General features: G+C 38.3%; 1 protein-coding gene across 2 annotated transcripts; it reads left to right on the top strand.

Annotated features, from left to right (window-relative positions):
• Positions 1 to 15214: 15214 nt before the first annotated feature.
• On the top strand, positions 15215 to 46451 carry GDA (guanine deaminase). 2 transcript variants are annotated; one of them, XM_085313681.1, is made up of 14 exons: positions 15215 to 15434; positions 20853 to 20941; positions 22620 to 22791; positions 25906 to 25993; positions 26383 to 26488; positions 29332 to 29359; positions 30795 to 30902; positions 31961 to 32068; positions 34214 to 34311; positions 35010 to 35077; positions 35483 to 35629; positions 37872 to 37990; positions 39077 to 39104; positions 39915 to 46451. In XM_085313681.1, the coding sequence occupies exons 1-14, from the start codon at positions 15321 to 15323 to the stop codon at positions 39983 to 39985; spliced, it is 1344 nt and encodes a 447-aa protein (XP_085169807.1). In that variant the 5' UTR covers positions 15215 to 15320; the 3' UTR covers positions 39986 to 46451. The 2 variants fall into 2 exon arrangements, with proteins under 2 accessions (XP_085169807.1, XP_085169815.1); XM_085313689.1 differs by lacking the exon at positions 15215 to 15434 and adding an exon at positions 21725 to 21862 and having other exon boundaries at positions 20923 to 20941.
• Positions 46452 to 59183: the final 12732 nt, after the last annotated feature.

Here is a 59183-nt window from a genome sequence, read left to right as displayed (position 1 = left end):
AGGAGAGGAGAGGAGAGGAGAGGAGAGGAGAGGAGAGGAGAGGGAAAAAAAGAAAAGAAAAAAAAAAGAAAAAAGCTTGAGGGGAAAACTTGTGCATCCACATTCAGGTGGGACCTGCAAAAACCTGAATGACTCTTAGGTTAAAATGAGTGCAGGCACAGGCCAGCCAAAGCAGAGAGCAGTGCTATAGAGGATTGTTCTTCATTCAGAGTGGGGCCAGGAATAATAATACTAAGGCCAGTGCAGCGCAGTGAGTGGAGCTTATTTCAGGAGGAGCTGGACTGCTTGCTGAGCATTTACAAAACTGGGCTATTGTTGCAACCCTACTGGTGGCAGATTTGGACCTTGGCTTGCCTGCAGACAGTCTTGTGCTATAAGCCTCAGACTGCTTTGAAGCTCTTGGTAACTGGAGTGGGGGGGAGGCGTCCCTGGCAGAAGAACCATGGGAGGAAGCTGTCTCTGCTGGTTGACATGGACAGAATCRTTACTTTTTATAAAGGTGATATCAACCCAGTTATGTCCATTATCTCCATTTTCAGCCCCTTTCTCACTTCTTCTCATTTGACCATCTGATTATTACAATGTATAAGCAAGAAGGGTAAACTGTAAAGGAGTTTACCACAGATTGATAATAGCTGCTAYGTACCAATAGCGTGGCACTTCTCCTGTAAATCTGAAAGTTATAAACTGCACAGCCAGAGCCCTGAGTAACTGTTCAGATCACAAGCTGCATTAAAGCTACCCATATCCAAAAAGGTAGATTTGTACATGACCACAGAATGGAAATCTTTTGGGAGTGTTGGGCACTCATTGAAGAACTTTTCCTTAAAGGATCATTTAGGTACCTATTTGTGAGAACTATTTATTTGAATCTGACTGGTTAAGCTTGGTTTTTATTCAGTCGTCATTGTCATAGCAATACATAGTGCTGACCAAAGAAAATGCCTTTATGTCTACTCTGTTTCTGTATTTGTTTATTACATTGTCAGTTATAACTATTTGTCCTTCTGGCTGTTGAAAAAAATCAAAGGGAGGACCTGGGTATGTGATTTCAGCCTCAGCGCAAACCAGAAGGATAAAACAGATGGAAAGTCTGTCACACATCTTCAGCCACAGTACTGTGCCTCTGAGGGCAGGAGCATAAAACAGACCTAGCACAGTCTCTGAAAGCACGATCTGAAAGCACGATCTGTTCAAGCTTACGTGCTTTATCTGCTTTAATGAAGCCTCCTAGTGACGTAGTGTAACAAGCTTAGAAAAAATAACAAAACAGTCTTCCTTACTTGCAGCACATATAACTCATTTACTTAATAAAGTTTTAAGAAAGTGTGTATGGCCTATGAACGAAAACTAAGATGAATGAATACATCATGCATATAGGCAGTGTTGAGCTGCCACTGCTGTTTCACAATTCACAAATCTCCTAGTGTTTGTTGACCATAGGACCAGTAGCAATGAAAGCTCCCTTGACCTGCCCTTTACTTTAACCTCTCAAGTGTTGACAGTATACAGCAGCCATTATCATGGGGACTGAGGCCAAAAGACCTCTTCCCACTCCAAAGTATGCTTCCCTCAGGGAGTAATAAAAGCTATTAAGAAGTTCATATTGAATTACAGAGACTCTGTATCTTGGCATCATGTTTTTCAAGCTTTCAGATCTCTGTTACTTTATAATAATTAAAGCAAAAAAGGTGAGCTTTGATAGAAATGTTTATAATATGGAAACCTATAAAAAGCAAACAGAAACACCTAATTACAGTTTTAGTGCTGCATGAAAAAAAAAATTCATTTATAAATAATTAAAAAGATAAATAAAATAATTCATTTATAAACAATTACTAACACAAATCAGTTGGATTTCAAACCTGCTAGTGCGTGGAAAGAATTATGTCTGTATCACTCATAAATTAAGATACCTTGCTCATCCAATCCATGAGCTGTATGAATATTTAGGCTAGAAATTAGAAGAAAAGTCCTTACCATTAGAGAAATGAGGCCCTGGAATAGCTGCCACTTCACAGGAGTCAGGACAGAAAGCCCAGCTAGCTTTAAGATGGAAATTGATACTGCATGGATTTATGGGACTTTACGAGGTGGTATCAGCTGGCTGGTGTCAATGACCGAGACCGAGGAGGTCGTTCCTTCATGTATGCTACCTAGAGACAATAATTCTTTAAGTAATTGAAGAATTCAATCTGAGATGATATTATCTGTAGAAATATTAGGAAGAAACATATTGTTTCCTGTCTAAAAAAGTACAAAGTACCCTATGTTGTAATAGGCACTGGGAAGTACCCTTCTTTAGATATCTGACTGAGGTTCTTCATTGGCTGCGTACTCTGGCAACAGTCATATATTTACTTTATGAGTATATCATACCCTCTGTTTATTAGAAATGTCAGGAACTGTGTTATTTCTAATGTATAGCAACAATTGAAAAGTGTCTTTGTGGGAACATTAACTGAAAAGTGTGATAGCTTTCACATTTCACACTTAGGCCTTCTGGCCTAAACAATTATCAATACATGTCAAGGTCAGCCCTGTGCACACAGCAGTTTATCTTTACCTTCTTCAGTAAATGAATATCGCAAAAATGTTTCTGTAGAATAGGTTGGTGGTATGGGCTCTGGTGCAAGAAATGAAGCCCTCCATTTGGTGAAATTCCAGTGGTAACCCTTTTCTGCCTTCTTCTCAGCTGGATTCCTGGAGTCCTTCTGCCTGCAAGCCTCAGTGCAGTTGCAAAAAAAAAAAAAAAAAAAAAAAAAAAGAAAAAAAAAGTTCTGGAGCTGCCATGTTCTTTGATTGAAATAAGCAGTGTTATTAAGAATGGAAAGAAGAGAAGAGCAAGCTGTCGGTATTAACAAGGCATGGCTCCATTGAGGTGCCAGTGTCTGAGTACAAACACTCCACTGAGCTGATTTGTTGTTAGCCTCGAACAAATTTATTGCCTTATAGCTGATATTGTACTTGTTGCTGGAGTAAAAAGAACCTAAATAAAACCCTTAATTCAAAGAATTTACCTTGTGCATAAATAAATAAGGGATTCTACTGAAGTAAACATCTATTGAGATACATAATATTTACATATGCTGTGAAACACTAACTTTTTTGTTGGATGGCTGGAAAGTAGGAGCCAATATAATTTTTTTTGTAACTCTTAAAACTAAATGGAAGATCCTTTAACTTGCTTTTTATTCAAAAAAAAGTTATATTACTTTTACTGCTTTTTATTCTTTTGTATGCAGGCTGTGCTGTGCRGGCTGCTGAAATATATGCATAATGTATGAATGCTTAGGGTGCATATTATGCACAATGTGTCTTTTGCTGCTTTCTACCTGAGTTTCCCTGGATACAATGAGAGATCATTCTACGGAATAGTCAATATGTGCTATCCTAGCAGCACTAACCATTCTCATTTCCATATAGTTTCAGGCAGTAAAAAGCAAAGTGCTTTTCCATTACTACTTCATATTGAATAAGAGCTGAGAACTCATGATCCAATAAAACACATTAGTTTGTTAAAGAAGGCAAAGTAAGGCTCCAAAGGGAAAGAAATGTAATAATATTTTAGATGTTTGATTATATATGTGTCCTTTATCATTCAGGGAATCTTCAAGATGACTGATTACAAATACAAGGCCTAGTGTTCAACTAGTGGTAGTCAGCTCAGCTCCATTAAGTACCAATCTGCAAGGCAAGGCAGTATGTGAATGTCAGTCTAGTACATATGCAACAGTGAGAGTGAAATGCAATTCTGACAGTCTTTTGATGGGAAATTCAGTATAACCATGAAGATAATCCCTTTTTTATAGAGCTATCATAAATCGTAAGAGAAGGATTAACTTTCTCCATTATTAAGAACAGAAATTAAAGTTTAATCACACTTCTCARATAGCTAGATAAATAACGCACAACTAAAATTAAGTCGCATTGAAATATGAGAATGTTATGGAAAAACTTATTATATAATCAACAACTGCAGGAGATTCCTAATTGCAGAAAGCAGTCCCTAAAGCACTAGATAAAGCACTTTCAAGCACTAGATCTGCTCATGTATCTATGTCTGCATCTATAGAAGTCAGATGGGGAGGAATAACAAGCAGTATTATCCAGCATTCCAGGAGGGAAAGAAGAGAATTGTATTAATATGGATGACTTCCTTTCATTTGTTTAAGGACAGTAGATCAAATTTTCCAGAATAAAACATCTAAATTGTTTATTTGGTCCTTTTTCATTCTACAATTCATTGCACTTTACACAAATCCTACAAACATAGCCTTAATCAAACAACTCTTACTACTGTGGTTGTAGATATATTTGATATATATGCAGAGCAGATGAAAGAATTGTGTCACAATCTTCATTCATGGAACTTTAATAGGATATAAGGCATATCTTTTGTATGCGAAGGACACACAGCTTTTCCCTTTCTTTCTTCCCTTCTCTAAAAGCTATACAGAAAAACAGAAGTTTAATATATGTTCTTCCAACCCCCGGCTGTTGTAATTAAGGTCTTAAAGAATGGCTTAGGGAGCAGACATATGATCTGAAGCCGGATCTTCACATGGCAGAAATTACTGTCGCTTTTGAGTCCAAGGGAACATAGTGATTATCCTTAGCTGAAAGAATAACTAATCTGGAAGGCTGATAATTTATAAAGGGTAGAGTGACCTCAGTTTTGTCACCCACAGTCCTTGAACTTTCTTGTTGATGTAAAGCTAAACTTTTAAATTCGTAAGCAGAAATCTCACAAATCCTTTAATAAAATGCTGTAGAGGCAGAAGTCACAGGGATGGAATATAAGTTGTTTCCCATCATTCACACCAAAACCATCTTTCTGTAGCTTAACTACTTATACCTCTATTGGCAATCTACTAGGCAGAGCACTATTAAAACACTTTTTTCTTCTTTAGGAGAAATGAAAGTACCCAGTGGAAATTGGACCAGGCCAACAAAAAGAACTGTTGCTAAGTGTAACATCTAATTTCAGGAGTTTTAATCAAACAACAAAAACAAAAACTTTAGCCCCGAAAGCACTAATTAGACTTGAATGTACAAGCTTAGCTACACCCTCTGTGAAATCAGATATTTTACTAGCAGATAGACTTCCACTGTAAAAGTACAGAATGTGTTATCACTCTTAAAAAAAACCCAAGACTGGTGCATCTGAGCATGATTTAAAGGAGTAAGTTATGAACAGTGTGGGTGGCTGCATGTGGGAAGTAAATGAAAGTATGTGGAGCTGAGAAGTTATACTTGTGGGTATTCTTATTCTTGTTTGTTAAAGGATGTGAACTGAGATTGTTGTTACTGTCAATACAATTCTCAACTGGTGAGTTGCTTAATCTTTAACCTTTACTAATTGTTAAAATGGCATCTGCCAAATCTTAAAGCTAATTCAACTGACCTATTCAGCAAATGAAATACAAATTGGCTCTTCTGCTTAGGTCCCATACTACACAAAACTGTTTCACAGTATAACCAATCATCAGGAGTCTGCTCCCTGGAGAAATAAATGGATTTCTATGAGTAATAACAGTTATATTTAACACACATACAATCCAATATTTCTACACTAGCCACTGTTATGCCAAAAGCGTAGACACAGGCATACCTTTTTCAGTTTCTTTTTATGATTAAAAACATTAAAATGAACATTAATGAGCATTAAATGCTCATTGAAATTGAGCATTTCCTTTCCTTTTGCAGTTTGCCTGTGGCAATGTAGCCTGGCTCTTTCAGGTCAAATCTGACTGTTGAGACGCAATGTCTGTTGTGATTTAGGCTTCTTGGACAGGCCAGCCTTCACTGTAAGCTGTTATTTTGTAAAACACACTTTTGCAGTTACATAGCTAAGGTAAAACAGAAGGTACTATAATAATCAATTCRAAGTCACTACCCATCATTTTAGTTCAGTCATTTCCACTATCCTTCAGGATTCCCAAATGTACATAGGACTTACTTTTTACAACAACTGAGCCAGAGAGAGAGGAGAGAATCACCACTCACCTCAAATGTAGGAATAGGTGAGAGTTTATAAAACTCTCCAATCAGAAAGATAGCGTGGCTATTCTACATTTCTGTTATTGATTCCTCTGAGCTGACATACCCAAGCTGGCATTACTGAAACATGGTAATTCCTCCCTTTAATGAACTGTTTATAGCCYGCTACTATGTGGCTCTGGAATAGCCAGAGCACTTCTAACTTCTTCAGTGACCTCTGGCACATTGGTTGAGCTGTGCAAACACTCCTGCCCCATACCACATGATGCCTAGAAAATTAGAATTTACTGCAGATTGCTTGATCCCAGACCACCAACTAGCTGATCAGTAGCTACCTGGGATAGCTGTTTCCCATTTATTATTTCCCCCTTCTGTATGATGAAGGTGGCCCTCAAATTCATGAACCATTGCTGCAATATTGGAGTCTAGTTATAACACAGTTTCAAAATTGCCCCAAATTTATCCTAGAATTCATCTACCTGAACCTCTGCTAAAGCTCCTGGTATTTATGTGAATTTTCATTTAGCAGCTATTGCCTTGGAACCTCACAACAGCTGTAAGATATTTGTCTTCCTCTCTAGCTTTTAAGCAGGCAGTTTTTTACCTAAATCGCTTGAAAACAAACCAGTTAAAAAGCAAAAAGTGGAAGTAAGCATCTTCTCTAGCATTCATTTTGAGACTAGAACTAGAAATTGGTACTGATATCRTGGGAGTTATGGAACATATTCCAGGAATTTATGGGAATTTCCTTCCTTCTCCTTCAATCTAGGAAGTCATTCTGCTGCACATAGGCTCTCCCTTGGGAGCTGTAGGACAGGGACACATCAAAAGCGGTGTGGCAGTAGAGTGCTGCTTCTCAAATGACACAGCCTGTGTAGAAACTATATTTTTTGTTGGTACTTGTCTGCTGTTTCAGAGATCCATTTCTCTCATACAGACAAGGCAATAAGATAAAGCTGTTCTTCCCCAGAATGACAAAGCGCTCGCAGCGAATCCAGGTAGGTGCCTGTGCCATGTTTCTGTGATTCAGACTGTATGGAGGACTGAGAAACAGGAGCTCTGACTGCCTTTTGCAAAGGTTTAGACCTTTTCCCCCCTGAAAATTCTTTGTATCAAACTGAAGAACTACAAAAACACAGCATTTTAACASCTGACGTATGTCRATGAGTATGACTTACCAGGAACCAAGATTCTGAAAGAAAACAAGCTGCTTTTCCTGCTCTTTCTGTCACAGCATGCTATTTAGAGCAGTGTACTTACATATCAAAAGGGCCTATGAGTCATATCAATACTTCTGAATCACAAAAAAACAACCTTGCTTGTGTCATGGATGAAAAACAGCTTAAATTGTGAATGCTAACAGGCAGCATGATAACTAGGTATATGTGTGTGTAGGGGTAAATAGCCAAAATTGAGCTTTTACACTCTCAAGCAGAAATTTGCTACTTGCTAGCTGCAACCAGTATGGGCTGATTGTAAATATTGATAACACTTGGATTAAACAGAAGTGGATTGTCCTGAATTCTCGAATTAATAAAAAGAGAGAGAACCACCATTTAGGAGGCTGATCACATGTTATACTTGTCATGTAGACTATTGAAATTGAGAAAGCTGGGAAGCTGGGAGCCCAGAAGGAAGCAGGTGAGGATCCTGGCTGCTGGGTCCTTCCATCYTGGAAGAGGGTGAAGATCCTAGAGATCAGGGAGCTTCATGAAGATAATTGCTGGGGGATGCTCTGGGACTTTGGGTGGTAACGCCCAAGGTAGGTAACTCTGAGCAGCAGCACAGCAGGAATCAAAATGATTTTCTGCCTGACCTCCCTGGACCAGCAATGACATCCTTGCCATAGAGGGAAGGTGAGATCTAGTGAACATAGCATTGATGGGAGTAAGCATGTGAAATAGTAGTGTAAATTCTTCATCCCACTGATTTTTCAATAAACTCCAGATCCACTCTGGGCTGTCGTTTACTCTGCCTCACYCATGACATCTTGACAGGTTGTTCCACATATTTTTTAACTGATTCTGAAGGCATTTCTGAGCTGACATTTAGTAATGTGAAGATTGATGCACTCAGATGTTTTGGAGTGGAGATGCTACTGCTGTTCTTTGCAAGCATCAAAAGATATGATGAGCAAGGGAGAGAGAAAAATAAGAGAAGTCTCAATTCCCCAGTGTCTTTTGATTGCTTGCTTTGAATTCAGAATTTTCTGCCAGAGTGAAGTTATAACACACTAAAAAAGAAAAGCAATAATTCTTTTAAAAATATTGAAAATTCATTAAAAAAATACATTGAATAATTACCAAATCTGTTTTATCAGATAAAACACAAGATGGGATACCATTCACACTCTGCTGTTGACCACCAACTCACATTAGAAAGCAAACAGATCTCAAGTCATACCATAAATGGGAAAGTACATTATGGTGTTTTCCTAGTAGAGTTGAGCAGACAGATGCCAGTGCTTGGCTCTGCACTATTTTTATCAACCATTTAGAAGAGAATACAAAATCATCACTAAAATCTGCAAAAGACACRAAGGTAACGAGAGTAGTAAATAATGCAGAGTATAATTCTCTGATCTTGACAGTTTAGCTGACTTGCCTYAGAGAAATAATGCATATTTCAATATAAACAAGTATAAGGTATATGCTCAGGAAAAAAGAACATAGGTTGTATTTGTTCAGTGCRATATAGGATGGACTGTGATCAATAATCAAGAGAATATAACTGCTCAGTGCAGCAGAACAAGCAAAAYGGCTAATACACTAGTTTCAGACATATAAATAGGAACATTACATAACCTCTGCATTTGGCATTAGCCTGATTGCTTACGRCATATTGTGTCCAGTTCTCAACATCCATGAAAGACATTGAGATTAGACAGACTCCAGAAAAGACCAATTACAAACATTTAAGGACAGGAAAACAAGCTATATAGTGAAAAATGAGAAACTCAATCAATTTAGTTTGTCAAGGACAGAGTGAAGGGATCTGCTTGACTACAATCTAACTAAAGCACAGCTTTCATAATGGATTCTTCTATTTGGTATAAAAACACTGAGTKTCTGAAAATTCAAGGTAAACAGGTTGAAACTATACAAAAAATGCTTTCTTTCTTTCTTTCTTYCTTCCTTCCTTTTCTTTTTAGGGCCAGGATTRTTGGCAATATTAATATTTTGCATATTAAGGGTCATAATGATTTCCCCATTACTCACAAAGTTTGCATCAAGATCTTTCTAGAGATATAACCAAACACACATAAACTCAGGCAGAGCTAATGATGCWTGTCACATAGATGATTAAACTGCAGGATCACAGTTATGCCTTCTTCTTTATTCCTGTAAATTTATCTGCACTTATGGGTGAATGGAATAGTATGAAAGTGTCTTACAACCCATAACACTGAACTTCGAGTACATTGTGCTTCAGCTTAAAATTGGAGAGAAAGAAGAAATCTCTTAAAACCACAAATCTGGCAAACTGAAAAATATACCTCTCTGAAAATGTGAAAATTAAGAAGGTCTGAAGAAAACTTTGTACATGAACTATTCATTTTTTTAAAAATCTCATAGTACATGTATTTTCATATTTCAATATGTTCTGGGATTTAATGATAAAATAATTATATGGCGATACTATTCTCACATTTCTAGTAGAATTCCTCCAACTTGATCACAAAATCTTCCAGTATTATTTTACTACTTGACTGAATAAAAATATCTTTACAGAGGTCCTTTGTACATCTTAGAAATATAACAGCCTTTTGTTAACACATTGCAATTATTAAGCAGTTTTATAGCAGTAGGTTTGGAAGTATGCATTGTTAATGACATTCGTAACTTAGAGTGCTCAGCTTGGTTTGAAGGGAACAAGTCATTAGAAAAGAAAATGTAACTGGACACACTGGACAATTGAGCCCCTCAGGATTATCAGTTACCAGTGTTAGGCAAAGTTAGAGTAGAAGAAGTACTCATTTGTTTCCCTTTAATTCAGGAAAATAATTTATTTGTAGATAGCACAATAAAGAGGAAATCAACAATAACTGTAGATTTCAATTCCTTATGACAATTTCTTTTTGTCTATATGATGTAAGGGTTTTATCTTCTGCTAGCAATGCAAAATTAGATATATGTCTAAAGACACTAATAAAAGGTTGAAGTGTATGATTTGTTTTTATGGGCTTTGAGCATGAAAATGAGACTAACAAAAAAGGTTTTTAAATTGGTAATTATAGTGGTATGTGATGATGTCATGACTAGAAACCAATAGATCCTGTTCTCTCTGTTATGTGCACTGCATTTGCCCTGCAATGGAATTATGCAGACACAACCTTTATAAACGAAAGAGCTCATATAACTCTGCCCAGTCCTCCTTTCGTTTATTCACAACAAATCTCTGTTTGCTCTGTTCGAGCAGACACTCAAGTTCTATTCTATTCCCTCTTAATACAATCAGAGATGAAGTCTAGCAAATCTACTGATTCATCCTGTGTATCTTGTGGAAACTGAAAATAAGTTTGTCAACAAATTTTTTGGCATGTTTCATGCATTCACATATGTATTCTAGTAAAGGATGAGTGTTATTGATCATTTGTGTAGTTCCTGGCACTCTTTAAGAACCCCTCTGTTATTTCCTGTTAGGGATCAACCTTGGTAAAAGAACAGAAAATATTTATATGTGTAAGACAAACATAGCCAGTCTGCACTTCAGATAATTATGCATAATAAACAAGTAAGAGATAATATGTTTAATAGGCTGTTTTATGATGGGACTGCTCTAGTACTGGCCTCTTTTGGAGGTCAAAAACATCAGAAGGCACCTCCAGTTTCCCCTGTGGTGTCTCACTCTGCCTAAACTATTTTTGTAGACTGGAACTCAAAGGTTGATAGCTCTGTTCCACAGCTGCATATTGAATCCCCATGGTGGGAAATGAAAGGGACCTTGTCCACATGGTCTTAACTTCTTTTTTTGGGGGGGGGGTAAGTTTCAGTTTTAGATGGAATTAGAAAAACAAAACATTAGAAACAGGCCTGGTAAGAAAAACATACCAGGGATCACAAAGAGCTTGAATTAGACAATGCTGGATTAGCCTTAGCTCCCAACTCATTCTGCTTTTCTCTGGGAGTAGATATAAACCATGCTGCACTTTCTTTCATTTTCTGAACAGCTACAAGTATTTGCTACATAGTTAGCACTTTTATTTTCAGAAAAAAAGAACAATAAATTAACTTTATTTTATTTCTCTATTGATTTAGTTGCTATGCTACAAAATATACACAAGGCACACTTTGATAATCAAATGCAAAGGCAAATAACATTAAATTCTGTATCAGATGATTAATTATTGAGCCCTGACATTGCATCCTCTGAGTACATGTATTTTAGCAGTGTCCTGAAGACAGGAACTTCTGTTCAGTAACATGTACGCACTGACTATTTTTTGAAAGTAGGGGATTAAAAATAAGTTCCCGTTTCTTACATTTTTTTCATGTATTACTGGATCAACAGAGCTGCTCTAAAACTTTCTAAATGAGGCATTGAATTCTTGTTTTATATAATATACCAAGTGAAAGAAAAGATCAAAAAGTGAGAGTGCTAATGTGAATTTAGGATGACATTCTAATTCTGCTAAAAAGTACTCTAACACTCCAAAAAATACTTTCACTGAATTATTTACTGTTGCTTAGCTTCAGAACTTAGCCTAAACCTAATTTTCACTTAATTTCTAAAATTGCATCCAAATACAATGATTTAAAAGACAAAGAGAGACTGAATGATTAAATGATAAAACTTTTTTTTTTTTTTTTGAACAGCAGTAGGTCAAAGTACAGTGATTTTATACTTTAGGATGAACATGTTAATCCAGGTATAATGATTTCAAAGAGTTTCTAAACCTGAGATTTTTTTCAAATTGCTAGTCGAACAAAATCTTCTTATGTAATTTGTAAGAAACTAAATCTTTCACTATAGACTCTTAACTATTTAGCAAAATCAAGAGCAGGTTGTTGCAATTACTCTTTAAGTTAATTAGGAAACAGCAATCATAACAACCATTAAATTTCTACCCCAGTCAAACCAAGCACRCTTTTGAGCAGATCTGTTATATTATCCTGGATAAATGAGTCCGTTTATCACAGCTGGCCAAGGTCTCATCTCTAGCCATCACAATATTTTGGGTATGCAGCTCTGAGCTTCAGAAACTAGTAACGAAAAACGGTCTGGGAGGAGGAAAAGGATTTTAGCCGTTCTTTCATCAGCACTCCTGAAAGATTCACACGCTGTCTYACACCTGGTGAGAGATTCTAATGATTAACTTACTTCACAGTGTTTGGAACCCACTTAGAGCAACAGGCTGATGATTAACAGGGTTTTTTTTATTCATATTTCTTCTTAAAAGTTCTAAAGGAAGAAACTGTCAGTGTTTCTGGCTCTTTTCTCATGCATAATGATGCATGGATGGATCAAATACTGGCTGGATTAAATGTCACTGAGACTGCTGGAATAAGTATCGGCAATTTCAGGAATATTGAGGCACAATTGACCTAATGTGAGTGTGAATAAAGTGCAGATACCTAGGGCAGCATACTGTAGAGGACTGTGTACTTCAGTGCCTTGCTACCTACCTTGTCCYGGGAGCTCAGACTTGCTGCTGCTGCTGCACAGTTGAGCTGTGCAAAAGGCAGTAGCTATCACTGTGGGAGGCTGACTTCACTCCAGTAGCATAAGTGGTGAGTTTACTTCTTCAGGGCTCTGACTGTTTCTCAGCTTCAATCCCTCTACCTTTCTGCATTCAATGGCAAAAACACCCTAGCTCTCACTCCTTATCCTTAAGGCAGCAAAATACCATTTCAGTTGCCTGGAGTCACAACTTGGARTACAGATGAAAGGTGTTTTCAGCTGCTGCTTTAATAAACATAGTAGCACTACCCTGAGAAATAGTTGTAAAGGGGCTTTTGTAAATGTTAATTTGAAAGATGCTTGCTGCCATTTTTTAGGAAATTATCCAGAGTTGTTTTATTACTCTGTTGTTCAAGGAAGCAGGAAGTATCACAATCCTGTAAGCCAACAGAACTGACATGAGAATTGACATTCTCATGCCAATTTCTTCTCAAAACTAGATTAACCTGTAAGATTAATATTTGTTTTACTGGCTTCTCATATCAAAGAGAATAGAAATACAGTGAAAAATTGCAGTGTCTTTAAAAGAACTCCCCCAAATCATTATACTCTTCTTCAACTATGAGACCTCTCACAAGAAAGGAACAATCTCAGCACGTAAGCAAGTCACTTTGACTTGTCCGTTTTATTCTAGATATTCTTTACGGCTTGACTGAACTGCTAGTGAAGTCAATACAAGAGCTTTCAGCAGGCTTCAGTAAGTCTACTTTTTTTTWWAAAAAAAAAAACTTACCTCACATGAACCTAGACGTATTCCCATTCAAAGACAGTATGACAAAGATAGATGATGTGCGTGGAGTAGATTAAAATTACCTTTGCTCTGTGCTTTCCCATTGCATCTTTCTTCCACCACTGATCTGGAAAACTTAGGGAAAAGATTATCTCTTGTTCTATGTTTGTATAGTGTCAGTAAAGCAGGACAGCAAAAGTCTTTAAAGGTAAACTACATAATAATAAACTTGGTAATCCATCTTTGAAAATGACAGTGGTTGGCTGCCAAGTTCATTCACCACTTTTCTATCTGATGAAGAAWGTTGACTTTCAGTGGGAGGACATTTGTAGTGTTACACTTGATGCTGGCTTTCTCACAGTAAGAAAGGGGTCCTACTATGTCCCACGAACTGTTATCTTAATATTCTCCCTAGAAATTTCTTAGCCTGTGTTCATATATTATAGCATAATTATAAATAAACAATGTACATATAATATACATTGACTCAGGTTGTTGGAGCAATTCTCCAAGTTAACAAATTTCACTTTTCTTGCTGTTTTGTTTTCCAGAGGGCTTGTTCTCCTATCTTGTAGACARTCTCCACTGAATGAGGCACTGAATGAGTTGGCTGCTTTCTTCTGGCAGCTGAAGCAGGTCAGCTGGCACAGGTTTTTTGCTCCTATATTCTACTAATGTACAGTATTGGAGATGAGGACTTAGGAGATGTCCTGTGGTAAGGAGAAACTTAAGCACTGAGTACAGCAGAATAGATAAATGGAACAGGAACTGCTACCCCAAAACACACATTTAAGGATTTTAGTATTTTAAAGCTTCTTTTGTTCTTCTGAGACTGTCCAGTAACATGCAAGGCAAAGGGAAACAGCTGCAGTTATAAGCCTAATCAAAGGCACTTGGAATTGAAATGTTTAAAGCTGGTTATGATCTTTGGTTTAGTTGTAAAAATTAGTCACTGGATACGCTATTGTGATGCTGTTGTGGATATGCTATACTGTGAGCCATTTCGTGGTCTAGTAGGGTCTCTTACCACTTTCCCCCCAAAGTTTTGTAAGTGCTCTGAAGGCAGCATTGATACTGTTTCTGTAGCTGGCAGTCTTCCTAAGAAGATGTATTTCTTGTAAACTCCTTATTTTGTAAATGAAACAAATATATTAAAAATGTGTTATGCTTTGACCAGGTCCACGACAAGCTACCTTCTATTCTGAGAAAACACACACAATTTCTGTGTGGCTTATTGTGATAATACATTATCTTTCATGAGARGAACACATGCAGAAGTGCTGCTTACAAGGTTACTGTTTTCCCTTTGCTACTTACTCTTTGCTAGTTGGTTAATTATTGCTACTTTGGCAAACAGTAGGTCCTGACAGGAAAGTTTTAGTTTCAGTAAAACTGTGTGCTAAACAAGCCACAATAAAACTCGGGTCTTTGTTTGATCGAATATTGTGTTTCTAGAGGGCCTGGAAGGTTGTTTCACTTCCCACTCGGCCAGAGCACATCTGGGCTGCTGCGCAAAATCTAGAAGGAGGAGGAAGGGGGAAAAAAAGAAGACATGAAAATAAATAAGTCGTCGGCGTCCGTAACTGTGCGACCGAAGACCCCCGGGGAGGGTGCGGGTCCCGGTGCCGCCGGGGGACGAGCCCGGCCCCCGCCCCAGGCGCGGCGCGGCTGCCCGATCTGCCCTGGTCGCCGGCGCTGCCCGCCCGCTCCGCCGGCGCCCGAGGGCCGCGGGGCGGCGGGCGGAGCCCTGCCGCGGCGGGAAGCCCTCCCCGCGGGGAGAGCCGGCGGCGGCGGCGGCGGGGAAGGGGTGGGCAGACGGTGACGGGTCCGGGAAGCTGCTGGCGGCGCCGAGAGGCAGCGGGAGGCGGCAGCCCGCTGGGTGGCCGCTGGCAGCCTCCCCGCCGCGATGGGCTCCCGGCCGCTCGCCCACGTCTTCAGGGGCAGCTTCGTGCACGCCACCCGCGCCGCGCCCATGGAGGTCCTCCACGGCCACCTGCTGGGGGTGGACGAGAGCGGGAAAGTGAGCGGGGGCGGCCGGGGCCGGCGGGGCGGGGCGGGGTGGGGGACGCCGCGGGGCCGGGGCGAGTCCGCGCCGAGTCGCCGCGGCGGGAGAGGGGCGCAAAATGGCGGGCGGGAGGCGCGGGGCGCCCGCGCCCCTGCTCCGGGCCGCCAGGCGCCTTCTCGGCCCCAGACCCGCGCCCGCCGGGGGACGGGGCTCGCCGCCTGCCGCAGCTCCGCGGCGGGAAGGGCGAAAATCCCCCGCGCTCAAGGTGCCGGGGGGCGCGGGGGAGAGGGGAGCCGGGGGGCGGTAGGGGTTGGAGCTGGCAGCGCCGCGGCACCTCCTGGCCCCGCCGGGCCGCCGCGGAACCCCCTCCTGGAGCCCCCCGAGCTACTTCCCGGGCGCCGGGGAAACCTCTCTGCTAGTCTGGGGGATTTTTTTTTTCCGTTCCTGGTAATACATGTCAAAATAGTACAAAATATTTTTAATCATTGCAGCATATCTGCTGCACGTGTATGCTGCCTTCTGGGTCTGCTGCTTCTCTTGTCGGTTTATTTCCTTGTCACAAGAAAAAAAAATGGAGTAAGCCTGTAAAGAGTTACGAAGATGAAACTTAGCTACGAGCTAAGTTTAAAGTGGGCGTTGACGTTGGTTTCGGATGGGGAAGCTGTATGGTTCTGTGGACAGTATCAAGAGTTTCTCAGACACATCCTGTGAGTCGGTTGGTAATACCCTAGAGACTCAGTAAGAGATACAGCTGCTCCGTGAATACTCCGTATGCAGTCAAAAAAAAACATTCTTTTTTTTCTTGTTTCTTCCTTTTTTCGGTGGCTAAACAGCTATGTCGGGCTTCTGTAGCATTTGGAAGATGTGTAAAGCGCACTTGGGCTTTTGGGCTCCTTCAGGTGTTTGCTTTCACCGTCCGCACAGGTCTGCACGGGCCTGCCTGCAGGTGGTTCGTGACTCGTGCGGCACGTGAGGAGCCTGGTACAACGCATTGCAAAGWCTACAAAAAGCTATATCTTGACTTACAGGAGTGGGACAAAACCTTACAAAGCTATGTGTATTGGCTAGTTTTTCAACTAAAAAAAAATTAGCRGGGTTGAATGAATAAAGGGTTTGATTTCTGTAATTCCAGTACTGGAGGCACTCACACTGTCCAGCTCCGTAATGGAATTTTCTAGGAAAGTACCACTGCTCTGTGCCCTTGGAAGATCAAAATCTTTAAAAGATCTTCTTGAAAAACAAACACCTTAATATGCTGTAGCAATTTGTGCTCTCACTCAGCCACTCTCTCCCTTTCTTCTAGTGAACAAGGACTCACTGAATATTCTCTTCTCTGCATAAACTGATGCATTCCCACAGAGTCGTTTAAAAGTAATTTTCCAGTAGGATACTTGGCCAAAAATGAAATTCGCACCAGAAGGGAGTAACATGAAGTTTCTTCTCTTCTTAATACAAATTATTGTGATTTTACCATTCCAGTGCAATGAATTTTGGTATCATTTAGCCTCTTACTTGCATACATACCTCATACAGAGCTTCCATTAGAACCACTAAAGACTGGCGCTACAGGGATGTGATGGGTAGAAAATTGCTTTATTGTTGAAATATACACCCAAACTGTTTCAGTATTACTTCCAAAGAGCTAAAATTAACTTCACTGTTACTGTTCTGGTGCCTCATGTTGCTGACTTCATCATGGGGAAATACTGCATGGTCTCTTACAAGGTGAATAGTGAGCTTTTGTGAGCAGGCAGATGCTGTTCCCTAGTATCTGTCTTGGTCTCCCCTCAGAATGGCAAGGGCATATAATTAGTGCATTGTAACACTATAGTCCATATTACACTGCACAGTCCATATTTGCCTGGTAAAGGCCCAAGACCAAAGTATTGGTCCTCTCTGCTTTGCTGTAGTTGAAAGGCAATTTTAGGAAAGGAAACGTTGTCAGGTTTGAGACCCAAGTTACTATAAGCTAACAAAACCTTGGTTTTATTAAACAGCTGGGATGTGGTACGGTTCTTGAGGAATTGCTTTTAGAAAAAATAGTATTCTTCAGGGTAAAGAAAATAGATTTAAAATATCAGTTACCATTGAAATGTTGGAATAATTAGCAGAATAAAATATTAATTAAATGGAATGAATATTAAGATAAAAGCTGCTGTTGTTGAAGACTTGGAAGGAGCAAGAATTACAGAATGAGTTTATATTGTTAAGTATTGCCAAGCATAGGTGTTTGACTTAAGCCAGCTAAAATAGCCTAGCTGAGACATATGTTGCACTTGGTTGCATTTATGGCTGTACAGAGGGAAGCAGCAAGGCAGCAGCATCCTTGTGGTGTTCATTGCTTCAGCTTCYCAGCAGGTTGTTGGGCTGTTCATCTGAAGGCATGTCTAATAAATGAGTCTGTCTTTTATCTCATGTTGTGTGTTTGGGAAATCACGCAAATGATGGTCATGTCTAATAGGAAAATTGGTGAATACGGTAAACTCATTAAATAGTGGCAGCAACCCAGTGAGGCCAAAAATAGGACATCCATCATGATCATTGACAGAAGAGAGCTCCATGTTACTGCTGGCAGCTAAGCATTGCAGATTAGAGGGAGCAAGAAGGATGTGGAAGGGGAGAGCTGGATGAAGCATTTACTCACATGGTTAAGATAAGTACAAGCACTGCTAGATCCAAAAAAGGCATGTTCCTTTGGCCAGTATTGTTCCCTTTCCATTCTTAGGGTAGAAAAGTTGTTTATAGGCTGATGATTGAAGGCACTCAGATTTCACTGTAGTGTGTGCATATTTGACTAGGGAAGCCCCGGGTTGTGGCAGGGGTTTGAGCAACTCTTGGAATAAAAAAGGACTGAATTGGGCACTAGGGTGGGGAGATCTCAACTTTCATCTTTGGATCTTTAGCCCCCATGACATGAGCACGCTGAAGTCCATGGCAGAACTGATCAAAGCATTTGGGCACTGGTGATAGCACCCATTGACCTGCCTGCTCTTTGTGATGTGCTTAGCCCCAAGTGCTGGTTGTTGCCCTTCTTCTGTTTCCTTTTTCATAAGATGGAGGTCTTAGCCTTGTCTGTGCACTTTCTCAGTCTTTGGTGACTCTGGCATAGAGTTTGCTCTTAATACCTTTATGGTATTATGGTCCAGAACTAGTTTGAAGTAGCAGGGCAGTTATCCTTGAATATACTAGTAATCACTCAGGAAAATGTCCAAGTCTGGGACCTCAAAGACCTTAAAGTACTCAAAGTTAAAAAGAAGTAGCCAGGACAAACACTTCCTAAAGCAATGGACATTATCTCTTGGATGACCAAGCAGTTCTGTTGGGAATACTGTTAAGAACATATAACCCCAAGCTTGTTACATTTGAAAAGGGTGTGGATGTCTAGCTGATTCACCCACAGCTACGTTTGACAATAAAGGAGCACGTCAGGTTTAGCATTTGTTTTATGTGCTCAGCTCCCCTGAAACATATTTCCTTAATTTCTCCGTGATTTAAATGTTTCATTTATTTGAGTCCTAAGAGTATATAATATCCAATTCTTTTCCATGGCAACGTCTGTTTCCAGCTTTTGCCATCTGGTATTTCATGTTTCTCCCTCTCTCTCACATGCACACACTCTCTCTCTTTTCTTTGTTCAGCAACTCTAATATTAGTCATTCTGCATCCATTTTAACTTCAGTTTCTGAGTCACATTTTCTTTATCGCTCATCAAAAATTTCTGTAGGTCTGTAGTCTAATACATTCTAATACAGTCTAATACTAATTGAATTGGCTTAAGAGTCTATTTTTCTTTAAAGAAGAGATAGACTGCTTTATGTGAAGTATTAGTAGATTACAATATTTTTGCAATTATTGCTAATACATACTTGCATAATATAGTTTTAATTTTTTTCTGACTAAAAATTTGATAATATCTACTCTTAAGAGAATGTAGTACAATCAAGAAAAGTGTGTCTGTCCTTAAAAAAATACGCAGACAAAATCTGTTTATTGTCTGCAATTTAGTAAATAGCCTTTATTTCTGTTCCCTTGTATATATAAAAAAAGTAGAAAAAGTAGTATAATGCACATATAACAAAACAGCAGTATAAATAAATGCTAAATATGCTAAATGGTGCTCTTCTCTTCCTCGTGACCTTCATCCTAAGTTCTTTCTTATTGTTTTTTACAACTAATTAATCTTACCTTTACATATTTTTTTAATTGCTACCTTAGAAGCTACAGTCGTGAAGGGGATACAGATCCCCAATCTGAGAATTTTTATAAAAGCAGAAGGATGCCTATAGCAGTAAGATTATTCCCTTAAACTTAGAGGAACAAGGTCTTCATAGCTATACTCAGAGAATTRGAAAACCTTAAGATGGTTTCAGGCAAAAATTGATTAGGCAAGAATTTGGAGTTTCCAAAGCCCAGAATATAGAGTCTTTGGTGAGGGGATCTTCCTGAACTCTATGAAATGTCATGGGAATCTGATCCTACTGTAGTCTCTGGCAAACATTCTAATACAAATAAATAAAAATCGTGGTTGTTTGATTGTTTTTATGATTTTTAATGATTACTCCTGCATTCTTAGATTCCCCATTCTTTGCTTCTTGAACAATTGTCATGCCTAGTGTTGCCAAATGAGATAGATAAAAAGTTTAGAATTCATCTACTGAGAATATAGATATAGATGATATATGATGTGATACATAAATACATGATATGATGCAGATAAAAACACCATGAAATTAACAAATGAACAACAAGCATACCAAAATTAAGAACTGGCAAAAGTTTAGCAGCTATAAAATTTATGCCTTCCAGAAGTCACATGGAAGCAAATTAGGCTTTAGTATTGTAGGTTTTTGAAATAAATAAAAACTGTAGGCATGCTTCTAGTCCGTTTGGTAAAGTTAAAAGATTATTTGCTTTTTCTCACTCAATTTATTTCACCCYCCTCAGCAGTTAAAAAATAAAAAACTATATTAATAACATGAAGGAAAAATTGGAAAATGCTTAGGTCAGTGCAAGACAGTCATAGGCAAAGCAATTCATTTGACCACTCTGTTTTTAAATACTGTAATTACATTCCATTAAGGCTATCACATACTTACATCAAGAACTCCCTTACTGCTAGAGCTAGCATCGTAGTACTTTACAGGAATGCCAGTGGATAGTGAAGTCTCCCTGTGCAGTTCTGCCAATGTATCAGTTCAGAGTGAATTAATTCTCTTTTTTACAAGAAATTATAAAGTGGATTGGGTTATTCACTGGTTTATAAATAGGTATTTCACAATCATACTTGATAGTCAGGTACAAAAAGTATTTCAATACAAACCTAATTCTTTTGTAGCAAGTTTGTGAGATCTAGTGTAAGATAATGACTGTTACTTTGCTTTCATGTAAAGCTGGTGTAAAAATAGTATGTAACTATTCTTTATTTTTTTTTAGATTGTGTTTTTGGAGCAAAATGATCAGCAAGAGCAACTGGCTAAGAAGTGGGGATTCAAAACATCTGACATAAGAGATCTGAGTAATCAGTATGTGTTTGGTTTGGATTATTTTCAGCAAATGCAGTTTGTTCCTTGAGTGAAGTAATGTGAGTTTATCTGAACAAATTTAGTCATAGAACATACTACAAATCCAATCTCATGGGCAAAACTCCCTTCAGTTCCACAAGAACTCTTTAATCCAAAATGCAAGTGTCTTSGATTAGGCTTGGAGTGTTAACAGTCCGTATGCTTTTGGCTTTCCCTGGGTTGGGACTACAGCCAATTGTGAGTGATTGATACTGCACAGAGCAAATGCTACGTTTTGTTTTCATATATGACCTCTTCTGTTCATACAAGAGTAAACAACATTCTTTCTTGAGATTACATTCCATGTCCATGTTACTAGCAATGGGCTGGGACAATAGGTGCTGGCTGGAAACTCTACAGTTAATAATTATGTGCGTAGCATTAATGTTGCAGATACAGGAGTAAATAGTTTGGGCCTTGGCACCTTCTGTAATAAAAACTAGTTAAAACTAGTTAAAAAATTAGAGGATTTAAATCCTCTAAACACAGAACCTTGTATTTCTACTTGTATTTTTTTTCCTGAGCTAATGAAATCCCCCACCCTTCAAGGGAGATGAAGTGTTTTTGGATTGTGCCTGTTGTGCTTTACACACAGTAGTGCAGCTGTAAGCAACTAGTGGCTTAAAGTCTAGAGCTGCAACATCATTTTAGTGCTCAGTTGTTAAAACATCTGTAGGCTTTATTGGAACACTGATCATACAGAATATATGAATCATGAGATGTTTTCTTCTTTGTTTGAAATAGCCTGGGGAAAATGGAAGGCACTGGGAATGTGCATCAGACTGAGAAGGATCTTTCCGCATTTCTAGCACATAGGAAGAGGGAGATTTATAAAAAGAAGAAACCACTGTTACCTCAGTAGCCAGGGAGAAAGCAGAACGAGTGAGAGAAATTTAATACTGTATAGAGTTCTAGCACACAACAAAATAATTATAATTATTCCCCATATTGTTGATATTTTCATTGATGTTATTGCATGAGTACTGACAATAAGCTGTATTGCAGTTTCGTTGTTGCTATATCTTTGCTATCAAAACACTGAACATATATTACTTTATCAACRTCTTCATCTGCATTTGTAGACACAGTGACTCTTCTTCCATTAAGCCTTATATTTTACTGATTGATTTTATATATATAAACACATATATAATGCAGAGGAAAAATGGGATTTAGAAAGTTACGATATTGTAAATGTAATCTGGCAACTAAAAGCATCCAAAATATCTATACTAGAAAGCAAGAGTGGGCCGGATTCTTCCCTTGTTCAAGTGTATTCTACTGTGGAATAAATTTAGTTATTGTGAAGTCAGTCTGGCTTTACTTACTGATATTTATCCTTAGTAAATGTTGCAGTTAAGTGGATGCATCATGCTCCTATATTAACTTCTAGTCTCAGATTGTTTTCCTCTCTGCTATCTACATATAGTCTGTATGGAGTTATCAGTCAACTGCTTCATAAAGTTGGAGTTTAGAAATCAGTAGGAGTGGACACACTGATGTGGAAAGAATGAGATTTATCAATGCTGGCCATTTTCTTCGGTGATTTTCGTTCAAGCATACTATTAACAGCAAAATTATTAACTTAGAAAAGTTATTTGAAATTTTGGACTACTATGGTTTTCTTTTCTTTGCCTAGTGAATTCTTCATGCCAGGATTGGTTGATACACACATTCATGCACCTCAGTATTCATTTGCTGGTACAAGAGTAGATCTACCTCTTTTGCAGTGGTTAACTACCTATACATTCCCAACAGAAGCCAAATACAAAGATAGCGATTTTGCAGAAGAAGTCTACACCAGAGTTGTTGTAAGTATAGCAAATGTCATTTACTCGTTTGATTGCATTCATATTTGTGAAATATATATATATTTTCAGAAGGTTGAGAGAAATGAGAGAGCATATTTTAGTGTCATATAGCCGCTGTTCTAGTTGCTGGTTAAATCTGTCACTTATTTGTTCCCGTCTAATTCCTTGGTTGCTCATAGGACAATTCATTTAATCACATCACTAACAACTATCTTGTTTATCATCTTTTCTGATATCTAAGCACATTGACTAATATTTAAGATTGCTGTCAGAGCTAGTGCAGCTGGCTGGTGCCGACAACCTCAATTCAGAAATAATCAAATACAGTTAAAAAAAATTTCCTTCTCTACGTGAAGGAAATATTATGAACATGTCTTTGGCAAAGACTACATTACGGAGAAGAGGCTTCTCACAGTTAACAGATCTGGGTTCTGGACAAGTTGAGGAAGCAGCTTTTACAGCTGAGGGCTCTGTAGCAGGAATTCTTTTCATCATAGGGGCTTTACTTGAAGTCTTTGGATGATATTTGTGGCATAAGTAGAGAAGGACTGTTTTGAACTAGGCTACTTTTAAGTGATATAAAGACTTAAAGGTCAAATTCCACATGAAGAACAATTAGCAGCTAGGTCAGATTGCTGAGTACTGATTCTGTCCTGTGACTAAAATAAATCCTTTAATAAGTTGTCTGATACACCTTCACATGATTAATTGACTTGACCAGCATAAGCTGCCTTGCATTTGTCTAACACTGTGAGAACATTTGTTGTCAATGTCACAGCATTCTAGGTCTGAAATAACTAGTTATACTCTCCTTGCCACACAAACTTTAAAAAATGACCTTCTGCAGTCTGATGTAGTAAGAACACTTAGAAGTAGCTAGGTCTTGAACTCTAGCAATCAACACATATGACTTCAGTGATAGAAAGCATAGAGATTATCTCATCTTCCAGAAATGTTTGTCAGCATCCTGTTAACTATCTCCATCTGTTCAAATTGGGTGAGATCAGGTGGTCAGTGCTCATGGTGACACATATTTAATAATATTACCCGGAAAAGATATAAGTGAAAGCTGGAAGTTAATTGAAGGAGCTTGAACACAATGGTTAGCTTCTTCCACACATGTATCAAATAGAACAATATCAGGAAAGTGTCTTCACCTCCAGGTACTGCAGATTACTAGTAGGCCCACAATACTTCATGGCCCCGTGTGTCAGAACTGGATCTAGCTGTCTGGATAGCTAGTATTTTCAGGCCAGCTTTTTGGTGAAAACTATTCTGAAAGCCACATTGTCAGAGTTTCTCCAGTCTTAGTTAGTTGGAAGACTGAACAACTTTAAATATGACTTAGACATAATTGCCATCAGTTTAGTAAAAGCTGTGAAACTATAATCCAAGAAAGGCAAAAGACATTTGAATGTCTAAAAGAGTTTTATAAGTCAGTGCTGCAGTATTGCATTGAATATTTCCTACAGAGCTCAGAAAGGCTTGAAGAGCTCAGAAAGCAGTGGTGATGGAAAAGGATATTAAAGGAGAAACATAGGAAGAGAGACTGGAAAGAGGTGGTCTATTTAGCAGATGATGACAGATGAGGAATAAGATAGAAGTATATAAAACAACTTGTCTGGATGAGGTAGGTTAAAAGTTACACCATCTGGCTTACGATACAGAAACAAGGACATAGGCAATAAATTTTTWAAAAAAGATAAATAGAAGTAATATTTCACAAAATTTGGAATGGTACTGTAGATCTCGTTTTCACATAAATTGAGGCCAAAATTGAATAAGCTTTAAAGAAGATTAAAGAATTACATCAGTATGAAAAATATTCTCATATATTGCAAATAAAACAGTACATTTTTTTAAATTGTTATTTTATTTCCAATAAATTTTCTGTGCTTACTAAAAGTAAACAACCAGTTGAAACTTGGCAGAATTTTAGCAGAAACCTCCTCTTGTCCCTCAAATTTTAGAAGAGCCAATACTTTATGCTGACAAACATAAATGGAACAAAATATTTTTAGATTTCATTTGACAATGAAGTTATAAATACAGAAGAGGAGAATGTTGACTTTTAAATGCTAAAAATAACAAAAGTAATTTGTCTCAGTAGTGAAATTATTATTTTTGAGACTCGTTTTAGGCACACTTGAAGATGTATTTTTAATTAATAGCTTTAATTTGAACATTTTGGGGAAAGCACAGAGGTTGGCTTCGTGTTTATGAAGTAATTAGCTCTAGCTGTTTTCGAAAGGTGCATCGGATGGCTATGGGCTACTGCTATCTCATTAAAAAAAAACTTCGCAAATTACAGTGTAATCAGGATACAAAGAAGTAATTTAAACCTTCATGGTGGATAGGTAGTCAATGAGGTATACATTGGTCCCAAGATAAAATGAAGCTATAAATGATATTATGACTTAATATGACTTTAAATGGTTCTTCATCTTTTATGGATATTTGCTGTTTTGTCTTCCAAAAGTAGTGTGAACAGGTATCAGCCACCTTCTCCTTTCAAATTGTATGATTAAATAAGTAATTAGATTAAGCTCTAAGCAATTGTTCACAGTTTACTTTTATCTTGAATTGTGTTAAATTGCATTCAAGGGTTGAAGGTGAAGAAGGGTTTGTGTACCTGAAAGCCTGTTATTTCTAGCCACATCAGATGGCCGAATGAAGGCCTTTACTTTTTCCCCCAAATCTTGCTTTACTGTTAGATAAACAATGCTTCACTGTGAAAAATCAGAGTGTCTTTCCAAATTATGGAGTAACTTAGATGACTGGTTATTTCTGTTTCTAAATTTAATCTGAGTTAAACATAAGTCAGAATTTGCTACCAGTTTGAGGAAACTAAAGATGTATTTCTGTGGGCTTAGCCATTGTTATAAACCTGTTTAGCTTTGGAAGAAAAGTTTTTGTATTTATTAACATTCACATTTTTAAAAGCTATCATAAAATTAAAAAGCTATATTCTACCTTTCCACTTCACTACAACTTCTGTTGAATTTYGCAATAACTACATGTTCTTGCAATTTGAAATCACTGAGGGCCTGTTCTGGGTTTTGGCAGTGTGGCTACTTTTTTTTCCAGACAGTTGAAATTGGTTTCTTTTTATAGAGACGAACTCTGAAGAATGGCACAACTACAGCTTGCTACTTTGCAACAATTTACACAGATACTTCTCTTCTCCTAGCTGAAATTATAGGTAAGACTACAAGAATGAGTTTTGAAGGATGTTGTATGGACGACGCTAGTTGAAGCCAGCAGATCTTTGCCATTTTAGATTAGCTAAGGATTTGTCCCTCTATTCATTCTTTTTATTTGTTGTCTCTCTCACACCATGTCCCCGAAATCCGGTCCAGTTACTGGATTTATCATTCATTTATCTATTTTTCTCTTTTCTTTCCTTTTTGGCTCTGGAAGTCTCATGAATGGTCCCAACTTAAAGATGAAGAAAAARGTGTAAATTCTGTTCATTCTTAAATGAAGCTGTCTTGGTGGGGTAGAATTTGCTACTTTGATTTCAATACTGGCTGTGTCAGGAGTTTTTGTAGAGAATGAGGATGAGTTTTATTTTCTTAAAAATCTCAACAGATAAATTTGGTCAACGAGCATTTGTTGGCAAAGTCTGTATGGATATGAATGACAGTGTTCCACAATACAAAGAGACTACTGCTGAATCTATCCAAGAGACAGAAAGGTAAGATGATTAATTTGGTAGCACAGCCTTCAGCAGTAAGACATTTTAATACTTCTGCAAAGTGAATATGAAGCTGGTTGGGAATTTGCAGGCCTAAATGTATTAGGAACTTTACTTTTTGTTCTTAAAGCATTGTTTCCTATGGTTCTGGCAATTCATACCTACCCAGCTGCTGCACAGCACATGCAGTTTCTCTCTAGCTCTTCACAAGGATTAAGGAAGCTTCAGTTCTAGACATTAGAAAGAATATGTGTATGTTCTGGCCTCCCCTTTTACCTTCACAGCTCTGTTTGTAGAAGCTATGTGACCTGATATGGGGGAACAGCTCCTTTGCCCCCATTAATGACTGAGCTATTTCCTCCCCCAGTTAAGGTTTTATTCAAGTTGTAGGAGCCATCTTTTGTATACCCCATTTTAAACAAACTCCAGTTCTTTCTTCCTCTAGCATAACGCTAATTTTACAGTACAGTACGATTACTGTAATTTGCAACTAAGTGAATGAAAGAAAACCAAATCGAGACAATGTACCTTGTGGGTTTATTGCAGGTCAGAGGTGAAGGCCAAGATTAGGATATGGAAGCCTGCTGTCTTAGACCTCATCTTTCTTGTCTGTGCTTGGAAGATGCTTAGACAGAAATATAAATTTGCTCATGGGAATATTTACATATTTATTTAAGTATTTCAGCTATTGTGCTCAAAAAGTAAATACATGCCACCAGATATTTATATTACTGATACCTATGTGAAATAGTTACCTTATGTTTGCAAGTTATACGAGAAGAATGCCAGTATTAAAGTTGGAAAGTGTTGTGAATTAATGGCATTTATTTTTACTGCTATTTTTAAAACATTTTAAATTGTTTATATTTTGCTAACTTTTGTTTTCCCTTTGCCTAAAAGCTATTTTTTTCTTAATACAGTGAGTCCTGCTGAATTGTCCTGAAGGTGTCAGAATTTCTAGTTCTGATTTTTTAAAAGCTTCAGAATGATCTGAATAGCTTTCCTTTAAATATTAGTCTTGTGTTGCAACTCCATTCTCTTGTGAGTATGTTAACAAGTGTCCCAGAGCTTTGAAGGAGAATGTGCAACGGGTGCTCTGCGGCTATCATAGAGAAGAGAGCTGTGCATGTAGGCGGGACAATTCACTTCCATCGTGTCTGAATCTTGCCAATACATTGCTGAAGAATGAAAAAGCTCTTCCTTTTCCTTAAGAGGGGCACTTTTTTCTTTTTCTTTAAGAACCTAAGAGATGTGATCTAACACAGTGTCTGCAAATTGATACACTGATTTCAGTGCTTCATAGTCAGCCTATGGAAATATTTGTATTTTATGTATGGAGATAGTATACAATTTCAAGTATTCTGTATATTTAATCTAAATTCAGGTTAAGAATTTGAATCTACCCCTCTTTTGAGAGGATGATATTAAGTTAGATAATTGTAATCTAAAATACATTATATCCTGCTTATATTAGCAGTCATCTGGAAAGAGGAAGATCCACGTTCAAATCTGTTCTTACAGACAGCAGTGGTTTAAATCTGAGCATCCTTCTTTTTAGAGTAGTGTATGAACTAACAAGGTGTAGAGTGTACACCTTGCATTTATATGGATGTATTGAGCTAGGTCTTCCAGTTTCAAAACAGTGCTGATACTTGTAATGAATGAGAAGAAGAATGAAAATAACCAGTTTGAGGTTCTGGATTATCATCTGAGAGAGCAATACTTATGTTCTAGTTTCTGTTCCAGTGAACAGAACTAATTACTGTATCAGGTGAATCATTGAGAGACAGTTAAGCAGAAACCTAATTTACATTGCCTTTTGACTTTCAAAGTTAGGCAATGGTGGGTTCAAATTCCATTGGTCATAGGCAGAAATTGAACTTAGGTCTCTCATTTCCAGCAGGTGATCTGGTACCAGCTTCAATATTGTGAATCTAGCATTAGTTTCTTTCCACTTGAAGTTATTTAATAATGATCAGTACTTGATCCAATGTTTGTTATGACCAAAATTACGTTTTTTAAAATAAACTGTGACATAAAAAAAAAAAAAAAATCACAGAAATCTTGTCCAGAGGCCTTCTCATGCTAGRTTTTGAGAGTTCTTCATATACATGGCACATACAAGTTTTTAGGACATTGCTTCTCTTCAAAGTCAGAGAAAGTTTTGTTTGCTTGTCTATATTACCCATATTGACTGAGAGTTTTTGTAGAGAGTCTCTGGGGTAGCTTCTTTTATTTAACAAAGTATGTGAAACTCTACTGTACTTTCCATGAGGTAGATAGTTTATGTACTAACATTAATAAAAGCACTTCTAGAAAATCAGCGATCCTTTAGGTAAATGAGGAGTAGATACGTATAAGTTTAAATCTCAGTGTATGCAACTACTGTATAGGAGGTATGAAATATTTCAGCATCTTTTAAAAATAGGACTTTAAATGACAGAATATGTTTAATGCTGTGATTTAAATTAATGTACAGATAAAGTGTTTTTCATTAATGTTGCTGCTGTAGCAAACAGTTATTTCAGTGATTTTAATATAACATGTATTTGGTTTCCGCTGAGAACTCAGAGTAGTTACCACATCTGTAAGATTAATTATTACAAATAAAAAAAAYCTGCATATTTAGGGCCAAATTCACAATTGGCATAATTTAATGCAGTTATGCTAACTTAACTGTATTTTATATTTTTATTTTATCTGAGAATCTGGCCCAGCTTTCTGTATAAGATTGATGAATGTCAAAATACTTAATAAAATGCCTAAGTAAATATTTTCTATATTTTTCTTAATTTATAACATAGGTGACAATTATAACATTTTTTTTTTCTATCTGTTTTCAGATTTGTTAAAGAGTTACTGGAGAAGAAAGTAAGTAGAGTTTTCCTTTATATTCACTTCTGTGTTCAGAAAATGCCATGTGGATATATGGAATCAGCAATCCCACTGACAAGCTCTATTGTCTCAGTGACAAATCAATAAAAATAAGCCTTTCTAAGAGCAGTTCTCAGTCTGCACAAACTTCTGCTAGCCAGGTTGTGGAGAAATGGTCTTGTAGCCGTATAAATTCAGTTTTGTGCAGTTAGAGAACAGCAGAACAATGTTCTATGAATAGTCTTTATTCACTTTAAAGTACTCAGCTTCCTACGAAGGACAGTTTTCTATTAAAGAAAGGTGGAAGTCAATACATCACTCTGCGGTATATCTAAATACACTAATAAAAGAACGTCTATTCACCAGCAGAAAGATGTCTTTACAATTCAGTTACTAATTCATTACCAAATAAGTATTTTGGGTCAGCCCATGCATTCAAGTATGTTTCTAAAGAAATTCTACAGCTACAGGTTGACACTCCTATACTAACACTCCTATATTAAAAGTAGGGATTCTTTTCTCATCAGCCTTTGTTTTCGGTGGCTTAATTTGTTAACATTTTATCTCAAGGTTTTCAAGAGTAAAAGCCTAAAGTCTAGTGCCTAAATTGGAGTAATTAGTGGAGTAATATCCTGAAATCCTGTATCTAGGAGGTGGAATAAGAAACTACGAACCAAGTTATCACATACTTTCTTCTAGTAGTGCCAGATACACAGTGATGAGAAGTATAGCCTCTGTGTGAGCGTGGAATAATGCAATTGTCTATTTTTTAATGGAAACCTTAATCCAAAAGTGCAAAGTGTAAAGTAAATGACTGCAGCTCTAGTCTCAGTATCTTTCCCACTGTTTTCTAGTTGTGTAGCGTATCTGGGCCTATCCCTAATCTTCCTTTCTGTGGAGTGTAAGGACAGATCGTTGTTATCAAGGGTGGAGAAGATCAAGCAAGGAAAGGGCTTTTTGTTTTTACAGAATATGCAGTTTTGCATCATTTCCTCTCCTTGTGGACTCTTTCTTTGAGGCTCATGGAAGCAGGACTCAGGAAAAAAGAGTTCATTCATCTGTTTCATCTCTCTTAATGCCTACTTGATTTCATCAGCAAAGATGAAATGAGAAAGCATTCAGTGCTTCTGTTGAAGTCAGGTGAAACCTCAGTGAATTAAGAGAAGAGTTCTCATAAAAAAGCTTCTTTTCTGAAAACAATTTTAATAATTTTAGTAAAAAACTTTGATTCTCTATTCATATGATGAAGTTTCTCATAAAAGTCAGAAAATGACTGTAGAGTTTATTTATTCATGTCAGCAAAGGTTGCAGCAAGGAACATACATACAGACAAAATCTAATTGTTATGTAAATGTTTGCCATTCATTCTGTCCTTTATTATGGTTACCAATACGTATGTGCAATCTCAAGCATGTCTTTTTGATATTTTCAGTATCCAAGGGTGCAGCCCATAGTAACTCCTCGCTTTGGCCCTTCCTGCACAGAGGATTTGCTGTGTGCACTCGGCAATTTAGCACAGGCTCACGATCTCCATGTACAGGTAAATTCTGAATTTCTGAATATAATTTACATGCTGCGTGCATAAAAAGCACACAGACCAGGCAGTTTTCATAATTTTGGCAAAACAGTTAAGCTACATTCTTAACTTTTAAATTTCTGTCTTTTAAATTCCTCTGAAATTATTAGTGGTCCTCTACCAGATCACTGTGACCTGCACAGGGAATGAGACAGCTTGTAGCTGGAAGGCTGCACATTTCAGCAATCCAAACATGTGGTTACTAGGAGACCAACAGCAAATATTGGAGGTTAGAGCAACCTTTAGGTTGCTAAAGGTTTTTCTCCCCTATTCCAAGCCTATCACCATTACCRCTGTCTTCCTGCCTCCTGCTGATTCTGCATAAAGCAGATTTCAGTAGATAAAGAATTGGGTATTTTTGTATCATATTTAACATTGTCAACATAGATGTGGGATTTACTGTGTGATAAAATTTCTTTGGTTAAAAGCTTATAGGTAGGTTAAAATTTTGATAAATCTCTTTTTTGGTGGCACAGTTCTAGGTATATACTGTACTAAACCTACCCTACATTAGGATTATTTATCATTAGAAGGCAGGGCATTTTCAAAATACAGGAAGTACATGCTTCAATGACAGCACMGGATAAGCCAGATTTTTAGCTGATACCAGGAACTATTCAGCCTATGTAAAGATATGTGGAGCAGTTACCTTTTATGTTGCCTTGATCGAAGGGCGCACGCTTTGGTAGGCTGGCATCTTTTGTCTTGCAGTTGTATGTATTTATTTATTTATTTATTATTTTAACATTTGCCAAGTAGCAAGTGGGTCTTTATGTCACCATAATACTGGGATAGACTGTCCAAGCATTCCTTTCCATATCAGCTTTCAGGGAATAAAATGGCTGCTCCTCTGGATCCTACAGATCTCTCTGATAAAAGTAGAAACATTCAAGGACTGGATCTAACAATAGCTTTAATAAAGACTAATGCCTTTAGAACCAGTAAATTGGTCAGAAGGTTGTAATGTCAGGTTTATTGTTATATAAAGCGGATATTCATCACTGTTTATTTTRCTGTTGCAGAGTCACATAAGTGAGAATGAAGAAGAACTCTTGCTTGTGCAGAGCCAGTTTCCTGCCTATCAGCATTACACGGATGTGTATGATAGAAACAGACTGCTTACCAGCAAGGTAATTGCCTGGAACCTTCCACAGCTTTATCCATGTAGAGAATATGTTGGTGAATTGTAGTTGCCGGAGAAGTATATTCTGTCTAGGTCAGGAGGCATAGTGACATCTAGTGGGAAGAAATCACACTTACGTTCTTGATTACACAGGTATTGGTCAGATATTGGAAAGGTATTGCAGTTTTAGAATGTCTGTGATTTCCCTAAGCATTTTAGAAAAGATGAGCGATGAAGACATTTGATGCTCTCTGATCCAGTTTCGAAGGACTCCAAATAGAATGAGAGGGAGGTTAGGTAAAGCTGGTAATGCTGCAGCTGGTAATTCTTGAGAAATACCCAGCTGACCTTACATTACAATGTTCCTGCATGTTGTTAATGCCTGAATGTACATTATGACAGGACCAACTTTTTCAGATGTTTTCTATGGAAAAAATGACTTGTTCTAATGTATTCTGTATGTGACAGACAGCCGACTGTTTCTGCTACCCCCAAACATTCCGATCTCATTAGCTGATTTTACCAAATATTGATAGAGGCATAGTGGCCTCACAAATTGAAATTCACTAAAGTTTTAAGCTGGCAAGATAAAAGCAGGCAGATCTTCCACCTGCCCACACTTAAGTAGAGGTTGGAGTGTGAGCTCTCACCTTATTTGATATCAGAAAGCTCATGCAAGACAGACTTTATAACCARCTAACTACAGTTGGATTGCTTAAGCGGTTAAACTGATTTAAAATTTTARGAGAGAATTTTCAGAGGCACAAAGGACAGCTGAAAGCTCCATGAGAATTAGATACTGAATGCTCATTTCTGCTTTTGAAAATCTACTGCTGTAAAGTATATACTTATAGTCCTTTTTGCTTGAGAAGTCAATACGGACTACTTAAGTATGTACATGATACTAGCTTTTGCTTTCTTGCACAGTATTGTGCATGCTAAGTTGTTGCATAAATATAGTGGAAAGAACACCAGAGCTGCTAAATACTGGTCCCAATTCTGTCAAACTTTTATATCACTTTTATAGCACTAGAAATTATCACTAAAAATCAAGGTTACTAGTGCTTTCTGATGCCAGACTCCTTGCTTTGAGAAAGGATTGTTTTGAAGATGAACATAACAAACAGGACTCCTCCCTTCTCTTCCCAAAACCTAAGACATYAAATTAAATGTTTTTAATGTTGAAATATGTTTTAATGCTGAAATACTTCCTTTTAAAAAACAGAGATCTACAGAGATCTGGTTCAACAGATAACAAATATATGTGCTTACCTTAAAGTGTGACTACTATCATGGGTTTTTCAGTTGCATTTAAGCTTAAGAGAGGGCAATGTTATGGCATCATCGGGGGATGTTCAGTGAGAATAATGTTTGTGCATTTTTGATTTCTATCACCAGATTGCAAGGCCTATTAGAGCTCTTTACCTGTCACATCCTTCTCTCTGAGTATACATTTGGCATATTAGGTAATTCAAAGTAGATTTGTCATTAGTGTATGTCCCTTTAAAGTAGATTTGTCATTAGTTTATGTCCTTTTAAATGATACTATCTTATTCTCCTATGTTTTGTGCATACTGCTTGTGAATTTATCCTTAAAATCAACCGTGTAAGCTAAGAAGGAAAAGTTGTTAATCATTTCCATAACAAATTAACTTACATTAATCAGAGAATATTCCAGATGAGATCTACATAGTGCARAACTTCAGAGAGACCATAGGAAAAAAGCTGAGAGTGTATACATCTTCCATTGTGCCTGATATGTTCCTAGCCCCAATACTTGATCTACATAGTAGCCATATAAAATACACATCATAAGGTTACTACAGTGCTATGTCAGCTGGSGAATTCGTGCTCTTGTTCCTTGCAGCTCTTGTGTGATAGTTACAGTCAGGGCAAGAGTTAGCATCTTATCTTTTTGTATAAAGAAATGAAAAAAATGCAAGGAGAAYGATCTGTCTCTTAAAGTCTGATTTAAGGCTTACTGAAGTTAATGATAGTTTCTTCCCAGCTGATTTCAAGAGATTGTTACTACATTTGTTTCTCTTGATGGTAACAGGTACCCTTTGGGCTATTCAAAGCAATGTAGCAAAAAGTCACAAGCACTGAARTAAATCCAGTGTTGAGTAAAATCAGTGATTCTCTTTCTCGTTAGACAGTGATGGCCCATGCCTGTCATCTTTCTGAAGAAGAACTGAAACTTTTTAGCCTTCGTGGATCTGCAATTTCACATTGCCCCAATTCTAATTTTTCGTAAGTTTTTTTAAAAATTAATGGTTTACTGTTGGATAAAGCTGTTATTTAAATAGTACCCTCAAGCCACCAAAGCAGCCTGACGTGTTGAATTGAGAATGACTATTCATGTTCCACTTCTGCATGCTTTAGACTGACTAAAGATCTTTGCATAGAAATATTTCTTTCTCTAAACTTTAGTTTCTTATGACTTCTCCATCCATTACAGATTCTAGTTGTCTCCCTTCCCCCTAAAAGTATATATATGTTTTTTTGAATTCTTGTAGTCTTATGACACAACTGGATCCATTTAAAGGAAGCTCTTAGGCAAGCATGAGGCCAACCAAGATAGTGTTCTAAACTTTAGCAGTGGTTTTGCCTTTAACAAAATAAATGTATTTTAGCAATGACTTAAAGCTTTAAAGATTCATGAAATGAATTCTCATCTCCTGRAGTGTACTTTACAACACATGTAATATATTAAGGCCTGTTTTTCAGCAGATTACTATTAAACTGTGGGAAAATTCTATTACGAAATTTTGCTTTACTTTCAGTGATTAGGAAACATAGTTCAGGTTTATGAACAGAAATGCTGCATCATTGTTGCCTAATGTGTCACGTGTTCTGAGAGCTGCTCTAAAGCCGTGTTCTTACTGAATTGTAGGAATAAACTTTCCACTGTATATATCATACAAGATATGTTTCTTATTCCAATCCAGGTTGCGCAGTGGTATCTTGAATGTACAGAAGGTTCTGAAACACAATGTGAAGCTTGGCCTTGGGACAGGTTTGTAGTTTACTGTAGAATTTATCTATTTCAGAAACCATTGGAAGATACAAGAACATACCACCTGTTTGTATTTTAAAGTCAGCATGATTCGAACCCATGGACCTGATTTTTTTTTTTTTTTTTTCTACTTCAAATCTAGCACAGATCAAAAATGTTAAAAAATACAAGTGTAAGTGAAGAAGCCTAAACTGCAAATTTTCAAGTTTGTTATGCTAAATTGCCTTTCTGTTTACATGATCTTGTATGTAAGAGCACCTTTATTAGGAATTATATGTTGAAAGACAGTGCTTAGCAATAAAACTTTTCATGTTTACTGCATTTGCCTCTTTGTAACATTTAACTGATGCTCATAATACCTTGAATCAGAGAATTATTCCAAAAACTTATTCTGATCTCTTCTAGATGTTGCTGGTGGATATTCAGCTTCCATGCTTGATGCTATCAGGAACACAATGATTGCATCTAATGCCCTTCAAGTTAATAAAGTAAACAAAACAGGACTAACTCTTAAAGAAGCTTTTCGATTAGCAACTCTAGGAGGAAGCCAAGGTAAGAAGAAGTTTCTCAAGAATGTACATAGAGAACTACAGCTCTTTTTCATACTGTGTCCTTGTCTATCTTTTTTATATTGTCTTTAAAGATGGCTGAACTCACAGATTTAAGTCTAATAATATATGTGCTAGTTAGAGATTTCTTTCAATCTCTCAACAATACCGGACTGATTTTAGAAAAGCATTCATGTTAACATTGACAAGTTAATAATAGAATCTTAATGATTTTTAGGGCTTTATGTTTCAGGGCTCTTTAGTCCCTGGTGGTTTTATGCTTATCACACCAATTGGAAAGATTTTGTTTTGTCAACAACCAACAGTTAAAGAAAAGCTGTGCAGTTACTATAAAATTATGCATCRTATTTGTCATCTGCTGCTTAATTTGTTTTTTCTTTTGAGCCATTGGTGAGGAGGCTTGTCAATGTCTTTCCAGCAGAGCAAAATATGATGCAAGTCACTCCTCAGACAAAAGCATAACGTTTAAACAGCGTATGCATCATGATTATTTAAGATGCAGTTGCATCTACAGAATACAGTCATCGTATCTGATTCACTAACATATTTTGTCATGATCAGTATTCACAAATACTCAATTTTTGTACAATTAGCAAAGTTTTATTGGAATTTGTATGATTTTGCAGAAAGCCAATCCACACACAGATAAAAATKTATAATTATTTCAGTTAGCAGAAARGTGGCYGCTACCTATTAAAGAACTGATCCTAAGCCTTTTCAGTTTAACTTTTTTGTTGTTGTCGAAAGCACAGGTAATGGAAACTAAAAATTCCATTCCAAAAACAGAGATCTGTTTCCCAGAATAAATACTRTGCTAATCAAACATGAGAGTAAGTAAATTCAGATGTAAAAAGGAAAACTTCAAAATCTCAAACTCACRTGTGACTACTTCCTCTCCCTAACTCTTGTGTTGCTTTTGTCTGGGTTCTGGAGTTTTCAGTACTACTGTGTATTTATTTTATATATTGATTTTTGAAGTATTTTATCCTTACTGAATTACTTTCAGAAAGGAGGTAGAATATAAATTACTAGTATACTCTTCCAATAGCCTAGACAAGTGCAGTTTTGAGAAATTTAAATGTAACAGAATTTTGTKGGAATAATTTCCTTTGAGACTCCTAAACACTTGTCACCCTCTTGTGTTTAATCTAAAAACTGCATTCTACTCACAACCCAAAAGAATGAGATCATTTCAGCTGAAGCTTCTAAGCAGTAAGAGCTAGTATTTCACCCATTATGAGGAGTTTAAATATCTTTATCCTGTCACCCAGAAAATTCATTAAAGACTGAAGTTCAGTTGCTAGGCAGGTGCAATCTAAAAACAAATGAACAAATTATATTATTATTTGATAACCTAATTTAATTTCTGAACATTGGAGATACTGATTCCATGTTCAGATACTTTGTACAATGTAAAAATATCCTGAGTCATTTCAAAGGCGATGGAGAGGCATCTCTTTAGATGCTCCAAGTACTTTGAAGGATTTATTTATGGAGAAATTGTAGATTTCCAGTGTTTGTGGACCTGACATCTAGAGGTCATGATGAAGTCTGAAATAGTAGAGCTAAATAATAGAGTTTTACACCGTAAGACAAGCCTTACAGCTGGATATGGGAGCTTCAGATTTGGAGATGATTTTTTATTTCATCATATTGTTTTTTTCTKACTAATTACCCTTAATTAAACTCTCAAATAAGAATAAACATACCTTATTTATTATTGTTACATTATTATGTGTTACTGTGGAAACTGTCAAGGTTGCTTAAGCAACCTAAGTGTAGCCTTACCTTAGGAAGGTGAGCATTATTATATACCTTATTATTGATCTAACTACGWTTCAGTGGCCCTTTTGGAACTTTAAAGATTTTGCAATGGAAGCTATTATTAGTCTTTAAAAAGTTAGTAGTTGATGCATCAGAGCTGCACATGGCACAAAACTAAGGGAGAACTTTCAAAGAACAAAAGTAAAAAGTTATTCAGATTTCTCTTACTTTTAGCAGGTGCCCTTCATCATTTCACCAACAGATATATGTTTTTACTGAAAAGTTGATAAAGCACACATATGGCAGCATAGTCACTGTTATAATTATTTTCAGGCTTTTCCATGTTACAATCTAAACTCTTTAGCTTTTCTTATGAACATCTCAAATTGCCAGATGCTTCCATGGCACCTGGAAAGAGGTTTGTGTTGAAGACCTGTTTGTGAGCTTATTTTGATTCTCAGTTCTAGGACTGGAAGATGTGATTGGAAACTTTGAGGTTGGCAAAGAATTTGATGCACTGCTAATCAACACAAAGGCTTCAGACAGTCCTTTTGACTTGTTTTCTGCTGATGCTTTTGAGGTAATCTGAACAGGATCAGTGATCAAATTACTGAAAATACTGTAGTAAAGGGCTGTGATACAACCAGAGTTATTACCTTCTCTTCAGGGTTATCCTAGTGTCAGGAATCAAGTGTATTCCACTACTGCTGTCTGTATTGCAACCCAAGAAGTACAGTACTATTGTAAGAATTGTGTTAGCCACAATGACGGTCTTACTTGTCTGTGAGCAAAAATGCATACAACATTTTAATGTATGTTTTATTAGCTCGAGTTGGCAACTGGAGTCAGCTAAATAGCAGTCAAGAAAGAACAATTTAGTTTCAGTTAACATTTTGAATTCAGACTGAAGAACCTGTTCCCAGTCAAAGTCCAGGTTGCGCTGACCTCGCTGCTATTGCAAATTGAAACAAAAACTCAAGATAGCTAATTTGAATTAAAAGCACAGCTTTTATGTGAATATATAATCACTATTGGTATTATGCAGTAAGGACATCTTCTCAAACAAAACCTCTCTATGACTGCAAAGGGTAAGGAASGACAGTTATTTGAATTTACTAGTGTGGTCAGACTGTCTATTGCTGCCTCTATTGTGAAGGCCGTCATTCTCTTAGAAATGCTGGCATAACTGATTAGGTAATTGTTCCTTAACCTCATTCAGTCACAGTAATCTGGGTTAGATTAAGCCCTTTGAATTGCAAATGTTTTTCCTAAATCAAATCATTCTGGAGAAAAAAAAAATCAGGATCAGTCAAATCTTTTTAGCCAAGTTAGTAGTTCTTAGGACTGTAAAAATACATACAGCTTTGTGTTATTTTTAATAGCAATAAATGCATTTGAGAGCTCTAAAAATGAAAGAGGGAAGTATTATGTTGTAGGCATATATTTGTTTAACTACTGTCAAAGCTGTACACATTTTCATCCTGAGACATATAGCTTCCTTACTGAAAAGTAATTATTGGAAAACATGCAAATTAACTTTTGATTTTACAGTTAYTAAGCATATTTAGGAAAATTATTTTTACCAACTATTTCACACTTTAAGTAATTGATTTGGGATAGCAGATACTGCTTTCTGAATTTGGGTTTCTCCAACTTTTTTTTTCAGGATATCCTCCAGAAGTTCTTGTATCTAGGTATGTTTTGATCCTCACCCCACAAGAAATTCTCTTTTGGTTTCATATATCAAAAATCTTCAAAGTTGGTATGGAGATTACTTTACATTTATTTATAAATATTGAGTAAGTATTAAGTAGTGCAACTTTTGTCCTTTGGGACCTAGTAAAATACTCAATTTAACATTATCAGATGCACTAAGTTTAACCGTCGGATTTATTTTCAGAACAAAGTACTTTTGCAGATCAATTGATGTTGTATTTTTTTTTAACTCCCAAACAAAAAAGCCTTAAAAAAAACTCTTTAAGAGATTAGGTATTCTTTATAGGACATTGTCTGGACCAAGAGGTACGGTGCACATCATAGTGCTACACAGAGATTTTGGAGTTGGCTCTGGCCACATCTSTGTGGTTCTCTACTTAGACTTTTGATTTTTTTTGAGAAGTTAGCTCAGGCAAAGCAATGTCCTAACACACTTTTACCAGTGGGTGGTACTTCAGTTAGCTCAGATAGCTCTGTGCTGCAATGCATTTTCTATACAGATGTAATTTCAGGTTTTAAATCTTATAAATATATAGAAAATCCATGACATTATTGCAAAAGCTGAATGCAGACCCTTTTTTATTTCTTAAAAATAAAAGCATGCATACTTTAATATCCATTGATCTTTATGGTAGCCTTGACTGTCCCTCTCCAAATAAAGTTTCTCAGTCATAGGAAACAGTCAATGAAAATGATTTACTGCAAAACTCGAGGACTGCATCATTTTCAGTAACTAGATTGGTRCATAGATTTATGTGCAAATTTCTTTCTCTTTTCTGTTATTTCAGGTGATGATCGGAATATTTCTGAAGTGTATGTGTCTGGAAGGCAAGTGGTTCCTTTTTCAAGCTCAGTATAAATCCATTTCCCTTTTGCAAAGCATTCTGCTGATCATTCTACATTTGATTTGGAAAAGATTGGTTAAACACACTGATCAGGAATGGGACTTCAATTTTTTGTTTGCAAGTTTTGAAACGTGAAATGTCAGAAAATTTGTTTGACCTTTAAAGAATTATTTTACCAAAAAACTGTCACAGTTGTAAGAGGAAAAGGGCATTTTAATTTCTCTGTGAAAATAGCATGTATGCACTGATAAGAGATTTGGTAGTTATCTTCATTAAGTAGGGCAACTGSTGTTCCTCTTAATAGTAGTGTAGGAAATATTAAGATGGTCAATGAAACTTTCCTTGTCTCTTAAGCGTTTTAATTTCAAAAAAAMCAAACAACCCACTACTAGTAAATCTATTTTGCAAATACTGAATGTCATGAAATAGTGCAATTTCCTTAATATTATTGATAATATAACTTTGTGGCATTTTGGGGCATTTAAAACATTTTTCATTTTCCATTAGRTGCTTAATTTTTAAAATAATGATTTCATTCAAAACATTATTTTTTAGTAGAAATAAAATAAGAAGTATGTATTTTTAAATAAGTAAGAGTGCTTGTTCTCAAAGAGTTAAGATTTGTCATTAGTATTCAGATGGAAGAGAASTGGTGGATGAGCCATCTAAAAAATGCGTGATTGGTCAAACAGGCTGAGGTGGGGAGAGCCAAAGGGCTGTATTGTTCTGTGATTCTATCAATTGAAACTCTGTATCTCCCCATTTTTGTTCTTAAGTCYAGAAGCAATCAATTCGATCTTGCACCATTTTTGTACCAGTGCAACTGAATTACCTTTGGTGGAGTGACAGCTGAATGAAACTTGTGTTAAATCAGAAGCAAGCACTAAGGCATCTGTGTGGGCTAGTCTGTGGTAAATAAATGAATAGAGTTTATTTTTAGGCTAGAGGGAAAGCTTCATCTAGTTTAACCTCCTGCAAAACCCTTCCAAGTTCTTTTGCTCCCAACTATTCCTTTCGTTAGGAGCAAAAGAACTTGGGAGGGTTCTGCAGGAACCTCCTGTCCCTTAACCTCWCTGTAAGAGAAATGAGTGGATTAAAAAAGAATCACTAGAAATGGATTGTCTCTGGTTGCTACCACTTTTTACTTGAGGTAGAATTTCTTATTAGAGAAAGCAGCAGCTCAGCTTTAAAGTACTCTTCTGTGTTTCTCAGCACTGAAGGAGTCATAATTACAGCTGTGTACRATTCTAGGTAAAAAGAAAAAAACATGTCATTTTTATTTTATAAGTCTGTCTGACTTCCGTTCTTAAGAAAACATACTTCCCTATTTTTTATCTGAGCCTTTTTTTTATTGCAGGGTTAGTTGGGAAGTTGCTTTCTATTGCATTATTACTGTTTTTGCAACACAAAGGGTATAGGCTTGAATATCAGTTCCAATAGAGACCATGTTGTACAGAGCTGCTGTAATCATTTATTGAGTATGAGGCCTGCTTCWAATTCCATTGATTGCATTGAACTTTGTTTCACACTTTTACCTCTCTGCCTGACAGTGTAAAGGTGCAAGACTTCCGTATGTTCACAGTACGGGGGAGGTGACTGCATGAAAGTTTCCCTCCATGTTTACTTTCCAGGGGATGCTTGGCCCAATATCAGTAAAAAACTTGATTTGATTTTAAAAGCATTTCAGAGCTTATGTGCAGTTAACGCTGGGCCTACATGGGACAGTATAGAACCATGCAGAAGTGTTCAGGCCAGCTTATTCGCTAAAGGCAGAATAGCCTGTCTAGTGTGGTGTTTTGCTGAAGTTGAGTGACCCTACTGAGGACCACGGTATTCTGGCTTGCAAACACCACTCTAATGCGGCAACACTGCTTTCTTGTTTAGCGCTAGCTCGGGTCTCTTCTCATGTCACTGCACTGTGACATATGTGTGTGCTCTAGTATAGTCTTAGTATCCATTACATTTAATCATTCCTAAGATCTTGGGAGTTAAGGTTTTTCATATTCAGTCAAAGTGCTTTTCCTAACAATTTTGGTTTTCATACATCCCAGTCTTCTCCAAGCAACAAAACTTCTCGGCAAATATGCTCTTCAGTTCTTTAACTTTGTTCCTTGATTCAGGGAGCTTTTTTCCTCACCATTTYTGACATGGATTTAAGGGACTGTATTTCAGATTCTGAAACCAAGGATCTGTGAGACACGTGTTTCAATCCTCCCAGTTACTGTTTGAAACTACTAGGAAGTTGTGTAGTTTTCAGCTTTGGCTTTCCTGCAGGAATGTATTCTGTGATGGAGAAAGATTACACAGCCTTGTGTGCTCTATATGATTGTGCCACACTTCTTTGCTTCCAGAGTTATGAATTAAATCAACACTTTTATTTTAGTTATAGTCCAAATTATGCCTGATTTTTATTGCTTTCCTGCTTTTTTGTAATTAAGAATGGGATTCAGCTCTCTGAAAAAGATTTGGGAAGAGGKAAGGATTGCTTTTTTGCAAACTGGGAATGTAAAAAAGACTTTAACAAGCTTAACACTACCTCATGCTGACCAGGTTACAAAGGGACTCCCTAGGATAACTACTGCCAAAKAATTTGGTATTTGAATATTGACTGTGTTAACGAGCAGTTTGAGTCTCATTAAATTCAGGCACAAGGTAAGAACTTAGGTATCTRATTTGACTTTTACTAGTATTTGATCATTACCCAGACTTAGAACTGGAGAATCAACTTTACAAGAATCTCAGATCGAGGAGTAGCTCTGCCTGCAGRTAGTACCATGTACTTTGCACGTCATCATGCAGTGCCCAAGAAAGGGCCAAGCAAGGGCTAAGTTGAATAGCATCACACTAAACACTGAGGTGTTTAGTGCTTCAGAAAAATAAGTCTGAATTTGATGTGAGAGGAAGCCAGTGGAGRAATAAATGTAGCCATATAACAAACAAACTGGAAGGTAATTTCAGCAGCAGCCTCTTATGGATGGACCAATACTGTCATGCCAGAGTGAGGTCCTCTGAGGTGCTCCCACAGACTGGTTCTGTGGAAGATGGCTTATGCCCAAAATTTTAAGGTTCGAAGGGATCCTTTGTCATACAGAGGATATAGTAACCAGACTTCTCAGAAACAATTTTGGGAAAGTCACTGAGGATCCCACTTGGAGTTATTAATCCTTGTTGTCAAGCTATTTGGTGCAGTAGGAGTGGATCAGTAGRTGAAAGAAGTTAGTGCTGAAACTCATACGCCTACACTGCATACAGCTTCTGACTACATTAGTCCAATTCCCTGGATATATATCCCCACTGTACATGTGGTTTGAAGTAGGCCAAGTAATTGGTTCAGACTCTTAGAGTGCATTTGGCATGCATCTGAGCCTCCAGTGTAGTTTTCTCCAAATGAAACTAAATCCTTGTGCATCAAAACCACTCTGCAAACTGAACTAATGTTCAATAAGCAAGCATAATTGGGGAATTCACTTCAAAACAGCACTACTGCCTCAAATCAAAATGCTGATGGAGGCTAGGCCTTCTACTCTTTTCTGCCATCCTCATTGGCACAAAACTGATTAGCAGAAGACAAATCAAAGCAATCTCCTTTTCTCTTCTTTCTTTTCTCAAAAAAAATGTGAAAAAATGCTAAGGGGAGATGAGTGTAAGTAGAAAGAAAAATAGAGCTAATTTTCAGTCAATATAAATCAACATAGCACCATTGACTTTAGCTGAGCATCAGGCCCTCAAAATACCAATGTAAGATAAAACCTCTGGAAAAATGTACACCCAACTGCTTCCAGATGTCAATCCCCATTAGTTCTCTTGCCAAACTGTGGATGGGATCTTTGTTTTTTAATGTTTCTGTGTTCAATGTCAGCACGCCTTTCAGACAAAGAGGGAAAAAAAAAGGTAGTTTGGAAAGCTTACTTCTTAGTACAATATACTTAATGTGTTCTATGTTCAGATCAGCATTTATTTACTATAAATGGAATCTATATGAATTATTTTTATATGTTGATCTCATTGTGTCACTTTAGTTTTTGATTATTAATGAAATGGTACTAAGTATCGCCTGTGCATTATGCAGCATTATTTGAATTATTCATGTGTGGCAAGTGGATTTCTGCACYTTAAAATGTTGCCTTGGCCTAATGTTTGTATTTATTCTGTGKTTTTTTTTGCAAACAGAAAGTTTTATAGGGAAAAATTTGTTCACTGTACTGAACATTCTCATTATTATAAGTGGAATTTCTGCCAGAAGAAGAAATGTTAAAATGACCGTACTTAAAAGTCTGTGCCTGATTATACACTCATGGATGAAAAGTATATGATTTTATGGAAGCTGACATGAATAGGAATGTTTTAATTAAAAAAAAAGGAGATAGGTTTTACTTTAATCATGGTTAGGCAATGCAGATTAACAAAAGCCAAATTGTTCGTGCAAAACWTCTACTGTTAAACTGAGCAAACAAGAATATAACGGGTCTTGTTTATACCCTAAACAAGAATACATATGTTACTTTGAAAAATAAAGAGTTTTTTCAAAGAGTATCCCAGCTTTAAAAATAAGGTATTAATAACATTGCTCAGACAAGGTGTTTAAAATGTTGTTTTAAGCATTTCCAGAAATAATCCATAACAGATGACAAGGTGAATAGTTTTTAGTATTAGACTTGGTGCTGCCTTATCTGCAGCMCTGTGTGTAGTAGTGGCCAATGCATCTTTAAAATGATGATGCACAACTAGATGACACTTCAAAAAAGTCAAGGGATTTTGATAATTTGAGAAGGGCCTGGAAAAAAATAGTCTGGAAAGAGATTAAAAGAGAGAGAGAGAGAAGGATGGCAGCAAAATACAAAATGCTAAATAGAAAGAAGCTAGATCAGAGGAGCTCATATGAAAAAGGAAAAAGAAAACTTTTTCAAGCAACATTCCATTAAATCACGGACACCAYTCCTTTTCAAAGTCATTCAAGGTCCACCAACTGAACAGATTTCTGAAGGGCAACAGTTGTTCATAGGCATGATATCCTTTCTTGCCATGTTTTTTGTGGTGTAGCGATGACTGAGTCCTACACAAGAACATAGATATCTAATGTGACTGGAGTTCCTGAAAATAAGCTGTTTCAAAAAGCAGATCATTCTGAACTCCAGAATACTGCAGTGAACACAGCACTTCTTAAATTACATGAACATATGTCCAGTACTGATCTGGATACTAAGAACTTCGATCAGAAGKTTTTTTTTAAGTGCTTATACTGTAAGTGCAAGGGCTTCTGCTTCTCTCAACAGAGAAGGTAGAGCAAATGACATCTGCAAGGCTCTGCACATGTACACACACACACACACGGCAACTAAAAGGACATCATCTGTTGTTTGAAATTACAGGAAAAATTAGTTTTCCTTGAAAGGCTGAGGGAGGGCAGTTTCCTGGAAATTTCAGTGGTAGCTTTTTCTTGCAAAATTCATTGAATCAGAGCATGCTCTGACCAACGGGATTCSCTCTGGCTTTGGCAGTGTCAGCATCTTGTGCAAAAGTGAATGCAGTAGTCCTACCTGGACTCCCCAGTCAGGATTCAGACTTGTGTATTCGATTTAATTCTGGCTTTAGTTACTGATTTCTCACACCATTCATGTTAATATGAAAATAATTCTGAATGAATACAGTTGGGAGAAAGATAAGCCTAAATTTTCTTATAGCTATATATATCTTATACCCGTATATGGGGATCTTACACTCATCTACMTAATGCATCAACTAAAAGGGTTTGTCTGCATCAAGAAGGCACTAGTGTGTTTGCACAGCTTTTGCACTCAGTGATTATGACTTAATGACTTGAGTTATCCGGTAATAATTAAATTTAGTCAAGATCAAGACGTAAACTGTGAATAGTTGACATGCACATAAAAATGTTTTGTCTTTGTCTGCACTTAAGTCACCAAAGGCTTTGCTTGGCCAAGTGYTCCTACGTGCATTTAGATACAAAAACTCCCAGGAGATGAGCTGTCAGTGGAAGGGACTAGTGCTGGCAGCAACTGAAGGCTTCAACCTCCCTGTCTTACCTGACCTTGTGGCTTCTGAGTGTTAGACATTCCTTTAAAGGCTTTTACTGATGAAGCTTTCAAAAAGCAGCAGCACATACACCTTAGCTGAGGAAGGTTGTGGCAGGAACTCTATCAACCCTTGCTTCGAGAGGACCTTCTTTCCCCAAGGGAGAACTGACATCTCCCCAGAGTGATCTTTATTGATCCTGGTCCTTGGTTGTCTGCTTATCAGCTGTGGTGCATAGGGTCTAGTTCCTTCTTTTGTGAAAAATACCTAGCTGGAGTTGCATTGTGGAGTTCCTCCTTCCTGTTGTACTCATGTATATTTTAAAAGAGGAATGATATATTTGGAATAATGGCATATGCGATTTGCTCTTTTCTGCTTGTTTTTGATTGTGCTARCTGGGAACTCATGTACTGTTGAAACAAAATAAAGAGGCCTGTGTTTACTTCAGCTCTCATCTTTTTCTGTGTGTGACTTTGGAGGAGAGAGGAAAAACATGTCAAGCTGACTAACAAAGATGTGCAGWGAAGACCATAGCAGACTCCAAAGTGTCAGAACTGCAGAGAACTTACCTGTTCCCAAGGGAACGGGGGTGCAGCCATTGCAGAGATTTGTAAACATTGCTTAATATGTATGGCATTATGTTAGGGGATCCTTCTCTAGATTCAAAATTCTTGCAGCATTTCAAGTAACTTTATTACTAGATTTACTGAGTGACAAATCAAAACAGCTGTTTCAGTGAGATTTTTATTATTCTGTGCTTAAGTAGACTATCTTGAACTGCTTTCTTATTGTGCTTGGCAGCCACTATGTAGAGTCACATCTCCTTTAGTATGTTTTTCTTCACTTTTTAATTTTTCAAAGTTTAGGCATGAAAAGGTTCCCTATTTAAGCAACTCTAAAACACACTAGAAGTGGATTTTCTTAAGACAAAAACTCCCACAGGAGAACCATAATTACACACTGAGGAATTGTATGCTGAGGTTTTAAGAATTATGAGCAAGTTTTTACCAAATTATGCAAAATTATGTGCACATGAAATAAAGTTGTTTTGTATTTTCATCAATAAACTTATCAGCAGAAGTTATGCAAACAAGAGCAAAAATAAAACAAAACTCCTTTATAGRCTACAGTTCTTAGTAGAAGGGTTCATTTAAACTGTTCATCATAGGAATTCTGCTACTTAACATTTTATCTTGGAAAATAGCACTAAGAAACACTTTTGTAACATTTTGCTCTAATACTGTGTTAAAATTTTATCTAAGACCTATCCATTTAAAACAGTACAAACTCCAGATGTGAGCACAGTTGTTAGGCTATAAAGGGTATGTAAGCCAGGCTGAAAATTTGAGAGCCTTTGAGTAAGTTGTCAGTAAATCTCAAGCTACCGTTAGCTGTTTCACTGCAGTGAGTAGATGCAGGCACAGCGTACACAAGTGAACACAGAATTTGTAAGCTTAAAAAAAAACCCTACTGAATAATCATGAGTGCATTACTAGTCTAATTTTCATTGGTCTCCTCCCATGGCTATTAAAAAGAATACAAAGGCTCTTGTTGGTTTGGGATCAACTTCTGAATTATTTATAAATTAGCTTAATAGGTCTATAGCTTACGAGTAGAGAACACAGTTAAAATGCAAAAAGAGCCTTGCCCTATGCTTTTCCTCTGTAATTAGCTGTCTTGCTTCCAGAGGAATGAGTTTATGACTGCATTCTTTTAATTCTGATTAAAACTATGCTTTAGGAATTACCTAAAGGAATCCCATAAAATCCAGATGAAAATACCAGCAGCACCTCTTCCTCTCATGTTTTGTTCTAAAGGTACCATTTTAAAACACAGAGGATGTTTTGCTTCCTAGGATCTGGAAGTATTAAAATGGTAGCTAGAATCTGATCTCAGCCTCCGGTTAAAACAAATCAAAACCTACCACCAAGCTGGCCTAAGTTCTTAGCTGTAAGTAGCCCAAATCCTCTGATATTTGGTAAAGAATGTCAATTCCAGCCAGCTGCAGGTAGTCTTAACTCTCATTATAGTATGCTACATTTCTAGAGAGATTGTTCCCTGAGCTTTTATTTTTGAGGAGGTAGGAAGAAGGAAATGATAGGACAATATGGGACTATAAAGACAGAACTTTGTGAAGTTTTACTGTTAGATTTACTGAGGTTGTTTTACTATGTAAGATTCTTCTCAGTAATACCAGTCTTCTGATCAGTATGTGGATCATGCTTACATGTGAACATCTGTACATTCCGTTTTTSACTGTCACCTTTTGTGTGTACAGATTACAGGCCTTAGATTTTACACAAACAATTCTTCAAATGTGTACATTACAAAACTTCGGATAAATGCTTTTGTATGTGAAAATGTACAAGATTGCTCAGAYGGTTATTTTGAAGATTTACATACACAAAATGCATACACAGGCATTTGCGTAAGTAAGCTTGTGAAAATATTGTGACATTGTTCATGACTCCTTTTGATATTGTTTTCAAAAAGATTAATTCAGGAAGAATCTTCAAACAGGCCTACTTGAGTATGTGCAAAACTGTCTTTAAATAAATGCTCCGTTTTGAAAGCCAGTGGGTACATCATCAGTATTTTAGTTCAGAGGAGAAGTGAGCTGAGTCTCCAGGTCATCTCCACTTTCTGCATTTTGCTTTGCATCATGGAGTGGTGCTGGAGTGCACAACTACATTACTTTCAAATGAAACAGAAGATTCGCTTAGGTAGTGTACCTACTACATGCAATGGATATTCAGCCCATGAACCAGAACTAGTCCATATTAAATGCCCCAAATGTGTAGTGTGAAGGTCAAGTCCTCAGCACCATCTGTTCTTTTGTATGCTCCTGTTGCATGTTACAACTTGCTAAGGTAGGCTGTAAAATACATTTTTGTTACAGAACTCGAACATAGTACATAAATACTTGTAATTGCTGAATTGTAAAGCCTATCCCTTGAATCAATTCTCTTGTTGCAATTTATTACTGCAATTCAGTTTATGTTGTTGTTCTACTTTAAAAGATACATGTTTGTTCCTTCTTGACATTCTTCTAACCAGCACATTCCTCATGAGTTTAAAAAGTGAGAAATTATTGCCAGAACATAAGTTACAGAGATTTGGTTAAAGAAAGCCTCTGAGAATGGAGATAAAGCATAGCATAAACTGAGGAAAGTGAACCTTAGAACAGCGTGCTGTATTCACCGTAGACTAAATAACTGATAATAGACTCTGCTGCCACCCCCTGAACAGAATGGAGCAAGTGCTGTTCCCCAGCTCATCCTTTACTCAGATTTGTACACACAAAAAGAGGTCTTAATGATCCCTTAGCACAGCAGAATGGTGCAAGGTCCGAGAACTCCTCATCTCATATGCTAATTACACTAGATGGCCCCATGAACTTAAAATTAACTAAGGCCAGAGGTGTTTAAAAAGCGAGTTATTTCCCTAAAAAGGCACAGCCACTCTCTGCTCTTACTTAAGGAGTAGTTTATAGAGTAGGCAGGCGTTCTCACGTTTAGCTATTCTGCAGTTGATGTTACATAGCATGAAGGAAGTGAGACTCTTCATATTTATTAAAGTTACTCCGAGATACATTTACTTTAAATGGCTTAAAGAAAATGAAATTACTCCCTTCCCMCCTGCTTTTCTGGCAGGCTTCCCAAACACATACCAGTAGTGCAATGACAGAGACCTACAGGCCTACATCTTACCACTAAGCCTCCACATGAGGGCCCTCTTGCTGCCCAAACACTTTCCAGCCCTGGCAGTTCACCTTTTGACACTCACYACTTTTTACTTCACTGTGGAAACAACATCCTAGGTCACAAGCTGTTCAAAAGGACCCTCTTAAGTCCAGCCCTGCCTCACGGGGTCCAGCATGTTGGCCCACTGGCTATGACTGCAATTTCCCATGTAACRCTGGGGAGAGCTTTGCTCTGGTGAACTGTCTGGTTGAACATGTCAGGAATCTGGTTGAATACATCAGGAATTTGTAAGGATAAGACCTGCACTTTTTTCCTTATTGCTAGTACAGAGACCATCATTTATATGGAGGCTTTGCGGAAACTCTACATTTTAAGGAAATAGTACCGCTTCTTCTGTCCTAAGGAAGCTGTGATCTCTGAAAAAACACAGATATAGATCTCTGAAGATTTTACCATATATTTTTCCTTTCTTTTCAATATACACCAGAATATATTGTTTCTTATGTATTTAAGCAGAACCCCTTGCCCCACCATGAACTATTGCTGTCAAGGAAAAAATGGCAAGGGTTGCTAGTTGAAGGACAGAAATAATACCTGACCGCCATGCAAAGAATTCATTTTTCACTTTTCTATTGCATTAGTAACTACATTTCTAGATTTTAACCAACATTGTTCAGAACTGCAGAATTAAGAAATATATGTTCCTCTGCTACCGGCATTGACCCACAGGCCGTCTTTCAGATACAAAAAATAATGTGCATGGTAAATTTTACCATGTTACTTCATGAAATCAGTCAGGTTCCTTTGCGTTTAACAAATCATTTAACTGCCTTTTTCAAGAAAGTCGCAGTGTCTTGACTGTWGATGCCTATGTGTACTCTGCCTGGGGGCTCTCCAAGGCCTGGGCTGCCTCCAAGATATGCCTCGCCACTGCAGGGTCCGTTGTGAGCACTTCCCAGCCTCCCTATGTAATCTGACACAGCTTTATATGAAATGTATTGTCATATTTTTATGGCCTGTGAAACTGCAAGCAGATGTGGCAAATGAGAGCCAAGCGCGCAGTGTGCACCAGCCGGCACTGAACACTGCCTTGTACTGAGGCTGAAGGGCTACATGTGTCAGTGATGTTTCCGGCATAGTTGTATGAAGATTCACACGCTCCATCTGAGCCTACCGCTGGGCTTGGTTCCTCAAGCATGGCACCATGCCAAGTCCTGGAGGTCGCTTGGACCCCTTGCCATATGGATGACATGCATGGTTAGCCCAAACTCTCCCAGGAGCAAATTTTCTGCACCCCTGGGCTGATGCCTCAACAGCTTGAATATCCTTGCTTTGACCCTGTCTCAATCTTTCTGCAATAAAATCATGTTCAAATAGCTATACTTACACTTCTTACAATACAAAGGCCATCTCAAGTGATTCGTGTGCCCAACCAGTTCTGGGCAGCAGTTTGGCAGCTGCACTGCAGTGGTTTTCTACTTCTGGCTGAGGGTGCTGATGTGGGCTGGAAACAAGGTAAGACAGTGAGAACAGGCGTGCTAAATCAGCTCCAAGGAGCGGGTAGTGAGGACAGGGTACTAAGGTTCCAGGAGGTGAGACAATGTTGTGTTTGGGCCACATGTGGGAGGACATAAGTGGTGGTCTGGGTAGAGAGCACATGCATGCTGCTGTTGGGAGCTACTGCTAATGGCAAGAACCTTCAGTGCTGGGCAATATTAAAAAACAAAATTTTTTTCTTTCTCTCTCTCTCTCTCTCTCTCTTTCTTTTGTTTTTCTTTTTTTTTGGTCTTTTGAGGCTTTTTTTGGTACTTATGAAATATTTAACCATGAAATCTACATGCCTGCATGAGAAAATTATAACATGCCAATAAAAGAAAGGGACAGGGCATACTGGAGGATACTACCCCATGCTCGAATTAGCTGATTTTGTCCTAGCAATGTTACTGACTTTCTTTGCAACCTTCATAAACTTCTGTACTTCAGTTTCCCTTCTTTAAAAAAAGAGGGATGATGGTAACATCCCCCCCTCTGCTTTGTAAAGCCCTTTGAGGAGTCACAGCTGCAGCCATCACCCTTAATTGCAGTAATGATAAGAGTTAAGGGGTGGACTTCTGCCACTCTAGGTAGAGTGAAGAAGGACAGAGGTGGTGGTGTGGAGCATCACACAGCCCTAGTGAGGGTAATGTCAGTGCCTTTCCCCATCCTTCAAGCATTTGTGGCACCCAAGCGGCTGCTTCATGCCCCATTTCCCCTGGCTCCTTCCCAGATGCTGCAACGCAACCTGTGAGTCTCCCGTTCCCCACACACACATGTCCACCACTAATAGAAAGAAAATAAATATCTTTGGCTGTGTCCTGCAAGCAATAGGGTGAGCCCTGATGATTTCAAGCTGGACATGAGAGGCAGCATGAAGAAATCTCGAAGTTTGGAGGCTCAGCGTCTGCTCAGACCACGATGGGCTGCCACGAGCTGGTGGGCAGCTGCAGTTACTGCTCCATAGCGTGGCAGGGGGTGCCGCGGTGTTTGCCTGTACTGGGCCACAATTACATTTTCTTTGGCATTACTATGGTTCGGCCATAAAGCTATTCCCATTGCAAAAATAAACAAGGTAATGGGGAGGTGGGGAACAAATAAGTCTTTCTTTTATTTGGTTCAGAAAAATTAATGGCACCTCTGTTGCTGTCACAGGCTCATTATTTATTGTTTCCCTCTAGTGGTGGTAGCAGCCCCTGATTATACACGGAAAATGACAAGTAAAGAAAGAGAAATGTTTCCTTCCAGGAAATTTTCCTGATCACTTCATAAAAGAAGTCAGAACAAATAGTTAAGATGATTTTCACTTTTTAAAGTTGTCTTTCATATCATTGCTACACAATTTATTGGACATAACGTGAAGGCATGCATGTAAAGAGTGTATGTCTTTTTCATATGCTAGATGTTAGCATCTTAAGGGCAATGTATGTGTCTATAAATTTTTTGTATGTACGTGAAGAAGCAACTTTCATGTTAACTTGCATGCGAAGTAACAGAAAATTTCCTAAAAGAGGCACACTAAGTACATTAAGTACTACTAAGATGCCATTTTAGCTTGCAAATTGTACATATTTTCCCATATGAGGCAGAAGCAGAACTGGTGAGTAATTATTCAGTTCTGGAGTTGAACAAAAAGCTGGCAAACAAATGAAAATGTCATTTCTGATGGACTCTAAGGTTATATTTTTCAGATGATCTTTTTTTTAGAGTAATCAAAATGATTTTTTCCCTCCCTTAAAAGCAAAAAAAAGACAGTTTTTAAGCAAAAGCATTGTTCATAGCTAGGAGATTTCTGTTTGACTATACAGAGAAGAAATGTTTCTATTTTTCCCCAAACCTGCTTATTCAGGATAAATGTATATATTTAGGCCCTGAAAATTGCATTTAGATTAAAAGAAAAACCCAAATCCTGGTAATGTGGACCCTCTAGGATCCATGGAGTTACCTAACAGTTGCACAAATGCAACCTGGCTGCAATGCTGAAGGCCACAGCTGGTGAAAGTGAGAAACACATTGAACTCATGAGTGTGCAAATCACCTGCACTGTTTTTACATGTGTCCTTGCAGGACTGGTGCCACATTAGGGGACTGAGTTCCTTTACAGGACCCTTAGCAGTGGTCTCAGGTGTGTCTGTGCTTGGTGCTGACCTTCTTCGCAATTTTCTACGTATTTCCTGCAAAAACATGAGTTAATTTAAGATGTCTGGAGCAGCTTTGGTACTTATCTTTTCTCRGAGAGATATGAAGAACATAGATGTGAGAAGAACAAGAAGATCGTAGATGTGATTTTAGCGTGATGGAAAGAGAAGCAAACAGACAACAGCATGAGCAATGGGTGAAAGGATGGTAAACCCCATTTCTGCTTTTCTGTCTTCTCCTCTTCTTCATCTTTATACATCACAAGTGCAGTTCAAGTGCATCACAAGTTCCTAACAGCGTTAGGAAGTCTAATTGTGGATTATTTTTTCCCTTCAAAGATTGCTTAATCATGGCTTGTGAGTTATTATTAGAATTACAGCAGCACTAGGCAGCCAGCAATAACTTGCTCTCTATCTGTCTCCCAAATTAGTCTCAGTAATACCACAGATTTCTAGGAGGAAAAACAAGAATGAACCTGGACTCAAGTTGCTAAGAATGTGGAAATACTACCAGGTATAAATTTTCTTTTGAAGTGTTTTATGGATTGATTACCACTAAAAATGAAGTCAGAAGGTGGCACCAGCAGGTTGGCAGACAAAGCAGTTCTTCCAACAGGTCTGGTAGTCAGACTCCTCTTCATTTCCAGCCTCGCTTTCTCTGTGAAGTTTAGACCCCTTAGTCYAATGCCAGTGTGGGTCTTAAGTACAAATAGATCTTTTGCTTCTTGCTTACTTATCCCCTCTCTCCACTTACTGATCCACAGCCCTTCCATACACCAGCCCTGTGCCAGCTGCCCTAGGTGCAAAGATACCTCCTGCAGCCTCTTCACCCCATGCAGTCATCCCAGAGCCTCCATGCAGGGACAGCCTTATAGTACATTTCTGCATTTCCACTCCCTTTTAACCTCAAACAAGAAAGAGAAAGTCAAAAGAAAAACATGGATTACAATGGAATTTATTTCACATGTGCTTTCAGGAGCGTTTTTAATTCTCACTTGAGTCAAGAGCATCTGTTGTTCGTGCTGGCAGGGCTGGTTGTTGTATCCCTACATGGGGTAAGTGGTAATGGAAGATGCATGTGCTCAGGCACAGCTCTGTGCAAAAGGGATGAGGCACACTAACAGTAATGCCAAAAATGGGCATTTGTGGAAATGGGAAAGAGAAAGGAAAGGATGTTACCTCAGTACTGCATGGCATCATTAAATAGATGCAGTCAACGATGTTGTTAAGCACAGTGTATGATCCACAGGGGAAGCATTCAGGACATCTTCCTGTCCTTCTCTGTGGCCCTGGCATGAGGCAGAGAGGAGATCGCTGGGGTTACGATGGGGACTTTGCTGGAGGGATGCTTCAGAAGGGGCAGCGCTGCACAAAGTCTGGCCCCTTCCCACCACATGCTAGGCATCTCGGAGGACTGTAAATACAAGCAGTGGAGATGGGATGTAACCTGCAAGAGTGTCTCCTCCCTTACACAATAATTCCTAGGACATTGCAAGCCCTGGCATACAGTAATCCTGTGACATGTCAGGAGAGCATAGGTTCACAACTTCTATTTTAGAGAATTTGTTTAGGTGCCTGAGCTCCTGCTATAGTCAATGGGGAGTGAAGCTGGCATTTCCAGGCAACAACCTGCAGTTGCAGCTTTATTCATAAAGTAGGTAGTGTGAATCTCCTTCTCACACATACACACTCTCCTGTCATGTCACACCTCATACTACTGCCACTGACTTTAAGGGTAATGCAACAATATGATGAACTATGAAAGCTGAGAAATYATGTTAATGTATTGTTTACTCTTTTAGTTTGATTTAAAACACATTTCTCCCAGTATGTGCTTTCCTGAATCAATATTATCTTATTTTCAAGGTCAAAATAGATCCTGTATGGGCTTCAAATGAAATAATTCTTATTTTTGAGTGAAAAAGCAAGGTAAGTGCACAGCTGAGAGATCACAGGAGCAGTGGTTTCCAGTATCTGGGTGTGAGTCTGGAATCATTTTTCCAGGATGCTGAAAACAGCTGTTCCTGTAATTAGCACATGGCCTGTCACTTCTAGGGTATTGGCTAAATCCAGCTTAGGCAGTCAGCAGTAGAAAGCTACTGCAGGCTAATGGCTGTTTGGTGGCCTCTGTTAACCCAAATACAACTGAACAAAGGAAAATAATAATAATAATAATAATAAAAAAACGAAAACAAAAACAAACAAACCCACCCATTGCAAATGGAGACAGTTTGCTCCTGGCATGGGTTGCTCTGTAAATCCTGATGGGTGCATTCTGCTGTGGTAAGACTAGCTAGGCATCAAGGTGGCGAGAAAGGAGGCTCCTGACAGTCACCACCGGTTCCCACATGTKCACAGGGGACTTCAGCTGTCAGGCAGGTGAGCCTGGCCCTTTCATCTGGGAGGGTTTGGAGGAGGAAAAAAAAATCTACAAAAATCTATCCAAAGAAAACTGTGGCAAAGGGAAGGCAGCTCAGTAACCCAAGAGCTGTTTACAGCATCTCCCTCTTTGCGTGGGGAATTGGGATGCCTTCGTCGGCATGCTGACCGCATCCCACYGCACCATCCCTCTCCGGGGAGCGCCATACCTACCCTAAATAACAGCATGAGAGTGACAGGGCTGGGCCAGACCAAAGGGGTGCCTGGCATCCTTCTATTCCTAGCGGAGTTTATAGCTGTGGATGTGCAGGACGAGAGCAGAGACACTGGCTGAGCCTTCCCTGGCGACCTTGTCTACTTCCAGCAAACAAGTGAAGGAACTTTTAAGCCATCGTTGCAGCAGAACAGTGTGGTTTAGCTCCTAGTTTGCCTAATTCCTTTTTGAATCTTTTTACTTTTTTACTCTCAATAGCATCTTGTGATAGTGAGTGTTACCTRTTCTCTGTGTATTGGGTAACACAATACCTTCTATTTGCTGCTGTATGCTCCTCTGGTTCCCATGCTGTGAACTATAGCAAAAAATTGTCACTTTTCCGTTAGTGCTGATGTTTGTAAAATTGGTTAGAAGGAAAATCAAGAATCTTTTTTTCTTATTATTAGTTTGGCTTGCATTTACCCCACCTCTCTTCCCTCCTCCTTCCCCCCTCCCCCCCCAAAAAAAAGGCTGTTTTCATCCATTTATTTTGCAGTTTGGCCAGAGGAAGCCTTGGGCTGGACAGCTAATTAAATATGAAGTGGCTCAGGCTAGTTTCACAGAAAACATGCAGGGCAACAGCCAGCCCTAGCTATCCAGACGGCACAAGCTGTTTCCTAGAGCTGGGAGCAGCAGAACATATTATACGAACTGTGATGGCTTCAGCTGTGCCAGCCCCCATACTGGGGACTTCGGCGCCCTCTCCTCACTGGGCTCACAGACCTATTCCAGAATCATATATCTGGAGTTTCTCTTTCCTTCATAAACAGGGTGGGTGAAATAGGGGGTGAGAAGGAGCAGCAGCAGGAGCACGAAGAGGAGGAGAGCCATTGGGAAGAGAAGAGCTGCAGCTGTAGCAGGAGATTTTCTTCTCTTTCCTCTCCACCGGCCATAAAACCTAATAGTTAAAAAGAGATCTTTTTCTGATAGGAATACAATAAAAAAAAGATTATTTCATCCCCATAATAGGGACATGAGAGGAACAGGAACCACATCTCATCATTATTTTGCTCTTCACAAGCCCTTCTAGAGCTGTTTTCCGAATTCCTGCTGACGTGCAGGCCCTGAGCACTACCAAAACTTTATGTTCTGGGATGAGTTCAAAAACCTGCACAAAATCATGGCTGTACTTGAGCTGTGACCCYAGCAAATTCAAAGTTAAAATGATTTGATTGCAAATAGATGTACAAAGTGCAAAATGTCTCTTAGCGTTGTTATGCATACTCACTGCCACTATTCACAGGAGCCCTCAGAAAGATTACGTTTTGTTTTCTCAATTGTCCTCCAAGTACAAGAATGCAAACATGCAGATACCATGGTGACGAGCGTGGGATGCATGGATGAATGGATAAGCAAGCTGCACGAAGTTAGTTTCCAGGAAGGATGAGAGTTTACAACTAGTTTTCTAGATCTAAGCTTGCAATGCAACCTTGAAATTCCCACATGCACTCAAAGACCCTGAAAATTACAGCTAGCCTTCTCTTGTGGAAAAAAGTTACAAACTGAGGTCGTACGTGTTATGTAGAACTACTCTGCTGTAACCACTACAGTGCCTTAAATAAGACTTACRTATCCTTTTATACTAAAGTTCAAACACAAAACTATTCACTGTCCTTGGCCTTCKTAGGCCATGGGTTTGCAGATGACAGTATCACACCTGCTATCCTCATGAGGCACAGCAGTATCATTTGTTGTTAAATAGTTTCTGGCCAAAGCTTTCTGCAGCCTTTGCTGCAAAATTGGTCCGCTTTCAGCCTCAACAGCATGGAAAGGTGTTTACGAAGGGGACTCTGGCTGGTTCAGCAAAAGGTAATCTGCCCACAACTCCAAAAGTCAGAGGCTGAGCTAATGGATTTCCAAGAGGTATTTAACAAGCTAATTCCTATGCTGCCCACACAAATGCATACTAATAATCGGGCAAAATTAAGCATGAGTGTGATTTGTGTGGTGTCTCTCTCTGGGACAAACATCTCCCATGCTCCCCTCTGCCTTTCCCTGGTCCACTTCCCAGGCGGAGGGTCCTCACAGTCAGTCAGTGCCCCTTTTCAGTACTGGAGTAACAGTGAAACTMGACACCAGTGATTAAGGTATCTGCACCCTGAACTGCACCGAGTCTCAAATTTAAGTTTTTTTYCCTGTCATCATAAAACTAGAACAAATGCTGTTGTTTAAGCTTACTTGCATGTCAGATCACCTTAACAGGACATGTAATTCCAAGTTGCAAACTTCTACTATATCCTAAGACACTGAAAAGAAATGCCTCCCTCCTTCTGCTCTTCCCCTCTTCCCTTCCCCAGAGAAATACTTTTCCTTGCAGTTTCCCTGAYTTTCTTGTCTTGTTTCCTGGCAGATTGCCTGGGCAGCTGGGAAAATCTTTGCTTCAAAAATCTTATATATGAGCTCAGACTCGGGCAAAATTCAATTGGGTGTCCTATAAAGGTCAATGGCATATTACAGAAATTCTTGCTTTTAAAAGAACAATTTCAAAGCAAAAATCAAAAGAAATCCCCCCCCCCCCCCCGGGGGGGGGAACAAAAAACAAAAACCCCACAAAGCTGGGGAATTCCGTCTCCCCTGGGGAGGGGGTGGGTGCGCGTCCCGCCCAGGCCGCCTCGTCGGGGCGGCCGGCGCGCAGCATCCGCTGGTGCGCGCAGAGCGGCGCGGGGGCCGCGGCAGGCTGCGGGGGCGCCGGCGCCGGAGCTCCGCGCTGCCGACGCCTCTGAGAGGGCGAGCACGCCCGCCAGAAGTGTTTGCTCGGCCTTGAGGCTTTGCTCGGCAGAGAGCCGATGTTCCTGAGGGTTTCCTTAAATAAACATGTGGAGCGGCTTTGTCCTTGGGAAAGGGGACTCTTAAATCACCTGTTATATTTTTTATTTGGATTTCCCTGTAAAGGCTATTTCCTCGTATTGAATTTCCTTATAAATACGGGGAGGGTGAGGGGAAAGCTGTTAAATGAGCTTAGTCGGCTGCTGAGTCACCGGGCAGCGGCTGGCGGGGCCGGCGGAGGCGCAGCCCCGGCGGGGCGGCGGCCGCGGCAGCGCGGCTCGGGCTCCCGCGGCCGGTTACCGTAGGCTGACTCCAGGTTCCAAGTTGGTTTTGTTTCCAGCTCTGCAGGGCTCTTTCCCCGAAGCAGAAAAAACAAAAAACCAAACCAAACCAAACCAAACCAAAA

Source organism: Rhea americana, unplaced genomic scaffold (genome assembly GCF_003343005.1).
Source record: "Rhea americana isolate MKP2758 unplaced genomic scaffold, rheAme1 scaffold_11, whole genome shotgun sequence".
In the NCBI taxonomy this organism is placed as follows: domain Eukaryota; kingdom Metazoa; phylum Chordata; class Aves; order Rheiformes; family Rheidae; genus Rhea; species Rhea americana.
This window is presented reverse-complemented; position numbering and strand designations above follow the sequence as displayed.

What these genes read in the sequence shown, in the direction of transcription:
- GDA (XM_085313681.1), top strand. Translation starts at nt 15,321, where the DNA reads ATGGGCTCCCGGCCGCTCGCCCACGTCTTCAGGGGCAGCTTCGTGCAC. An exon ending in GGGTGGACGAGAGCGGGAAA is followed by an intron (nt 15,435 to 20,852) that starts GTGAGCGGGGGC and finishes ATTTTTTTTTAG; the next exon opens with ATTGTGTTTTTGGAGCAAAA. An exon ending in GAAGCTTGGCCTTGGGACAG is followed by an intron (nt 35,078 to 35,482) that starts GTTTGTAGTTTA and finishes GATCTCTTCTAG; the next exon opens with ATGTTGCTGGTGGATATTCA.